The sequence below is a fragment of the Panthera leo genome, unplaced genomic scaffold (assembly GCF_018350215.1).
Source record: "Panthera leo isolate Ple1 unplaced genomic scaffold, P.leo_Ple1_pat1.1 Un_scaffold_58, whole genome shotgun sequence".
In the NCBI taxonomy this organism is placed as follows: domain Eukaryota; kingdom Metazoa; phylum Chordata; class Mammalia; order Carnivora; family Felidae; genus Panthera; species Panthera leo.
In genome coordinates this window covers 72,589-136,873 of record NW_024962247.1, presented here as the reverse complement: position 1 = coordinate 136,873, position 64,285 = coordinate 72,589, and the positions used below count along the sequence as shown (strand labels likewise).

General features: G+C 43.9%; 1 long non-coding RNA gene across 1 annotated transcript; it reads right to left on the bottom strand.

Annotated features, from left to right (window-relative positions):
- Positions 1 to 4,832: 4,832 nt before the first annotated feature.
- Positions 4,833 to 34,621, bottom strand: LOC122212897. Its single transcript, XR_006199359.1, has 3 exons — positions 34,355 to 34,621; positions 7,173 to 7,311; positions 4,833 to 4,924 (listed from the first exon to the last, which is right to left on the bottom strand). It is a non-coding gene; the product is annotated as an uncharacterized LOC122212897 (long non-coding RNA).
- Positions 34,622 to 64,285: the final 29,664 nt, after the last annotated feature.

The following is a 64,285-nucleotide window of genomic DNA, read 5'->3' as shown; positions in this document are numbered from 1 at the left end:
TCTAGAAGGGATGGAGGTTTATTCTGACTTGAGTAGACTGTTTGGAGGTCAAAAACAAAACAAAAACACCCTCCCCTCATACTTCCGTCAACTTAAAACTCTTTGTCCCAGTGAGATTCCCAATTTCATGCAAAGGAGTGTCCCACATGGCTCCGGTGATACCCAAAATGTACTTGAAGAACCATCCCTTATAACTTGATGAAGACTCCTAAAAAGCCTGATTCAGATGTATTTCATCTCTCATAGAACAACTATGGATGGCTGTGAGCACAACTAGATGGACGTACGTTACATTGTGCCTCATGCCTCACAGATCCCAGCAAGTGGACTGTGTACAGGGCATTTCTGCTGAAGCGCTATGTCTGCTTTTCTGCATACGGCCCCATTCCTTTTCCACAAGAGATGCCTGTACCAACCCATGGTGGGGGGAAAGGACAAAGATGAGATCCTGAGCAACTTGAGGAATATGGTAATGGCAGCAGACACATTCCCCTTGCATCACAATGGTCTGTGGTACCGCCTCTGCACCTTGGCCCAAGACCTAACAGCAACAAAATAAGGTGAGTGTGTTTTAGAGTCAAATCCTAGTGCTTAGATCATCTTACCAAGTGTTGCAGGTGGAGGGGTTCCGGGTGGCCTCAGGGCCACTAAGGTTCAGGAGGTGGACGTGCCTAATAGTCCATGGGGGGCGGAGCATGTCTAGGGTAGGGCATGCAGAATCATCCAGTTAACGGAGGAGGTCCCCAGGATCCAGACTGCCCTGCAGAACAGAAGTGACAGCTACATCCATATGCCAGACAAGAGAACACATACCAAAAGCAGCTGTAACCCAGAGAAGAAGGTGTCAGCACCTGCCACCTCTCTACCACCAGGATCCAAGAGAGTAGCATCAGTACCTGAAAAGTCTGTCCCTGCCACTGGATACCACCTACAGCTTGGGGTACTAGATGCAAGAGGTTAACCTATTGCCACCACACATCATTGCCCATGTCTGCGGAAGTAAAATGGCAAGGGTCCTGTCCTAGAGGGTTAACAGAAGTAATTACAGATTAATGAAGTAGCATTCTCCCGACAGGCAGCCATCGATGTCCAGGTTCACCCTGCATCCCTCCTCTACGGCGACTCCAGATGCTCTGCTTTTGCTATATTAAGAACACAAAAAAAAAATGATTGGGAATAAACGACTCATATTCTGCTCATGGAATCACAGCCACTCCTGGCAAAACGTTCTGCAGCCGGACCCTCACTGTGCCTCCTCTGGTCCTCTCCCTGAGAAAGGAGTCTTCCCTCTTGAAGTGTTGTCAAAGGCCTCGGAGACCTCTGGGGAGTGGAGGATGCCTGGAATCTTGCAGGGGAATGAGAGTCTTCTGTGAAGAACGAGTTACTTGTGGTGAATGTCTACAAAGTTCCGATGTGTTCATCTTAATTCATAGGGAATTCTGACTTTAAGCATACTAAAGGACACAGAGTAGTTATGTGCAACGGAAAAAAAGAGGGAGAAATTCACATAACAGATTTCATGCAAGTGTTTTGGTATAAAACTGGTATGTGTCATGAGATTATATCAGCTCTAACAGTGACTGGGGACACAACCAGAAACTGCTCATAGAAACACAACTGAAGGACACAGTGTTCAAATTGTTTTTTACCTAAGGTATAGCTGGAGGATTCCAGACAAGTCATTTACCAACAAAGACAGAAAGGTGATGACATTGGCTTTCCTCTATGACCAACTCTAAATGGCACAGGGCACATAATAAAAAGTTGGAGTCATGATGTCGTTTCCTAACAGGGTTCATCTCCTAGCCAGAATCAAGAAAAGGAAGACACAGCAGCCACACTGTTCCCACAGAGGTGAGGTCTGGAAGGGATCACCCAGGCCGGGAGACCTCTGTTTGGAGTGTGCAGTCATCCTCCTCTCATTATTTCCTGAAACTCATGGAAAAACCTTAAGGTACTCAGTCTCTAAGCGCTTTTGGCTTCTAAACTTACCACAGAAAGCTGACAGACTAAAAATTGAGAAGCCTGTGGGCTCCTGGGTTATGAGTGTGCATTTTGGAAAAGAAAGATACACAAACAGACATATCACACAACACGCAAAATGAGACAAGGCCGGGGGAGCATGTTGTACATAAAGATGAGGGTTTCCCAAAAGAGTTACAACTGAGAATGGGCCCTGGCATTTACCTTGTCCTTGTATGCATTCTTGGCACAGTCAGAGCCGCTGTAACCCACAAAGGTTTCAGTAGTTTCTCGATCTACTAAAGACCCTAGAAGGGACAGAGGTTTATTCTGCTTTTAGAGGACTGTGCGGAATGAAAACAATCCCTCAACTCATTCCCCAAATATCTTAAACTTTTCCCTATGGTCAGGTCCCCAAGGATAAGGGGGAGAACCATCCCCTCACCTTGATAAAGACCTCATGGTGCCCTAGTTCATGTTGTTTCATAATTAATCACATAACTGTGGACAGGCCAGGCAAACTAGCAATTTAGAATTCACCAGTTAAAACAGTTTTCTCAGTATACATCATGGGAAATCACGATTCCATTACAGATCAAGAATTAATCTGAGGATGCTTGGATTCAGCATCCAACTCTTAATTTTGGCTCAGGTACACGATCTCACATGCTCTGTGAATTCAAGCCCAGCATTGGGTTCCTCAATCTGACAAGCTGTGGCAAGCCTGCTTGGCATTCTGTCCCTATGCGTCTCGTCAAAATAAATAAAATTAACAAAAAAGAATAACATTGAGAATACTGGTTTGGTGTATATCCTCAATGAGTCCTCAAGAAGGGTGCATTTCTTCAGGCTTCAGGCAAATTGTTCAATCTCCCAGCTTATCTACAAGCTGCCTTCCACATGAGAGCAGTTAGTATATAAGGAAAGACTAATTTGACACTATCAAGAAAAGGAAAACTGTCAGAAGTTAGCAGTGAAGCTGCAGAGTTGCACTGATACCATCAGAGGACTAAGCTAAGCTTTATGGAACTTGAAATGAGGGATGTAGGGCTACAGTTCCCAAAACAAACAAAAAGAAAGACTGTTAAAACTAGTGAATAAATGACCTTCTCCTCAATAAAAAATAAACTAAAGTCTTCGTATTGTGTCCGGGTGGGAAGGAAGGTCATTCCAGGCTCTTCAGACACCGGGATGTTAGAGGAGGTGGGAGGGTCACCGTCAGAGGAGGGGCATGAGCTCCGCCAGTCACAGGGACAAGTGCCTCACTGTCTGCGGCAGCAGAGGAGAACACCCTTCTGTCACCCCTTCAGACCACCTGCCGTCCTTACTGCTTGTGATCTTTCCAGACCACACGATGATCACACACAGGAACAGGCTGCACAGCAGAAATTAGACTGCAGGCACATCACAACGTGCTCCTTACCTCTCCGTGGAGGGTTCTTGCAGTGATTGGTTTCTGCCTCATGTATCCCTCAGGCAGCCTCTTTGCTTCCATCCCGTCCAGTCTTGGATACAGAAAAATAATGGACTTCTATAAGAGTTGCAACACCGCGTCGTCTACTAGACAACAAACAGTGCAGGCGTCATCCCTGGAAACACCCATAAAAACGCAAGTCAAATGACCACACCTGTATTTCAAGTAAGCGACCTCCCTGCCCTGCTCCGCCATCTCCCTGTCCCAGATCTGAGTCTTGATCTGGGGGAGAAAAAACACATCCACCTTCAGTCGGAAGGTGGTGCCACACTGTGCACCAAAGAAAGAGGAGGAAACAAGAAAACACTTACCTAGTTGTCCTGAGCATTCTTCTCATGAACTGCAAGCTGAAAAAGCCAACAATGAAAAGCCCGTGGTCAGGGATTCCAAGGGCCACTACACTCACCCGCGTGAGGCGCTAAGGGTTCAGTATGTCAGGCAGAACTCAGGTTACCTGGTGTCTAAAGGGGAGCTCTGCCTGCTGCAGCTGTTCCCGTGTTTGTTCAATTTGTTGCCTGTGAGTTACAATTGCTCTTGTCAGATAAGGCCCGATATTGGGTATGATTTTAAATAAGCTGCCCACGTTCCCAACAACCTCATATTTGTCCCAGGATACAATTTATTCTTACACATGAAACACTTTGCACATGATTATCAATGACCAGTAGGATCAAAGCTATTGTTACATCTTTTCCTTACTCATTATTCCATGCCTGTAGGGTTCAGAGTTCATAGAATTCCTTCCCATTTTCAATCTTTCTCTAACTCATCATGTGACAAGTGTCTTTTATCATAAAGATCTATTCTTCTATAACTTATATCCTCACCATGTTTCCCAGGGTTGCAAAGATGAGGGCCATGAAATGGCACTACCACGTTGATGGGTATGATTCATTGTATGACACACTGCTTTCCTACATATGATGACAATTGACACCACCTCCGAGGAATGTTAGCATGGACAAAGTTTCCACACAGTCTGGCCACTACTTGAGATCTGCAAATGTTTAGAAACTTAATTGTTTTATTCTTTCTAAACTTACCTTTTTTATCTGTTAACACTCTATGCATATGTTGACTTTAAACACTGCACAAAGATTAAAAACCAAAAAATGAACAGCGGTTTCATGAGCTGCTGGTAATTACTAGCTGAACTCACTTGTACTTGTTTATTTCTTCTGTAGCTATTTTCTTTTTTTTTCCTAATGTTTATTTTTGAGACAGAGAGAGAGTGAGCACATGCATGAGCGGGGGAGGGACAGAGAGAGATGTAACAGAATCTGAAACAGGCTCCAGGCTCTGATCTGTCAGCACAGAGCCTGACACGGGGCTCGAACTCCCGGACTGTGAAATTATGACCTGAGCTGAAGTTGGACGCTTAAACGACTGAGCCACCCAGGCGCCCCTTAAGTAGCTATTTTCAAATTTTACCTGCAGCTGCCAGCTGATTCTTCTTTGCCATCAGTTCACAGTGTCATTTTCAGCTTCCTATGATGGGAAAGATACATACACAGTCAGGAACAAGGTCCAGAGGTTCTCCCTTTTTACCTCCCAGCACTCTTGAAGTCCTATGCAAATATCCCTTCCCCCACTTCTCCCATAAATGCACAGACTGACAACCCAATCAGAGAAATGAAGTGAACACCCCATTTAAGTTCAAGAAAATTCAACTTCTGTCTGCTGCCACGTCTCTACTATTGGAACTGTCTTTCTAGTTCTCGTTTCCTCTCCTTTATCATAAAGTCATCAAATAACATTGTACTTTGTGCCTTCCCAGAGTTGGTCTTTTGTTTGAGATGGTGAAGACTCATTTCATCAGTGAGTGAAAAACCATATCTGACCAACTGTACCCATTAGGATGAAGCAGGGGATCATCACTAGTCTTACACCTCCATGGGGAGCCCTGATTCTCAGTCCAAAAGTTGTACCATGACACAGGCAATCACCTGAAAGACGACCTTCCAGAATATGGTTTCACTAACATTGCAGCTCACTCCCAGACATCGCTAGAGTTCAGGACTGCAACCCCTGCCTCCACCTTCAAAAGGCCAATCTTAGAACAACATCATCTCCTGACGTACAACATGATATGAACTGTCACACAGTCTGGGATTACTTCCAGGAAAGAGATTTCAGGTGGAAAACTCTCAACTTCATGGAGCCAAATCTACTTTAACAAGACTCATTCCATTGATAATGAAGGCAGCAAAAGGCAATGCTTGGCAAGGCTGGGTTGCTGTGTTACCCTCAGACTATTTTCTTTGTGGTGTTGATTGAGATGGTTTCATCTTGACACTTGATGTACTCAAGAATCACATGCAAAATTGAAAATCTCTTAGAAAATGACACAAAAGCACTAGACAGAGAAAGGCACATGCATTTCCTTCTGGCCTCTCAGGCAGTCCTTCGGCAAATGCTCGCTGGAGTGGTTGTAATGTAGTGGCTCTGTTGTAAGGGGTTGAAGATAGAGAGGTGGTCAGGGTGCTGCACCCACTCACAGAAAGTGCTTACGAGTTAACAAAAACAAGATGCCAGTGAGACAGAGCAAGCCCTAACCCCAGCCCCAGCTGTGGGAAGGACAAATATAAGGTGAGTCTCCAGGGAAGAGAAGACTTCATTTTCCAACACGAGTGAGGGACTCTAAAGTCCCGCATCTCCTCCTGAGAACAAAAGGAAATACTGTACAAAGGAGGAAACATGTTACTGAATGCACCAAGTGTCTGACAACCCCACAAAGACACACAAGACCAAGATGGAGAAGAAGGAAGCCCAGGACAAAGCCAGCCTGGCAGTTGGACCCAAACTCCCTAGGACTCATCATTGAGGTGGGGGGCATACATTTGAATGGCAAAGAAGCTGAACAACTTTATGGGCACAGACTTAGAAGTAAACAAGTGTAGTTCAGGGGCGGCCAGCAAAGATGAGCCCTAGTGAAGCTGCGGGCTTTGGCCAAGACTCAGAAGAGTTACACTTAAAAAATCAGGGGACAGGAAACAACTTGACTTTCTTAGGGATTGGGCCTGCAGTGAGCAATCTCACTGGCAGAATGGATGCAGGGATCCAGTACTGCTGGTACCCCTACCCACTTTCCAGAAAGCAACTTCCATTGTTTCTGCAGCAAGATAATTCATTTTTTTTCCCCACACATTTTTGACCCATGTCTGGTCCTGAAGAAAAATGACCTAATTGCTGGGTGACAAAACAGTGTGATGCGATTGAAACCTGTAGGACAGTGTAGGTGGATCCAGAGTGGATCCAGGTATTAAAGTTATTAATGATGGTACCTTCCCTCTTCCACCCCCAAAACATGGCACAATGTGTGACAAGCACTTAGGACAGAAAGGAAAATGCAGGTTACATTACAGAAAGCAAGGTAGGAAGGGAAGGTCCAATACTACTGAATGCATTGGGCAAAAATACTCTGGACCCAGTTCCAAAAGAAATACAATTATCTCTACTGGCTGCCATGTTCTCCCATACAATCCGGTCCTTGTGACAGTTCTCACATGAACATCTTACTTTTCTAAATTTTTTTTAACGTTTATTCATTTTTTGATAGAGACAGAGTGCGAGTTGGGTAGGGCCAGAGGAAGATATAGAATCCAAAGCAAGCTCCAGGCTCTGAACTGTCAACACAGAGCCCGACATGGGGCTTGAACTCATGGACCGTGAGATCATGACCTGAGCCGAATTTGGACGTTCAACCGACTGAGCCACCCAAGCGCCCCCATGTTACTTTTTTGTAGGCACTTTTCTTTGTTCATAGAATTCTTCCAGGTTATGTGCTTTCTCCTTCAGCTGTTTGACTTTTGCTTCCTTTGTGGCTTTCACAGACCTCAATGCATCACACTTGTCTTCCAGGGCGTTTTTATTTTCTGGAAGAAAAAAAAAAAAGGTGTTTTCTTGATAAACGTGCACATGACCTGAGTCTTGATTTTGGTGAGACAGAAAAAAGGCAAGAACCACGAAGGCATGAAAGTATTCTTTCCCTTACCAATGCAAAGTCATTGCCATCATATGGGGATTTCTCCCCAACAGAAAATATAACTTCTAGTTGACAGTTATTGGACCTGAAGGCTCTTAGCTCTACATCCTTGAATTCAACATTTGCATCTTGTGGTTAAGACAGATATGAGGAAAGACTTTCACGGAAAACTGATCACACAACAATTTGTACCTCACACAGCAAGATCGTGCATTGCAATCAACAAACACCTTGAGGCATGAATATAACTAGAAGACAAAGATGATGGAAAATAGTTCATGTCTAACAACTCATGGCTTTCTTAGTGGTATACGTATGTATGTATGTATGTATGTATGTATGTATGTATGCATGTTTATCCCCCATTCACGTTGAAAATTTACTATTCAGCATTCAGAGAGAAAGAGACTATTGAGCACCTGGGTGGCTCAGTCAGTTGAGCATCAGATTCTTGATTTTGGGTCAGGTCATGATTGTAGGATCATGTGACCCAGACCTGTGTTGGGCTCCACACTGAGTGTGAATCCTGCTTAAGATTCTCTCTCTTTCCCTCTGCCCCTCTCCCCCACTGGCATGCCCCCTCACTAAAATTTAAAAAAAATCATAAAGCATAATTTAAACATATTTTTTAAAGGGAAAGGATTATACACTTTGGCTATCACCCTTTCTCTCTCAACTATATTTGGGTATTTTCTACATATCTTGGAGGGCAAAGTTGAATGATGTGATAATTACCTAGTTGTGAAAATAAAAGATAACTCCTAGTCCTTGAAATAGCAAATCTCATCTTGGCGGTCCTAGTAAAATTCCAACTCATTGGTCAGAAAGAGTTTTGGCTCCCAGAGGCCCATTGTCTACTGTGGTAAATGGCAGGCAAATATGCTGTGCTCACTTCACCCAATGAACAAAAACCCTCCAAAGCCAAATTACGGTAAAACTCAGCAGCCAACTCTTAACCACTTCCTGATTCTTCACATTTCTTTCTCTCTCTCTGAGTTTGCAAGGTAGCAAGTGCACTTTGAACGGTGTCATTTAAAATTTCATTAAAGTGGGTGCCTGGGAGGCTCATTCAGTTAAGCATCTGACTTCAGCTCAGGTCGTCATCTCATGGTTTGTGAGTTTGAGCCCTGTGTCGGACTCTGTGCTGACAGCTCAGAGCCTGAGGCCTGCTTCGGATTCTTTGTCTCCCTCTCTCTCTGCTCCTCCCCCGCTCATGCTGTGTCTCTCTCTCTAAAATAAGTAAACATAAATAATTTTATGTAAACATAAATAATTTTATGTTTACTTGTACTCAACAAGTACAAAAAGATAGAGATCATACCGTGCACAGTTTCAGACCCCAATGCTATGAAACTCGAAATCAACCACCAGAAAAAATTTGGAAAGATAACAAATACTTGTAGAATAAAGAACATCCTACTGAACAATGAATAGTGGAATGCAAGCTGCTGCAGCCACTCTGGAAAACAGTACGGAGGCTCCTCAAAAAACCTAAAAAGAGAACTATCCTATGACACAGCAATTGCAATACTAGGCATTTATCTAAGGGACACAGGTGTGCTGTTTTGAAGGGACACATGCACCCCCATGATTATAGCACCACTATCAACAATAGCCAAAGTATGGAAAAAGCCCAAATGTCCATCGATGGATGAATGGATACAGACGTACATACACACACACACACGGTATGTATATGTGTGTGTGTGCGTGTGTGTGTGTATACACATACATACATACACACACCCTGGAATATTAGCCATCAAAAAGAATAAAATCTTGCCATTTGAAACTACATGGATGGAGAGCCTCCTGGGACCTAACACTAACCGTAAACATAACCCTAACCATAACCCTCACCCTACACTTAACCCTATCTAGCACATGAAAAGTAAACCGGATCCACAGCCGCACATGTGCCCTCATTTCAGACCTCCATGGAATTAACAACATTGGTGTCGCTTCAGCCTTAGCAACTTCCCTGTACCGAACACTTACCCTAGCTAAGTGTCTATCCCCATGGAGACCCAATTCCAAAGTCTGACAACAGCACGCACACGGGTTCGAGAATCGGTGCAACAATACCCGGAATTGAACATGGAACATCACCACCATTTCTTTTGCAAGGTGTGATTGCAGCTGCACGACAGGATTCCTGAGGCCTATTCCAAGGGTGGCCCAAACATCTCTCTGGTCTTGGATCTTATGAACTGATACTGACCGGCACGCTCCCTTATGTACTCCACTCAGCCCTTCGGGGAGACAACTGCACTGTTGTTGGTTCAGTGCCTGGAGCCTCCTGGGACCTAAAACTAACCCTACCCATAACCCTAAACATAACCCTCAACTTACACCTAACCCTATCTCTAATTGAACCCTATACTTGACCCCCACCTTCTCTAGGGCCCTCAACACAGCCCTCAGGGAGATCATGAGACTGGAGTCGCTTCAGCCCTGTCGACTTCCTTGGACTGAACCCTAACCCTAGCTAAGGCTTTCTCCCCATGGGGACCCAATTCTAAAATCTGACAACAGCACCCACAAGGATTCGAGAATCGGTGCAAAAATACTCAGCATGGAACATGGAACATAACCATGTCATTTCAAAAGCACGACTGCAGTTGCACAAGAGGATTCCTGAGGCCTACCCGAAGGGTGGCCCATACATATGCCTGGCCTTGGAACCCAAAGACTAATCCTGACAGGCACCCTCCCTTGTGTCCTACACTCAGCCCTTCGGGGATACAATTGTTCTTCTGTGCATTCAGTGCCTGGAGCTTGCTGGGTTAGGACCTAACCCTAACCCTAATCATAACCCTAATCGTAAACTTCAACCTACACCTAACCCTATCTCTAACCCAAACACTACACTTGACCTGCACACTCGCATGGACACTCAATTCAGCCCTCCAGCGAGATCATGAGACTGGAGTCTCTTCGGCCATGGCCACACCGCTGGAACGAACTCTAACCCTAGCTCTGGCTCTGTATGCATTGGGACCCAATTCCAATGTCTGACAACAGCTCTCACACTGGTTCAAGAATTGGTCCAGAAATAGTTGGTTGGCATGGAACTTGGAACATCACCATGTCACTTCCAAAGTGCAACTGCAGCTGCACGGGAGGAATCCTGAGGCCTACCCAAAGGGTGGCCCATACATTTGTTTGGTCTTGGAACCCAAATACGAAGACTGATGGGCACCCTCCCTTGTGTACTACACTCAGCTCTTCAGGTTGACACCTGCTCTGTTTGGGGTCAGTGTATGGAGTCTCGTGGGACCTAAACTTAAACCTAACAGTACCCCTAACCATAAATATCACCCTACACCAAACCCTATCTCATTAAGTCTACACCAGACCCACAGCTGCGCATGTGCCCTGACTTCAGAGCTCCATGGAATTCACAACACTGGAGTTGCTTTGGCCCTGGTGACATTCCTGGACCAAACCCTAAACCTATATAAGTGTCTCTCCCATGGGGAAACAAGTCCAAAATCTGACAATAGCACACACAAGGTTCGAAAACAGGTGTAGAAATACTTGGCATGGAATATATATCATCACCATGTTATTTCCAAACCATAACCCTAACTGTACCCCTAACAATTACCCTCACCCTACACCTACCCCTATATCTAACCCTACCCTACATTGAACCACACCCTCGCATGTGCCCTCAATTCAGCCCTCGAGGGAGATCACGAAAATGGAGTTGCTTCAGGACTGGCAACTTCCCTGGACCAAACCCTAATGCTAGCTAAGGCTCGGGGACCCAATTCCAAAGTCTGACAACAGTACACAAATGGGCTCGAGAATCAGTGCAGAAATACTTGGCATGGAACGTGGAACATCACCATGTCATTTCCAAAGCGCGACTGCAGCTGCACGAGAAGCTTCCTGAGTCCTACACGAAGGGTGACACATACATTTCTCTGGCTTTGGAAGACAAAGGCTAATCCTGACCGGCACCCTCCCCTGTGTACTCCACTCAGCCCCTCGGGTTAACACCAGCTCTGCTATGGGATCAGTGTCTGGTGTCTTCTGGGACCTAAAACTAACCCTAATCCTAAACATAATCCTTACCCTACACCTAACCCTATCAACCTCAATAAGCTACACCAGACCCATAGCCACGCACGTACCCTCACTTCAGCCCCCCATGGAATTCACAAAACTGCTATGGCTTCTGCCATGGTGACGCCCCTGGACCGAAACCTAAACCTAACTGAGGCTCTGTCCCCATGGGGACCCAATTCCAAAGTCTGACAAGAGCACGCACAGAGGTTCGAGTATCAGTGCAGAAATACTTGACATGGAACGTGGAACATCACTATGTCATTTTCAAGGCGGAACTGCAGCTGAACGAGAGGATTCCTGAGGCCTATATGAAGCTTGCCCAATATTTGTTTGGCATTGGAAACCAAAGACTAATCCTGACTGACACCTTCCTTTGTGTACTCCACTCAGCCCATCGGGGAGACAACTGCTCTGCGGTGGGGTCAGTGCCTAGAGACTCCTGGGACCTAACCCTAGCCCTAACGTAACCCTAACCATAACCTTCACCCTACACCTAACCCTAACATTAACCCAAATCCTACACTTGACCCGAACTGTCGCATGGGCCCTCAATTCAGTCCTCGAGGAAGATCACAAAACGAGTCGATTCACTCCTGCTGACTTCCCTGGACCTAACACAAACCCTAGGTAAGGCTCTCTCCCCGTCAGAACCCAATTCCAAGTCTGACAACAGTATGCACACGGTTTCGAGAATCTGTACACAAATACTCGACATGGAATGTGGAACATCACTATCTCATTTCAAGCGCGACTGCAGCTGCATGAGACGAATCCTGAGGCCTACCTGAAGGGTGACCCTTACATTTGTCTGGCCTTGGAACCCAAAGACTAGTCCTGACTGACACCCTCCCTTGGGGACACCACTCACCCCTTCGTGGAGACAACACCACTGTTGTGGGTTCAGTGCCTAGAGCCTCCTGAGACCTAACCCTAACCCTAATCATAACCCTAAACACAACCTTCACCCTACACCTAACCCTATCTAGCACACTAACTCTAAACCAGATTCACAGCCGCGTATGTGCCCTCACTTCAGCCCTCCATGGAATTCAAAACACTGGTGTCGCTTCGGACTTGGAGACTTCCCTATACTGAACCCTGACCCTAGCTAAGTGTCTATCCCCATGGGGACTCATTTACAAAGTCTGACATCAGCACATACATGGGATCGAGAATCAGTGCATAAATACTAGGCATGAAACGTGGAACATCACCATGTCATATGCAAAGCACGACAGCAGCTGCACGAGAAGAATCCTGAGGCCTAACCGAAGGGTGGGCCATATGTTTGTCTGGCTTTGGAACCCAAAGATTAATGCTAACGAAAACCCTCCCTTCTGTACTGCACTCAGGCCTTCAGGAAGACAACTGCTTTGCTGTAGAGTCACTGCCTTCACTCACCTGGGACCTAACCCTAACGGTGAACCGAAACATAACCCTCACCCTAAACCTAATTGTATCTAGCACACTAACTCTGCAGCAGACTCACAGCCACACATCAGCCCTCCATTGAATTCACAACAGTGGTGTTGTTTCAGCCTGGCGACAACCCTGGATGGAACCATACCCTAGCTAAGGCTCTTACCCATGGGCACCCAAAACCAAAGTCTGACAACACCACACGCCTGGGGTCCAGAAGCAGTGCAGGATCATTCCGGATAGAACCTGGAACCTCAGCATGTTGTTTCTCAGGCCCGGCTGCAGCTTTCCGAAAGGATTGCTGAGGCCTACACGACCAATGGTCCATACAGTTGTCTGGAATTGGAACGGAAATACTAAAAATGACCAGCATCCTCCCATGTGCCCTCAACCCAGCCCTTCGGGGAGACAACTGCACTGCTGTGGACTGAGTGCCAGGAGCTTCCTGGGACCTAACACTATTCCTAACCAGAACCCTCAACCGAAACCTAATGCTACACTTGACCCGCACCGTCACATGGGCCCTCACTTCAGCCCTCGAGGGAGATCACGTGACTTGAGTCGCTTTGCATCTGGGGACATCCCTGGACCGAACCCTAACCCTAGCTAGGGCTCTCTCCCCATGGGGACCCACCAACGTCTCGCAACAGCATGTGCTTGGGGGCCAGAAGCGATGTAGGATCATTCGGCATAGAAACTGGAACATCACCAAGTCATTTCCAAGGCCTGAGTACAGGTGCACAAGAGAATTCCTGAGTCCTAACTGATGAGTGGTCCATAGAATTGTATGGTCTGGGACCCAAAGACTAATCCTGAGCGGCACCCTCCCTTGTGCCCTCAACTCAGTCTTTCAGGGAGACAACTGCTCTGCTGTGGGTTCAGTGTAGGGAGAATCCTGGGACCTAACCCTAACCCTAACCAGAACCCTCAACAGAAACCTAACGGTATCTCGAACCCAAACCCATGACTCACACCGTTGCATGGACCCTCAATTCAGCCATTGAGGGAGATCACGAGACTGGAGTCGCTTCGGCCCTGGTGTTGTCTCTGGACCGAACCTTAACACTAGTTAAGGCTCTCTCCCCATAAGGACCCAATACCAAAGTGACAACACCACGCGCCTATGGTCCAGAAGCGGTGCAGGATCACTCAGCATAGAATCTGGAACATCACCATGTCATTTCCAAGGCCCGGTGGCAGCTGTCCAAGAGTATTCCTGAGGCCTACCCAAACACTGGCCCACAGTGTTGTCTGGCCTTGGAATCCAAAGACTCATCCTGAGGGCACCCTCCCTTGTGCACTCAATTCAGCCCTTCGGGGAGTCAATTGCACTGCTGTGGCTTCAGCGCCTGGAGCCTGTTGGGACCTAATGCTAACCAGAACTCTCAAGCAAAACCTAACCCTAACTCAAAAACTAACCCTACATTGAGCACACCGTCACACGGGCTCTCACTTCAGCCCTCGAGGGAGATCACAAGACTGGAGTGGCTTTGGCCCTGGCGACGTCCCTAGACCGAAACCTATCACAAGCTAAGATTCTTTCCCAGTGGGGACCTCATACCAAAGTCTGACAACACCAAGCGCCTGGGGTGCAGAAATGGTGCAGGATCACTCAACATATACTCTGGATCATCACCATGTCGTTTCCAAAACCTGGCTGCAGCTATCTGAGAGGAATCCTGACGCCTACCCAACAAGTGGCCCATAGAGATATCTGGAATAGGAACCCAAAGACTAATCCTGACCAGCACCCTCCCTTGAGCCCTCAACTCAGCCCATTGGGTAGACAACCACACTGCTGTAGGTTCAGTGCCTGGAGCCTCTTGGGACCTAACCATAACCCTAACCCCAACCAGAACCGCCAACCAAAACCTAACCTAGTCTCGAACCCTAACCGTACACTTGACCCGTACCATCACCTAGGCCCTCACTTCAGCCCTCGAGGAAGATCACGAGACGGGAGTTGCTTCAGCTCTGGTGACGTCCCTGGACCAAACCCTAACCCTAGCTAAGGCTCTCTTCCCATGGGGACCGAATACCAAAATCTGACAACACCACGCGCCTGGGGTCCAGAAGCGGTGCAGGATCACTCCACATAGAACCTGGAACATCACCATGTCATTTCCAAGGCTGGGATTCAGGTGCTCGAAAGTATTCCTGAGGCCTAACCGACCAGTGGCCCATAGAATTGTCTGGCCTTGGAACCCAAAGACAAATCCTGACCGGCACCCTCCCTTGTGCCCTCAACTCAGCCCTTCAGGGAGACAAGTGCACTGCTATGTGTTTAGCGCCTTGAACCTCCTGGGAACAAACCCCGAACCCTACTTCTAACCCTAATCAGAAACCTCAACTGAAACCGAACCTAACTCGAACCCAAACCCTACAATTGCTCCGCAACGTCATATTGGCCCTCACTTCAGACCTCGAGGGAGATGACAAGACTGGTTTCACTTGGAGCTGGAAACGTCACTGGACCGAACCCTAACCCTAGATAAGGCTCTCTCGCTATTAGACCCAATAACAATGTATGACAACACCACATGCCTGGGGAACACAAGCGGTGCAGCATCACTCCTCATAGGACACATAATATACTATGTCCTTTTGAAGGACCGGTTGGAGCTCCAGAGAGATTTCCAGAGGCCTACCTGACTGGTGGCCCATACAGTTGTCTAGCCTTGGAACTCAAAGACTAATCCTAATCAGCACCCTCCATTGTTCCTTCAAATTAGACTTTCAGGGAAAAAACTGCACTGCTCTGGTTTCAGCGACTAGATCTCCTGGAACATAACCCTAAACCTATGCCTAAACCTAACAGAACCCTCAACCGAATCCTAACACTATCTCAACCCTAACCCTACAGTTGAGAAGCAACGTCGCATGGGTCCGCAATTCAGCCCTAGAGGGAGATCACGAAACTAGAGTCGCTTACGCCCTGGCGGCGTCCGTGTAACAAACCATAACCCTAGTTAAGGCTCTCTACCCATGCAGACCCAATAACAAAGTATGACAAAACCACGCCCTAGGTACAGGAGTGGTGCAGGATCACTTGGCTTAGAACCTGGAACATCACCATGTCGTTTCCAAAAGCTGGCTGCAGCTGCCCGAGAATATTCCTGAGGCCTGCTAGAACATTCTCCCATACAGTTGTCTGGATTGGAACCAAAAGACTAATCCTGACAGGAAACTGACCTTGGAACCTCTACTCAGCCCTTTGGGGAGACAACTGCAATGCTGTGGGATCAGTCCCTGCAATGTGCTAGGACCTAATCCTAACTACTATTCCTAACCCTAACCCAAACACAAACCTTAACCTGAATCATAGCCCTAAATCCTATCCCTAACACAAACCATGGCACTGACCTACGCTAACCCAAACCGCAACAATGATACTAACCCTAAACCCTACACCGAAACGCTGAACCCTAAACCCCAAATCCTAATCCAAATCCTAACTGTAACCATAAACTTAAACCCTAGACCTGAACACTAAACTCTAACCCTAATCCGTAAACCATAAATCCTAAACACTAACCCTAAACCAAAACACTGACCCTGACCATAACCCTAAAACCTAACCACTAACACGTAACCACGAAAACCTAAAACCTACCCCAAAACCTAAAACCTAAACTCTAAACAATAAAACCTAAATCCTAACCCCTATCCCTTGACCCTGACACTACCCTGACCGTGACCCTAACCCTGAAGCTAATGCTGATACTAACACTAACACCTAAGCCCTACCCTAACACTAACCATCACCCCAACCTTAGCCCCTAAACCCTAAACCTAACCTTCACCCTAATCCTAACATTTAAATCTAACCATCTAATCCTAATCCTAACCCTAACCCTGAACCGCTAACCCTAACCCCTAACCCTAACCCCATGGAAAGTCCTTCATCACCAGTCATGGGCTATGAACCACCCCCCCCCCATCCCCCGCCTCCTCTATTTGGGTAGATAAACTGAAGTGGTTAGGGATTTCTAAAGCATATTCATCTACTTCGTGAAACACTTTGTGGGAAAAATGTAGAGATGGTTGTTAGGGCTTGGCAATTCAACTGCAAAACTGCCTGAGGACTTTGTAACATATCTCAAGTTTCTCAGGACATATGTTCAATGGACTGTATCATTTCCCCGTAATGAGGTCAGCTTTAGGTTTCTCCTGTCAAAAAGAAAGAGGATTTTTACACAAAGACAGATGTATCGGGCGTACTGGTGCATATTTTACAGACACAATGTTTTGAGTTCTGTGAAGGATGAGATGCACCCCTAAGTGTAGGTGCCTTAGGTGTCCTGTGTGAAATGGGGCACGTGCATTATATGACACAGACCTTGTGGTGACCATAATGGAAACACCAGTGAAGGAGTGGGGGAAACTTGAATCACACAGGAATAGAAATTTGAGAAATTGGAGGACAGTAAGCAGAGTTTGAGGAGGTGCAGAGGGGAGGGTCCTGGGTTCAGTGAGATGCAGTTGCAGGCCATTCCTGACCACAGCCTGAGCAGGGAGCATGAGTTCCACACGGAGCTGCTATGTGGGATCACTCTCAGTGCACAATGCAAGCTTCCTCTCCAAAATGTCATATTTGTCAAAGTGCACCCAGGTGATCATCTAAAAAGGTTGTTGTCTCCCTGCGTTGTCTGAAGGTTCTGGATATTTATGGGTGAAAAAAATGCCCTGGATATATAGGAAATTTAACTTGGTCTTAAGGAAATGCTTGTCTGCCTAAGTTCATATCCTTCAGTGAGACTAAAAGTGAAGACAGGATCTAGATCAGCTGAGTGCCTGCATTGGCCTTTAGCCTGGGTAGACCTACAATTCAGGGATGCCCAGATGCCACCCCTGCTGGACCCCTGACATAACCTGACTACGGCATTGCATCTATCTCCTTAAACTTCTATCACAATATCCCGAGGGTTTCCCTGTGTTCCTGCTATCTCAGCCAGAACACCAATTCTCAGTGGGACCTACACAGAGCCTGAGATGGGTTATCTGTGAAAGAGGGGTAATATTTGTTTCTAAGGACATAATGAAAAGAAGACATTGAATACAGAATGCATCTGCAAAATGTCTGGGAAATATCCACTCACCCTTCTCACAGTTTCAATTAAGATATCTCCACACAAATGATCATCAAAAAAAGATGGTCACAGAAGTTCATTAAACTAAGACGGTTAATGCCTCAGCTAAGGGATTGGGGATCGCCACTTTAAAGAAGACAACGGCACACTTATTCTATTAAGATTCAGGCCCTACCAGACAAAGAAAGAAAAAGATAATTACGAGAATGTGTATATCAGAGTTCTACATCTGAGATCTGAAGACAATCATATTCCATTACATATAGACTCGCAGATGCATCCACACACTAAAGTGTTCATCTGAGGCCACAGATTAAGTACCGAAGAGGGAATGCACGTAGCAAAACATAAGACCATAGGGAAATAACCCCAAATCTCGTAAATCTCACTGTCTTATACGACAACTATTTTGAAATTTGAAGAGGACTGTGTGAGGTGACAGAGTATGGTGATTATATATCTTAAAAATGTGTCAGATCTGCCCGCATGCTTTCTCTGCTCACCCTGCGCTCTCCACTTTGTTTTTCTTAGTATCCCTTAATAGTACTTTTACTGTTCTGTCTCTGTTTCAGTGTTTGCTTCTAGGAGGACCTACTCTCACCCCCCATCGAATGCACACAGTGCGGTTCCTATACACACAGGTAACAAACTAGCAGAAATTGCAGTGATGGAGGATAGTAGCAAGATCACCCTTTTTGCAGAGGAGCCCGAGAGAGTTTTCTGGGTGATGGTAACTTCCTATATCTAGATGCATGGGGTGCTTGTGCTCATTTATTTTAGAAATATTCACTGACTCCTGTGCTTGGGGTCAGATAGACAGGTACCTGACCCTAGCATATGGCTGATTTCTAATGGTGGGTAAGGATCAGGGACCAGCAGTGACTGTGGGAGATGAGTGAGGGGGCCACACATGGAGTCAGATCCTCACCCAGGATGCCATGTCTCCACGACAGCAACCTTGTGCAGGAGGGCTCTGAGGATCACATATTTCTTGATCAGTCCTGTGAAATGCATAATCCTACTCCAGATTTCTCACTGAGGGATGGACAGGGCAGAGGCCAGCAGCTGGAGGACACCCTGATCATGGCTGGAGTGGAACAGTGGGCCTGGGAGATTGAGTCAGAGAAAGGGAAAGGCAGAAGATAGTGGCAAGGATTTTGAGATATAAAGGGAAGAGGAGAGAAGGCAATGTTTTCTACTGACTTCACCCACATTTTTGTGTGAACAAAAGGAGATTCTTGTCTCGCAGGGAAGGGAAGAGGGCTGGCAAAAAGACAGGGTGACATTCTCAGCTCAAGTGCTCAGGATATCTGCCTTGCTCTTGAATACATATCACAGGAAGCCTGTGCCTTCTGTCATAAGTGGAACTGCAGCTCATACCATTTAGTGAAAATTAAAGCGATGATGAAGACCTCATCATTAAAGTATTGCAACGAGAGTATGTGAACATACAGAGAGATACAATAGAAGCAAAAGTCCAAAGGTAAACCGACTTCAAAACTTATGGGAATATAGACTATCAGAAAAGGAGATACCCCAATGCCAGCTTTCAGACACCTGGGCAATATGTGAAAACGTGGGAAAAAAAGTAGTCCTTACTTCAAAAGCAACATTAGCATTAGACACAAAGGGATCATGATGGAAGGTTTAGGGAGAAACCATATGATTTCATGGTGCTGTACCCATGGTCCTGTACCCTCAATCTCATCAAAGTATACCCTTTAACTTGAGGTTTGTTATATGTAATCATATCTCATTAAAGAGAGTTTCAAAACATAAAATAATAGAAGCAAATGTGGGAAAGTTCCTTTCCAATCCTGAAGTGCATGTGTGATATGAGTTTGTCTTCCCATGTCTCAAAAATCCAAAATAATAAGACATTTAAAAAATTAATAATAGCAAAGTAAGAGGACCCTGAGCTCACCCTGTCCCATATTTTCAACTGCATAACATCCACATTCAAGTCCATGAACCAAAGAGCGATCCAAAGACTGGCAGAACAAACTCCACACCGAAGTAGAGAGAAGCTGCATCAGAAAGGTTAGGAATGTCAGAAAGGTGGAGGCTGTCTGCCTGCAGAAGGGGCAGAAAAAGTGAGCCCTCACACCAGGGAGGTCATACAGGGAAGACTAATCTCCATAACATTGGGCATTAAAACTTAGAGGGGCTGAATGCCTTTGTGTTCAGATCCAGGAGGTTTGGAGGTCAGCTGACCCAGCACTGGGAGATCCAGGAGGATGAGTGATAGCCAGATCCCTGCATGTGTAGAGAGGCAATGTAAACATGGCATTTTACACAATGCCGAGGAAACAGGAGACAGATGTATTCATGCTGATTCTGGAGTGTGTTGGAGGACTTCTCCAACAATGAGGGAGCTCACAGGCACCACTCTTCTCCCCCAGCCTCCCAGAATAAGCATAGAAGCACCCACAAGAGGGTGAGGCTGCACAGACACTTGCTAACTAACCCATTAGCAGTGCACCAGTCCCAAGGGTTCACTAGGGGACTCACCAAACCAAGCCTGCTGGTCTCAGGGCAAACATTTTTCAAACCACAAGGGCACCCTGTCTGACAAGCTGCATGCATAGCTGCCACAACATGCTGTGCACATCTGCACCTCACCCAGCTGTACATATCCAGGCACCCTCATCTGTCTCACTAAGCCACATGTCCCCAGGCACAGACATGCTCTGTGCATATCCTCAAGCCCCTAGCTTCCACCGCTGGGCCACAGCCCCCAGCCACCAAAGGACATCGGGAAATCTGGCATAGGACTTGTAGCCCTGTGAAATTTTGCTAACACTCCTGCCCTGTGCCCAAGTTATCCAGCGGACATACCACCCCACAGCTGGCCTGCCTGGGTCCCACTAACACCACTGAGACGAAGCACAGCCCAAAACAGCACGCAGTCAGTGCAGACACCTGCACTAACAGGAAAAGTAACCCAGACACAGCAGCAGGCTGTGAACAGTACCTATACGATAGCCTCCTGAAGGTCCAGGTCCTATAAACGGAGATGTGCACTGCTGAGTTCTCCAGGACCTCTTCTTCATAACGTTATTAGTTTCAAGAGCAGAAGGTACAGCTGACTTTCTTAACACAGACAAATAGAGACAGAGAGACAGACAAAATGGACACACAGAGATGTTTATCCACAATGAAAGACCTAGTCAAAGTCACAGCCAGAGATCTAAGCCAAAGAGATGTAGGTAACATACCTGATACAGATTTGAAAGCAATGATCATAAGGGTACTCATTAGAGTTGTGAAATGAGTAGAAGAGTGAGACTGACTACAGATAAGAAATAGTACAGTAGACATTGAGGACACGATAAAGGAGAGACATGCTTGCTGGAACTAACAAAGGGATGGAAGAAGCAGAGGAGCAAACCAGTGTCCTCGAAGACTGAGTAATGGAAATTAATCACATTGAACCAAAGAGAGAGAACAGAATTCTGCAACGTGAGATGAGACTAAGGGAACTCAGTGACTACAGCAAAGATAACAATATTGATATTGTAGGAGTCTCAGAAGAAAGAGAAAAGGCGGCGAAAATTTATTTGTGGAAACAATAGCTGAAAAATGCCCTAATTGGGGGAGGAAACAAACATCCCCATGCGGGAGGCTAGAGAATTCACATCGAAATGAACAAAATCAGGCCAACATCCAGACATATTGTAAGCAAACTTGCAAATTACAGTGACAATAAAGAAAAACTCTTAAATGCAGCAACACAAAGAGACCTTCACTTAGAAGGGAAGACCCATAAGGCTAGCTACCAGATTTCTGAACAGATACTTGGCAAGCGAGAAGCAAGTGACATCACATATTCAAAGTGCTGAATGGAAAAATCAGCAGTCAAGAATACTCTATCCAGCAAGTCTATCATTCAGAATGGAAGGAGACACAGACTTTCCCAAACAAAAACTAAAGGTGTTTGTACCACTAAATCAGTCCTGCAAGAAATATGAAGAGGGACTCTTTGAGTGGAAAGGAGAGACCAAAAGTGACACTATAGAGGTAAAAGACACAAATCAAGTAAAACATGAATATTTTCGTAAAAAATAGTTAAGGAACTCAGAGATATGGATTTGAAATATAATAACATCTACCAAAAACCTAGGGAGAAGAACATAATGGGTTCCAAGGTAAATGACCATCAGCTTAGTACAAACTGCTAAACGCAGAAGAGGTTATGTAAATAACCCAGCAGTAACCATATATCAAAAACCAGTCACAAATATGCTAAGAATAAAGATAAATAAATTAAAATACTTCACTAAAGAAAATAAGCAAAACATGAAAGACAAGAAAGGATCAGAGAAAATCATTAGAAACCACAAGAAAACAGGTAATATAATGGCAATACATACATACATACATACATAGCAATCATTTCTTTGAAGGTAAATGGAATGAATGCTCCAATCTAGAGACATAGGGTGTAAGAACGGATGAAAAAAAAAATTAGAGTAGCAATACTTGTATCAGAAAAAATACACTTAAAACAAAGTACATAACAAGAGACAGAGGAGGACGTTATATAACAGTAAAGGGTACAGTCCAAAAGGAGATATAACAACTGTAAATATATCCCACAATTAAGTGGGATTTATTCCCAAGCTGCAAGGGTGGTTCAGTATTTGCAAATCAATGTGATACAATATATCAACAGGAGAAAGGATAAGAACCATATGATCGGGGCACCTGGGTGGCTCAATCCTTTAGCAGTCTGACATCAGCTCAGGTCATGACCCCATGATTCGTGAGTTCAAGTCCCACATCAGACTCTGTGCTGAAAGCTCAGAGCCAAGAGCCTCCATCGAACTCTGTGTCTCCCACTCTCTTTCTGCCCCTTCCCTGCTCACACTCTGTCCCTCTCAAAATTAATAAACGTTAAAAGAAAAGAACCATACGGTCATTTCAATACATGAAGAAAAAGCATTTGACATACTACAACATCCATTCATGATTATAACCCCCTAAAGTAGGTTTACAGGGAACATACATCAATGCAATAAATGTTTTCTATGAAAACCCTGAAGCTATAATCAACCTTAATGGAGAAAATCTGAGAGCTTTTCCTATAAGGTCAGGGAAAACACAAGGATGTTTACTCTTACCACTTTTAATAAACATAGCACTGGAAGTCCAAGCTACAGCCAGCAGATAAATCAAATGAAATGAAACTAAACAAAACGAAATGAAACAAAACAACGTAAATTAAAGTAAAAGAAAAGAAAAGAAAAAAAAAAAAGAAAAGAAAAGACAAAAGAAAAGAAAAGAAGAAAAGAAAAGAAAAACTAATCCAAATCTGGAAGAAGTGAATCTTTCACACTTTGCCGATTACATGACACTATATATAGAAAACCCCAAAGAGTCCACCCAATAACTGCTAGAAGTGATAAATGAATACAGCAATGTCACCGGATACAAAATCATTGTACAGAAATCTGTTGCATTTCTAGACAATAACGAATCAGTAGAGAGAGAAATTAAGAAAACAGTCCCATTTACAGTTGTACACCAAATAATAAGGTATCTATGAATAAATCTATCCAAGGTGGTGAGCGACCTATACTCTGAAAATTATAAAAAAGTGATGAAAGAAATACAAGATGACACAAAAAAGTGGAAGGATATTCCATACTTATGGATCGGAAGTACAAATTTCATGGAAATGTCTATACTTCCCAAAGCAACTGACACAATTAATGCAATCGCCATCAAAATAGCAACAACATTTTTCATAGAACTAGAACAGTCCTAAAATTTGTACAGAACCACAAAAGACCCAAATCTTCAGAGTAAACAACCTTTATGTGAAGTGATAATTATGGATGGAACTATGCCTCTGGATCTTCTGCTCCAAAACACAGTAGTCAGCCTAAGCATTTGAACAAACGTTAGACATATCCCAACCAAAGATCATTCTACAAAATACATTCTAAAAACGTACCCTCAAAACTTTGCAGATCATGAAAAATATGGAAAAATCTAAAAATTGTCATGGCCAAGTGGAGCCGAAGGAGACAGGATGACTGTAATGTGCCAGCTGGGATGAGTCTGGGACAGAAGAGGTTAAAACTGAAGCAATCTGAATACAAATATAAAGTTAGTTAATACTACCATATCTCTTTGGGATATTGATTGTGATCATGTATCGACTTAGAGGACATCAATAGTCAGAAAACACTCTGATGTATGTGGAGACTCAATAATATCTTCCCAATTTTTCTGGTAACTAGAAGCCCACCACGATTGAAAATATTATTAGTAATCATGGTTTTATGTTTTCAACACCTAATATTATATGACTAGTTCTAGTATTAGTTACTAGTGATGGCCATGTACCTAGTCTTGTTGTTCTTACTATTGTGTAAATAATAGCATTCATGGTACAGAAAACTGAATGCATGATATACACTTCATAGAAACATCCACTTTACATATTTTAAGATAATAACGTATGTATACACCACTGTATTATGTAGTATGTAAATTAAGTGTTTTTCGGATCTTGAATGAACATGTCATTAAATGGCTTTCCATAAAGGCGGTTATCCTAGATAATGAATGATACTCAGATTTTACAGGATGTACTTCACATCATGCCTGAAGAGTGTCCAAAAAAGAAAACATACGTACACATGGCCAGATGGATCATTGTGACTGGCTCACTTATTGTAAAGAATCCTTGCTTTAATATTTTCACGCATATTTTTAGCAGGAATACAAGAGAATGAAATATTTCCAAATCAAAGAGATGTTCAAAGTCTGGAAGAATGATAGGGTGTTCAAGGGGTTTCAGAAGGAAAAGATGTGACAATGAAGTGGCAGTCACAGGCAAGCAGGTTTTTCTCACCCACTTTGACAGGTTTTCATGAGGGGATGTCCATCACAGCATGTGATCTGCAAAAGGGTAAGACCCAGAAGTACCAGAGGGAAAGACACACTTTAGGAAGAGGTGACTTGGAAAGGGTGCTTCTGTGCCTAAGTGATGGCTCAGAAACCTGGCTGGGTGTCCCTGGGTCAAAGATTTCAGGAGGCCAGCAGTAACCTAGACTCACAAAGATCTAAGTAACATACATCAATGTAATTTAGAGTCACAAAAATCTTAGAGCCACAGAGTTGATCTTCATCTATGATTAGGAGATGGTCACAGTTTTACAGGATATGATCATCGGGCTGGCAGTAGATGGCTAAAATATTATTTAGGGTTATGTTTTTAATAAAAAAAATTGATGTGCAAAAATATGGGTTTGGAATGTAAAGAAAACTCACAGGACCATCATGGAGTTACTTACGTTGAGGCCTCATGTCACTATCCCTAAATTCATTCCTGTAGGAATGTAACCTTTAACCAGTCAGCAATGAAATTCCTAGTCATTGCTGGAAATTTAACTGACAGACCCCCGCCATTCCCTCAGGGAGGAAATCTCGCCTAAATAAGGTATTCCATGCCACTAAATTTGTTTTAAGTTTATTTATTTTGAGAGAGAGAGAGAGAAAGAGAGCACATGCAAGGGAGGGGCAGGAATAGAGGGAGAGAGAGAAGCCCATGACCACGAGGTCATGATCTGAGCCAGGATCAAGACTCGGACACTTAACCAAGCGATCCAGACCTCGAGAATGTGGAGTTTCAAAGGTTAGCAGGCTTGGCTGGGATACAGCCCTGAGGGCACTGGCCTAATCCTTGAGAGAAGGCAGCAAACTACTTACAGGCAGATGGTATGGAAACAGTGACCTGTACATCGCCTGGTGCACGCAGTGGGGCGATTATACACTCATCATGGAGAGCATCCCTGAGAGGCAGTGTTCACAACAAGGGGACAAAGGAGCTAGGACAGAGGAGGTGTGTGGGACCATTTTCCTCCTCTTCCCCACAGCATAAACACAGAGCCATCTGCTGGAAACAATGTCATCCCCACACTGGCTGCCTAACATGCTTACATCAACCCCACATTCCTGTGCTCTGGTGAGACTGGCCTTCTAGGTCAATCAGGCTTGCTTCAGTCCCAATGGAGGTGTCCCCTTCCCCAGGAGACCAGCGGAAGCCCATGACCACATCACCTCTCTTGACCAGACAGTTCTGCAGAGCTTCACTTCGAGTGGCAGTCATTTCAAGTCTCATTTAAGAAGCAGATCGGAGCTGACTTAGATAAAACTCAGCACATTCTGGCCAAGGACCATACATTGTCCATACAACTGGCCTGAAGGACAGTGCAGCCAGAACACAAAACAGTGTATGCAACACACACCACAGACACTCCCTGATGGTCAGGCCCTGGACACTAGATGACCTCCTTTTCATAAAGCCATTCATCTCACAGGCAGCTAACATAATGAGCTTTTGTAACACAGAGAAGGCAAATACTCAGCCAAAATGCCAAGACAAGAGGAATGCATCCCAAATGAAAGAAAAAGATAAGGTCATGGCCAGAGAAATGGAAGGAACACTTCCAAACTCATTCTATGAGGCCAGCTTGGCCTTGAGTCCAAACTGGACAAAGACCCCACCAGAAAAGAAAACTACAGACCAATTTCCCTGATGAACCTGGATGCAAAAATTCTCAACAAAAAGTAGTGAACCGGATCCAACAATACATACAAATAATTATTCACCACAATGAATTGGATTTATTCCTGGGATGCACCACCAATTCAATATCTGCAAATCAACTGATGTGATACATCACATTGATAAAAGAAAGGATAACAACCATATGATCCTCTCAATAGATGCAGAAAGAGCATTTGACACAATGCAGCATCCTTTCTTGATGAAAAAAAAAGTACTCATGAAAGGAAGGATAGAAAGATCTTGTCTGAATATCAGTATGTCCAGATACAAAAGTCCCACAGCTAATATCATCTTCATTGAGGAAAAACTGAGAGCTTTCCCCCTAAGGTCAGGAACACGACTGGGATGTCCACTCTCACCACTATTATTCCACAAACTGTTGGAAGTCCTAACCTCAGCAAGCAGACAACAAAAAGAAATACAAGGCGTCCAAATTGGCAAGGAGGGTCAAACTTTCCCTCTTCACAGACATGATACTTTCCAAGGAAATCCAAAAGACTCCATGGAAAAACTGTTAGGACTGATACTGGAATTCAGGAAAGTCTCAGGATATAAAATCAATATACAGAAGTTGACTGCATTTCTATACACCAATAATGAGTCAGCAGAGAGAAATCAAGGATTGATGTACTTTACAACTGCACTGAAAACCATCAAATACCCAGGGGTAAACATAACCAAAGAGGTAAAAGATCAGTACACTTAAAACAATAGAGGGGCGCCTGGGTGGCTCAGTCGGTTAAGTGCCAACTTCGGTTCAGGACATGATCCCTCATTTGTGGGTCTGAGTCCCGTGATGGACACTGTGCTGACTGCTCGGAGTCTGGAGCCTGCTTCAGAGTCTGTGTCTCCCTCTCTCTCTCTCTTTCTGCCCCTCCCCTGCTCATGTTCTCTCTCTCTCTCTCTCTCTCTCAAAAATAAACAAACATTAAAAAAATAAAGGAACAAACCATACAACATCTATGAAAGAAATGGAAGAAACACAAAGAAATGGAAAAACATTCCATGCTCATGGATGAGAAGAACAAATATTATTAAAATGTCAATACCACCCAAAGCAATCGACACATTCAATGCAATCCCTATCAAAATAACAACAGCATTTCTCACAGAACTAGAACAAACAACCCTAAAATTTATAGGGAGCCAGAAAAGACCCCAAATCGCCAAAGTCATGTTGAAAAAGAAAACAAAGCTGGAGACATTAAAATCTGGACTTTATGGTGTATTAGAAAACCGCAATCATCAAGACAGTATGGTACGGGCACAAAAACGGACACAGACATCAATGGAATGGAATAGGGAACCCATAAATGGACCCTCAAACATATGGCCGAGTAATCTTTGATAACACTGGAAAGAGTATCCAATGGAAAAACAAAAGTCTCTTCAGCAAATGGTACTGGGAAAACTGGACAGTGAGAAGATTGGACCTGGACTATGTTCTTAAACCACACACACACACACACACACACACACACACACACACACACCTCAAAATGGATGAAAGATATAAATGTAAGAAAGGGACCATCAAAATCCTAGAGGAGAAAACAGGCAATCTACCTCCTTGATACTGGCCACAACAACTTCTTGCTTGTCATGTCTCCAAAGCAAGGGCAATAAAAACCAAAATGAACTATTGGGACCTCAAGATAAAAAGCATCTGCACAGCAGAGGACACAATCAGCAAAACTGAAAGGCCACTGAATGAAATGGGAGAAGATATTTGCAGGTGACATATCAGATAAAGGGTTAGTATCCAAAATCTATAAAAAATCATCACACTCAACACCCAAAAACCAAATAATCCAGTGAAGAAATGGGCAAAAGACGTGAAGAGACACTTTAAGAAAGATGACATTCAGATTGGTCACACATGAAAAGATGCTCAATCTCACTCGTCATCACTGAAATACAAATCAAAACCACAATGAGATATCCCCTCATACCTATCAGAATGGCTAAAATTAACATCTCCGAAAAGGACAGATTTGGCAAGGATGCAGAGAAAGGGAACGCTTTTGAAATGCTGGTGGAAATGCAAAGTGGTGTAGCCACTCTGGAAATAGTATGGAGATTTGTCAGAAAAACTAAAAATAGAACTACACTAGGCCCCAGCAATTGCACTACCACGTGTTTATCCAAAGCATACACTAACGCTGAGTCGAAGTGGCACATGCACTGCAATGTTTATAGCAACATTATCAACAATAGCTAAATTATGCAAAGAGCCCAAATGACCATTGACAGATGAATGGATAAAGAAGATGTGGTATATTCATACAATGGAATATTACTCGGCGATCAAAAAGAATGAAATCTTGCTCTTTGAAACAACATGGATGGAACCTGACTTGATTATGCTAAGCAAAATATGTCAGAGAAAGACACACATCATATGATTTCTCTCATCTGTGGAATTTAATACAACTGATGAACGTAGTGAAAGGAAAGCAAAAATAAGATACAAACAGAGAGAGAGTCAAACGATAAGAGACTCTTAAATACAGAGAAGAAACTCAGGGTTCCAGGAGGATTATTGAATAGGGGTATGGGCTAAATGGGTGATGGGCATTACGGGCGCACTTGGGATGAGTATTGGGTATATTTTGTACTTGATGGATCACTAAATTCTACTGCTGAAACAGTATTCCACTATAAAGTAACTAACTTGAGCTTAAATTAAAAAAAAAGAGAGATATTAAAAAGAAGTAAAGAAATGTACTACCAGTCAAAAGAAAAGAATATTTAAATCGGGCTCTTTGAGTGGAAATCTAGGACTAAAAGTGTTACAGACAAGAAAGGATCAGAGAAAACACCAAGAAACAATGGCAAAACAACTAGTAGAATGGCACTAAATATATACCTATTAATAACCACTCTAAATGTACATGGACTAAATGCTCCAATCATAAGACATTGGATAGGGCGCCAGAATGGACAAAACAAACAAAAACAACACCTATCTAGATGCTGTCTACAAAGATTTATTTGGACTTAAGTCACCTTCAGATTTAAAGTGAGGGAATAAAGAAACATTTATTATGCCAATAATGTCAAAAGAAAGCCAGTAGCAATACTTATATCAGGCAAAATAACCTTTAAAACCGAGACTCTATTTTGGTACATTTTGGGTAAATACCTAATAGTGACATTTCATGAACCCAGTATTTATAGCAGCATTATCAACAGTAGCCAAACTACAGAGAAAGCCCAAGTATCCATCAACTGATGAAGGTATAAAGAAGTGGTGTGTGTGTGTGTGTGTGTGTGTGTGTGTGTGTGTGTATATGCATATATATATGTACATAAGTGTACGTTCATATATACAAACATATGTATATACAAAGAAATATAACTCAACTTCAAGAAGAATGAAATCTTGCCATTTGCAATGATGTGGATGGAGCTAGAATGTATTATGCTAAGTGAAATATGTCAATCAGAGAAAGACAAATATAGGATTTCACTCATGTGGAATTGAAGAAACAAAACAGATGAAAACATGGGAAGGGGGAAGGAAACGAGAAGAGTGGTAACAAACCACATGAGTCTCTTAATGTTAGAGAAAAAAAACGAAGGTTGATGGAGGGAAATGGGTCAGCGCTGGGCTGGATGTCAGATGAGTATTAAGGAGAGCACTTGTTGTGATGAGCACTGGGTATTGTATGTAAGGGATGAATCACCAAATTCTTCTCCCGAATCCACGAATGCACTGTATGTCAACTATGACTTAAATTAAAATAAATAAATGAATAAGTAAGTAAATAAATAAATAAATAAATAAATAAAGCCATAACAAGAGATGAAGACGGACGCTATCTCATACTAAAGGGGACAATGAAACAAGAAGATCCAATGATTGTAAATTTTGATGCACCCAACATGCGATCACTAAGTATATAAAATATTTAACAACCACCATAAAGGAACTCATTTTTTATAATATAACGATAGTAGAGGACTTTAGCACATCACTCACATCAATGGACAGAAGCTGTAAACAGAAAATCAACAAGGAAACAATGGCTTTGAAGGACACACTGGACCTGATGGGTTTAACAGATATATTGAGAACACTCCATACTAAAATGGCAGAGTACATATTCTTTTCAAGCGCACATGGGACATTCTCCAGAATTGATCATATTCTAGGTCACATATCAGAAGAAGAACAGCAGAAGGAAGGAAGTAATAGAGATTCACAGGGAAATAAGGGATATTCAAACCAAAAAGACACTAGACAAAATCAATGAAACCAGGGGCTGGTTCTTTGAAAACAGTAATCAACATGAAAACTTCTGGGCAGACTTTTCAGTAAGAAGAGAGAAAGGACTCAAATAAATAAAATCACAAATAAGAAAGGAGAAATGACAGTCCACACCACAAAAATACAGTTAGAAGTTAATATTATGAACAACTATATGCAACAAATTGGAAACTCTGAGAAAAATGGACAAATTCCTATAAACACACAAACTACCAAAACTGAAACAGGAAGATACATAAAATCTGAAAACAGAAAGAAATCAAATCAGTAATAAAAAAATCTCCCCCCAACACAAGAGTTCTGGGCCAGATGGTTTAACTGATGAATTCGACCATCCATTTAAGAAAGAGGTAATATGTATTCTCCTCGAATTATTACGAAAAATAAAAAAGAAGGAAAACTTATAAATTCATCTTATGAGGCCATCATTACCCTGATACCAAAACCAGATAAAGCCTCCACTAAAACCGAAAACTGGTGGGGCGCCTGTGTGACTCGGGCTGTTTACTGTTCAACTCTTAATTTCGGATTAGGACATTATCTTGCGGTGCGTGGGTTTGGTCCCATGTTGGACCCTGCCATGACAGTGTAGGGCATGGCCAGGATTCTCTCTCTCCCTATCTCTGAGCCCCTCCCTCACTTTTATGTACTCAAAGGAAAGAAATAAACATTTAAAAAATGTTTAAAAAATGTTTAAATAAAACTGCAGCCCGATAGGCTGATGACTATGTATGCAGAAATTCTTATTAAAATACCTTCAAATTAAAGTCAACAATACATTAATAGAATCATTTACCATAATCAAGTGGGATATATTCCTGGGCCGCAAGGGTGGTTCCACATTCACAGATCAATCAACATGATGCACCACAGTAATAGAAGAAAGGATAAGAACAATACGATGCTTTCAACAGATGCAGGAAAACTATTTGACAAAATGTCACATCCATTCATGATAAAACCCCTCAGCAAAGTACATTGAGACTCAACCTACCTGCACATAAAAAAGGTCATCTAGGAAAAACCCACAGCTCATCTCACCTCAATGGGGAAAAATTGAAAATTTTTCCTCCAAGGTCAGGGACAAAACAGGGATGACCCCTCTCACCACTGTTATTCCACATAGTACGGGAAACCCTAACCACAGCACTCAGACAACAAAAAGAAATAAGAGGCATCCAAATCGGCAAGGAAGAAGTAGCACTTTCGCTATTTGGAACTGACATGATGTGTTCTATAAAAAGCATGAAAGATTCCCTTAAAACTTGCTAGAATTGATATATGAATTCCACAAGTCACAATATACAGAAATCAAGCTACATAGATGTATTGCATTTCTAACACAAATCATGAATTAACACAGAGAGAAAGTAAGGGATCAATCCCATTGACAGGCTCACAAATGCCACAAGAAACCAGGAATAAACCTAACCAAAGAGTTGAAAGACCTGTACTCTAAAGTCTATGAAACACTGATGAAATAAATGGAAGAAGACACAAAGAAATGGACATACATTTCATGTTCATGGATGGGAAGCACAAAATACTGTTAAAATGTCTACACTCCTCAAAACAATCTACACATATAATGAAATCCCTATCACACTAACAAAAACATTTGTGACAGAACAAGAACAAATAATCTCAAAATTTGTATGGAATAACAAAAGTCCCCATACAGCAAACTTGAAGAAGAAAGCTTGAAGAAGAAAAGCAAAGCTGGAGACATCACAATTCCAGACTTTAGGTTATATTACAAAGCTATACTGATCAAAACAGTATGGAACTGGCAAAACAACAACAACAACAACCACCACAACAACACCACACAGAGGCATAGATCAATAGAATAGAAATGCAGAAATGAACTCACACCTATATGGTCAATTAATTCTCAACAAAGCAGGAAAGAACATCCAATGGAAAAAAAGTCTTGGGACACAGGGGTGGCTCAGTCAACAAAGCGTGTGATTGTGAATTCAGCTCAGGTTATGATCTCAGGGCAGTGCAGAGCATGCGTGGGATTCTCGGTCTCCATTTCTCTCTGCCCCTCTTCTTCATGCTCTCTCTCTCTATCAAAAATAAGTAAATAAACTTAAAAAAAGGCTCCTCAACATATGGTTTTGGAAAAACTGGACAGCATCCTGCAAAACAAAACAAAAACAACAATGGACCACTTTCTTACAACATACACAAAAATAAATCCAACATGGATAAAGACCTATATGTGAAACCTGAAACCATAAAAATCCCAGAGGATAACACGGGTAGTATCTTATTTGACATTGCCTGTACAAACGTCTTTGTAGATATATCTCTAGAGGTAAGGGAAACACAAGCAAAAATAATGAGACTTCATAAAAATTAAAACCTTCCATCACCTAGGAAATAATCAACAAAACTAAAACACCTACAGAATGATATTTGCAAACGACATCAGATAAAGGGTTAGTGCCCAAAATATATACAGTTATACAGCACCCAAAAAATGAGAAATCTGATTAAAAAAGGGCAGAAGACAAAAATGGACATTTTCCGAAGGAAGACATATACGTGGCCAAGAGACACATGAAAAAATACTCAACAATACTGATCTTCAGGGAAATACAATTCAAAAGTACAATGAGATAGCACATTACATCTGTCACAATGACGAAAATCAATGAAGGATGAAACAGCAGGTGTTGCCAAGGATGTGGGGAAAGAATAACCCTCTTGCACTGTGGGTAAGAATGCAAACTGGTGCAGCCAGTATGGAAAACATTATGGAGATTTCTCAAAAAAAAAACCACAACAAAAAACAAAAAACTGGAAATGGAAGTACCTTACGATCCAGCAATTTCACTACAAGGTATTTCCACAAAGAATACAAAATCTTCAAAGGGATACATGCACCATGATGTTTACAGCAGCATTTCCTACAACAGCCAAATTACAGAAACTATCCAAGCATCCATCAACTGATGAATAAATTGAGATGTGGTATATGGAATGTAATATTACTAGGCCGTAAAAACCTGAAATCTTGCCATTTGCCATGAGCTGGATGGAGCAAGAGAATGTTACCCTGGGTGAAATAAGCTTTTCAGACAAAGACAAATACCAGATGATTTCACTAACACATGGAAATAAAACAAAACAAAGCGGGGGGGGGGGGCGGGAAGGAGACAGTGACAAACAGACTCTTAACTAGGAAACAAACAGGGCTTCCAGAGCAAGGTGGGGAATGGGTGAAACAGCTGCTGGGGATTAAGAAGTACACCTGGGATGAGCACCGGATGACATGTGGAAGGGGTGCTCTATATTTTACACCTGAAACTAATACTACACTGTAACTTTACTCACTGCACTTTAAATTAAAGATAACGTACGTTAATGACAGGTACCTACCAGGTTTTCTGTAGTTTGCAATCACTTAATTAGGTTGGAAAAATAACCATGAAACTTTTTAAAAGGCATGTATGATGTGGGGGACAGTTTGTGCCCTTACCTCGGTCACTGGTTCTAGCAGGACTCGGAAAGTGGGTCCCAGCTCAATCTTCTAGGGGTTCCCAAGACGAGCATTTCATGTATTCATGTCCTAACGGAATGCAGCTCCCGTTCTTCTGAATTTCTGTCAGGGTTTCTTCCCGGAAACAAGCCTGAATCTGGAACAAACCATCGACTGCATCGATGAGGTGATGTCGTGGGACTCCGCAATCCACGAGACCTTTAGTAAAATATGTCTTGTTCAAATACTGTCCGGGAAGGGGAGGAATGAAACACGGGAACAGCCCAGAAAATGCAAGGGCCTGTGCAGCTCAGCAACCAGCTTGCCCAGGGAAGCCACCCAGCGCCCACTCCTCAGCACTCAGTACAATAAGACAAGTTCTCTCTGGCGACTCAGGAGATGCCAAGTTGCTACAAAGCTCCCAAGATCTCCCCTGGGGCGGGCGGCACAACCTGCTGGAAATGCAGCTCTGCTCTCTGTACTGAGGCAGCGGCAGAGGCCCTGAGTACTCTGGGAGCAATCAAAGCCCTTCCTGCTCTGAGGTGCCCTGGGTCAGAAAAGCCGATGTTGCGCCCTCTGCTGGCCATCACTGCCTGGGCAGAGAAACCCGCCTCTCCGGGTCTGCGGTGCTCGAGCTCTCTCTGTTGGCCATCATGGGCATTTTTGCAATGTGGAAGGCCCTGGTCACTCAGCTGAGACACTGAAGGTGCCTGGGCAACTAAACCTGTTCTCCACATTGGGAAAGGTTTTAATGACAGGGCCTGGGACACAAAGAAATCTTTTCCTTCTCCTTTCTTGTGAGTGAAGAATGAAACCGAATTTATTAACGTAATGACATCATTTGTAATGTTTTAAGCAATGTTCACAGAAAAATAGACCGCCAATTTACACTTGCTGAGCAAGTGGTAATTGTGTTTACCACCAAAATACTTAGGTTAGATAAAGAATGAACACCTTTGAGAGAGATACCAGCATCAGCTATGGAATGAATGAGTCCTAGGGATACAAGGGACAGCCAATGCAATGGAGTCAATCCTGTAATAATACTGTTGCATGCTTTCACAGGATAGCTACACTTGTGCTTAAGTACAATATAATTTATAGACATATGGAATGACTACAATGTATGCCTAAAACTCATACAACAAATGTGTGAACAATATTTCAATTAAAAATAGACATCCTTTACACTATTTTTAATTTCTCCTTCTTTGCCAATAAACTATAATTCCTGGGGCGTTTGGGTGGCTTAGTCGGTTAAGCGTCCGACTTTGACGCAAGTCGTGATCTTGCAGTCCATGAGTTTGAGCCCTGCGTCAGGCTCTGTCCTGAGAGCTCAGAGCCTCGAGCCTGCCTTAGTTTCAGTATCTCCCACTCTCTCCCCCCTCCCCAGCTCAGGCTCTCTCAAAAAAAGAAAAAAGAAACATTAAAAATGAAAAATAATTCCTAATTTGGAATTTGTGAAATTCCATTTATACCAGATTTTCTAACATCACCATCTTGATGTGAAGAGCTTATCTGAAAAGTCACTAATAATATCTTTGATGACACATATGTCACAAGGTCAGAATGAAACTTACAGGGAACTATGAATCAGTTGTGAATTTACAGTATGTATCCTTGGATAATATTTCCAATGAAATGTGCTTTAGGGACATGGATGGATGAAATAATGTCCACCAGTCATATAGGTAAATATCCTATAGGACCGTTATGCCTTCAATTACTAATTGCCATCTCTTCAGCATTAAAAAAAATCTGGGACAAGAAAATGTCTTTGAATTTGATTTAAGAGAAGACTAGAGTGCTTTAAAGTGTTCACCTACCTTCTGGAATCCTCAGATTAGTTGTGGACAGGAGGATAGCAACCCACGATTGGGATGCACACCGCTAGTCCCAGAGGGAGGATATGGACCTTATTGTCAATTTTTTAAAATCAATATCAGCAGTCCACCTCTGCCAGGTACAGACTTCAGGACCTGGGGACAACATGATGCCTGATGCCTGGGTTCAGAACTTGAGGAAGGCCAGCTGGTGGGGGAGAGGGGAAATCCAACAGGGCCTGGGGCAGTGAGAGAGATGGCCCCAGGACACCTCCCCGCAGGGCAGACTTGGAGTATACCTGCCAAAGAGCAGCACAATCTCCCTCAAGACATCCCTCTCCATGACAGAACATGAGGCTGAACCTCACAATTCCAGAAGAAATGAGGGATACTCTTCTGTTCAATTCCAATGGCTTCTGCAGAGCTTGGACCCAGGGATGTTGGAGTCTTGGGGTCATGGAACTCTGATGCCCATGATACAATCCCTTTCTGCCCCAGCACGCAGAGCCATCTCATACATCCCCTCTCCCCTGACGCATCTAATGCCATCCACATACCTCGAGCAGGTGTCTACCTTCCTCTTTGTACTTCCTCTTTGTCACTGTTTCTCTCTAACCACATCTATGTTTCTTCCTTTCACTCTTTAGGGAGTGGTGTAACATACAGTGCTAACCTTTATTCTTGTACATGTGAATATCCAATTTTCCCAGCACCAGTTATTCAAGAGACTATTCTTCTCCACTGTGTATTTTTGACTCCCTTGTCAAATACTAGTTGACTGTGCATGCATGGGTTTAGATTGGGCTCTCAATTTCCGTTCCATTGTCTTATGTGTGTGCTTATGCCAGTAACATAACTGACTTCTTTGTGTTAGAATGAAGCTTGAAATCGAGAAGTGTGATGCCTCCTATTTTGTCCTTTCTTGCATTGGCTACTTAGGGTCTTTTTGTGGTTCCAAATACATTTGAGGATATGTGTTTCTAATTGCATAAAAATTGCATCGGAGTCTTGATAGAGATAGCACTGAATCTCTAGAGGGCTTTGAGTAGTATGGACGTTGTATCTGTATTAATTCCTCCTGCAGATGGACATGGGGTGGCTTTTCACTGACTTGTGTGTTCTGTTTCTTCCATGCAAATTGAATTTCTTCCATTTCTGCACACAGGTTTTGTAGTTATCTGTAGAGATCTTTCACCTCCTTGGCTAAATTTATTCCAATAAATTTTATTGTTTTTGATGCTATTGTAAACGTATGGCCAACTAATCTTTGACAAAGCAGGAAAGATTATCCAATGGAAAAAAGACAGTCTCGTTAACAAATGGTGCTGGGAGAACTGGACAGCAACATGCAGAAGATTGAAACTCGACCACTTTCTCACACCATTCACAAAAATAAACTCAAAATGGATAAAGGATCTGAATGTGAGACAGGAAACCATCCAAACCCTAGAGGAGAAAGCAGGAAAAGACCTCTCTGACCTCAGCCGTAACAATTTCTTACTTTTTTTTTTATTTTTTTTTATTTTTTTAATTTTTTAATATATGAAATTTACTGTCAAATTGGTTTCCATACAACACCCAGTGCTCATCCCAAAAGGTGCCCTCCTCAATACCCATCACCCACCCTGCCCTCCCTCCCACCCCCCATCAACCCTCAGTTTGTTCTCAGTTTTTAACAGTCTCTTATGCTTTGGCTCTCTCCCACTCTAACCTCTTTTTTTTTTTTTTCCTTCCCCTCCCCCATGGGTTTCTGTTATGTTTCTCAGGATCCACATAAGAGTGAAACCATATGGTATCTGTCTTTCTCTGTATGGCTTATTTCACTTAGCATCACACTCTCCAGTTCCATCCATGTTGCTACAAAAGGCCATATTTCATTTTTTCTCATTGCCACGTAGTATTCCATTGTGTATATAAACCACAATTTCTTTATCCATTCATAAGTTGATGGACATTTAGGCTCTTTCCATAATTTGGCTATTGTTGAGAGTGCCGCTATAAACATTGGGGTACAGGTGCCCCTATGCATCAGTACTCCTGTATCCCTTGGATAAATTCCTAGCAGTGCTATTGCTGGGTCATAGGGTAGGTCTATTTTTAATTTTCTGAGGAACCTCCACACTGCTTTCCAGAGCGGCTGCACCAATTTGCATTCCCACCAACAGTGCAATAGGGTTCCTGTTTCTCCACATCCTCTCCAGCATCTATAGTCTCCTGATTTCTTCATTTTGGCCACTCTGACTGGCGTGAGGTGGTATCTGAGTGTGGTTTTGATTTGTATTTCCCTGATAAGGAGCGACGTTGAACATCTTAACAATTTCTTACTTGACACATCCCCAAAGGCAAGGGAATTAAAAGCAAAATGAACTCCTGGGACCTTATGAAGATAAAAAGCTTCTCCACAGCAAAGGAAACAACCAACAAAACTAAAAGGCATCCAATGGAATGGGAAAAGATATTTGCAAATGACATATCGGACACAGGGCTAGTATCCAAAATCTATAAAGAGCTCACCAAACTCCACACCCGAAAAACAAGTAATCCAGTTAAGAAATGGGCAGAAAACATGAATAGACACTTTTCTAAAGAAGACATCCAGATGGCCAACAGGCACATGAAAAGATGCTCAATGTCGCTCCTCATCAGGGAAATACACATTCAGATATCACCTGACGCCAGTCAGAGTGGCCAAAATGAACAAATTAGGAGACTATAGATGCTGGCGAGAATGTGGAGAAACGGGAACCCTCTTGCACTGTTGGTGGGAATGCAAATTGGTGCAGCCGCTCTGGAAAGCAGTGTGGAGGTTCCTCAGAAAATTAAAAATAGACCTACCCTATGACCCAGCAATAGCACTGCTAGGAACTTACCCAAGGGATACAGGAGTACTGATGCATAGGGGCACTTGTACCCCAATGTTTATAGCAGCACTCTCAACAATAGCCAGATTATGGAAAGAGCCTAAATGTCCATCAACTGATGAATGGATAAAGAAACGGTGGTTTATATACACAATGGAGTACTACATGGCAATGAGAAAGAATGAAATATGGCCCTTTGTAGCAACACGGATGGAACTGGAGAGTGTGATGCTAAGTGAAATAAGCCATACAGAGAAAGACAGATACCATATGGTTTCACGCTTATGTAGATCCTGAGAAACTTAACAGAAACCAATGGGGGAGGGGAAGGAAAAAAGAGAGGTTAGAGTGGAAGAGAGCCAAAGCATAAGAGACTGTTAAAAACTGAGAACAAACTGAGGGTTGATGGGGGGTGGGAGGTAGGGGAGGGTGGGTGATGGGTATTGGGGAGGGCACATTTTGGATTGAGCACTGGGTGTTGTATGGAAACCAATTTGACAATAAACTTCATATATTGAAAAAAAATAAAATAAAATAAAATGTATTTATTTAGTTTAGTTTAAATTTATGTATGCATTTCTTCAGTATTTATTTTTTCAAGTTTTTATTTAAATTCCAACTGGTTAACATACAGTGTATGTTAATTTCAGGTATAGAATGTAGTCATCCATCACTTACATACAACACCCAGTGATCCTCACTGCTAGCGCCCTCCATAGCCCATCACCCATTTAACCCATTCCCCTGCCCACCTCACTTATAGTAACCCTCCATTTGCTATTTATAGTTAAGAGTCTGGTTTCTGGTTGATTTTTATTTCATTCAATTATGTGAGGGGTCACATTTATTGATATGCATTTCTGAAACATCCTGCCTTTACAGGGAAAAAACCCTTCATCACGGTCAATGATCCTTTTCATGTGATCCTGAATTTGGTTTGCCTGTATGTTACTGGGAATGATTCATCTATATTCATCACGGGGATACTGGCCTATAGATTTCTGTTCAGGTAGTATCCTTTCTGGCTTCCTACCAGGGTAATTCCAGTCTCATGAAATGAGTTTGGTGGTGTTCATTCCTTTTGAATCAATGAGAGGACTGCTGTTAGTTCTTCTACAAACGTTTGGTTAAATTCACCAATGAATCCACCTGGTCCTGGGGTTTTCTTCCTTGGCAGAACATCGATTACTGATTCAATTTACTTACATTGGTTATCTTCTTGTATTGATACAGTCTTCCTTTAATGGGTCTGTGCAAACCTTCCATATCTTCCTGATACAATCTTGGTAGGTTGTGCGTTTCTAAGAACCTATCCATTTCTTCTAGGTAGGTAGTTTTCTGTCATCTAATTTGGCCATAGTTGCCACTTTGTCTGCTTTATGTTTCTTTGGTATAAGGCATAATATCTTCTCTTTTATTTATAATTCTTTTGAATTTGGTCCTCTTTATGTCTTAGCATAGTCTATGTATAGTCCTGACAATTTTGTTTCACTCTTCTGAAAACCCACTGTTGGTCTTCTTCATATTTTCTATTGATTTCATGGTCTGTTTCATTGGTTTCCACTCTCATATGGATTAATTTCTCCCTTTTGAGAACATTGGGCATAGATTGTTTTTTTCTTCTAGTTCTTAGAAGTTAAAGGTAGGTTGTTCATTTGAGTCTCAAATCTATCCTCCACGCATGCAAAGCCAGTGACTCATCAGAGAACCTTCAATAAGTCTTTTCTGTCCTATTTCTCATTCTCAGAACTCTGAGAAATAGAATCCGAAAATTTATTTGAAGACACAATAAATGAAAACTTCCCTAATGCGGGGAAGGAAAGAGATACAGAGCAGGAGGCACAAAGAACCCCCATTATATTCAACAGAAGCAGATCCACACCAAGTCGTATAGTAATTAAAACCCAAAATGTCGTGATAAAGAAAAATTTTCACAGCAAGAAAACAAAAGTTGACAGTTACCTACAAGGGAAACCCCATAAAGTTATCACTGGATGTATTTCAGAAGAAACTTTGAAACCGTAAGTGAGCAGCACGGTTTGGTAAAGGTGCCGAATGGAAAACATCTGCAGCCAAAGAGTCTATCCAGCAAACTATCATTCAGATGGAAGGAGAGATCAAGAGGTTCCCAAATAAATACTAAGCGAGTTCACAATCAACAAACCACCCTTGCAAGAAATGTTAAAGGGGACTCTTTAAGTGGAAAAGAAACACCTAAAGTGACAATATTAAAGTGTGAAACGCAAAAGCAATAAAAATGAGTATATCTGTAAAACATCAGTCAAGGTATTCACAATATGAAAGGTTTCAAAATAGGAACACTACATAGCTACAACACGGGAAGGAGAGGAGTAAACAACTGGTTCAAACTTAAACAACTATCAACTTAATATAGACTCCTATATACAGAAGTGGTTAGGTACAAACCTAATAATACCCACAAATCAAACACTACTAATACATATGCAGAGTATAAAGACAAACAATTTCAACTGTGAAATTGTGAAGAAACCCAGCAAATCAAAATAAGAGAAAGAGAACAAAGGATCAGAAAAAATCAGAAATAACCAATATCAAGTAATAATAGGACAAGCACATGTCTATCAATTACATTGAATAGAAACAGAATAAATTCTCAAATCAAAGGCACTGGGTGACAGATAGGGGCAACTGGATGGCTCAATCGCTTGAGATTTTGACTCCTGATTTCGGTTCAGGCTATGATCGCAGGATCATGGGATTGAGCCCCAACTGGGCTCTGCACTGAGCATGGAACTTGGTGAGGATTCATTCACATTCTCATTCTCTCTCTCACTCTCTCTCTGTCTCTCTCTTCCCTCATTCCCCCCACCCCGCCCTCCCATGCCTGTGCTCACTCTCTTCATAATAAAAAGCACTGGGTGATAGAATGAGTAAATATATAGGACCCATCTATCTTCTACCTACAAGAGACTAATTATAGAACTAAGGTTTCAAAAGAAATCTGCACTAGCAGTACCTTTATCAGACAAAATAGATTTAAAAATAAAACTGTAACAAGAGACAAAGGACACTATAATAATAAAAGATACAATCGAACAAAAAGATAGAACAATTGTAAACATATATGCGCTCAACCTGAGAGCATCCAAATACACAAAACAGTCCAAAACTAAAGAATTGATAGTCATCCAATAATAGTAGGGCACTTTAACACCCCAATTACATCAATGGAGAGATATTTCCATCAGAAAATCAGCAAAGAAGTAGAGATTTTGAATGATAGAGTAGACCAGATGGACTTAACCGATATATTTTAGACATTCCATCCTAAAACAGCACAATACACATTCTTTTCACGTGCACATAACATTCCCCACACTCGATATTAGGTCATAAAACAAGCCAAAACAAAATCAAACCGATTGACACCATACCATGTGTCTTTTCAGACCACAAAGCTATGAAACTAGAACTCTACAACAAGAAAAAAAAATCTGGAAAAGGCACAAAATCATGGAAGTTAACATGCCACTAAACAAACAATGGCTCAACCAACAAATCAAAGAGAAAATAAAAAAAAAAACATGGAAACAAATGAAAATGAAAACAGAAGAATCCAAACTTCTGTAAAGCAGGAAAACTGGTTCTAACAGGGAAGTTTATAACAATACAAGTCTGCCTCAGGCAAAAAGAAACAAAAAAACAAACACACAAACAAACAAACAAACAAACAAACACTGAAGTAAACTCCATAACTTTATAAAATAAAAACCAGACAAAGGACAACAAACAAAACTCACAAAGGACAGAATGAAGAAAATAATTAAAATCAAAAAAGAAACAAATGATATAGAGATTAAAACAATGCACCCCATGCATCAAAAACGGATGAGGCAGTACGTGAAATCCTATCATACCTAGAGAGGCAGGGTGGCGATGTGAAACAGTCCAGAGCCAAGCAAGAATGGGGCAAGGCAAAAAGAACCTCCGGTGCAGAGAGACAGGGGCGAAAAGAATGAACACACGCCCTCCCAGATCCAGGTCGATGTCTACGCATAAACATCTCCCCGTTCCAAGTGGGAGTGCAAACATAACTTAATTCTTGTCCTTGACCTAACCCTAACACTAACCCAAATCCCAACACCTAAACATAACAGCTAACCCTAACCATAACCCTAATACTAAACCCTGTCCCTATCCCTACACCTAAACCCAAACCTAACCCTACCGAACTGAGAAAGTAAACAATCCCTGAACTAACTGTGACCTTGTGCCTAAACCTCTAACCCTAACCATATAACTCTAACCCTAAAACCATAACCCTAATGCTCTAACTTTACCCGCTAACCCTAAAATTATAAAACCTAACACTAACCCTAACCCTAACCATAAAACTCGAACACTAACCCTAACCCTAACCGCTAATCGAATCTCCACACCCATAACCCGAACCCAAGTCCTAGACCTAGACCTCACTTTATCCCTAAACCTAACGCAAACCCTAACACTAATGCTATCAACTTACCCTAACCCCACCATCTAACCATTACCCTAACTCTCAAACCCAAACCATAACCCTAAACCTAAGCCTAACTCAAGCCCAAACCTAATGCCTAAACCTAACACTTAACCATAACACTAAACGCTAACCATAACCCTAAACATAACCCTAATGCATAAACCTAACTCTAACCCCTAACAGTAACCCCTAACAACAACCCTAACCATAACCCTAACGCCTAACACCAAACCCAATCCCAAACCCTAACCCAACACACACGACACACAGGAATGGTGTCACATACACACTGGTGAAGTCCCTGGTCAGAACATTAACCCTAGTTAAGAATCTTTCTAGATGGGGACCCAATTCCTATCTCTGAGAACACCACAAACAAATGGCCCAAAGCGGTACAGAATTACTCGACATGGAACATCGAACATCATCATGAAATTTCCAATGCCCTCATGGAGCAGCACAAGGGGGCTGATGAGGCCCAACTGAAGATGGCACACACACGAGGCTGCTCCTGGAACACAAAGACTAAGCCTGAACAGCCCGTTCTGATGAGGTCCACACACAATCCTCTGGGGAGACCACTACCCTGCGGAGGTTCAGCGCTTGGAGCTTCCTGGGACCTAACGCTAACCTTAACTGTGACACTCACATACCGCTCAAACTAAACCTCAACCCAACTCTAAACCTAACCCTACACATGACCCGCACCCATGCATGGACCCTCATTCAGCCCTCAGGGTGATCATGGCACTGGTGTCGCTTTGGCCCTGGCAACATCCATGGAACGAACCTTAACCTTGGCAAGAGCTTTCTCCTAATGGGGACCCAATTCCCAAGTCTGAGGACATGACGGACATGGGGCCCAGAAGCGGAAGAGGATTACTCAGCATGGAACCTGGAATATCACAATGTCATTTCCAAAGACTAGAAGGAGCTCCACAGGGGACTTCTTGAGGTCTAACCGAGGAGTGGCACTGGCACCCAAAACTCAGCCTGACTGGGAACCTCCTTAGACCCCTCTACTCAGCCTTGTGGGGTGACAATGGCCCTACTGGGGATATAGTGCCAGGAGCCTCCTGTGACCAAGCCCTAATCTTAACAGTGACCCACAGTATACACGTGAACCTAAACCTCACCTCATCTTTAACACTCACCCTACACCTGACTCGCACCATGCGTGTGCCCTCATATCATCGATTCAGGGAGATCACAGAACTTGTGTCACTTCAGCCCTGGAGATTTCCCTGGCCAAAACCCTAACTGTAGCTAAGGCTTTCTGCATATGGAGACCGAATTTCCACAGTCTGACAAGAGCAGGCACAATTGGTTGAGAAGCGGTGCAGGATAATTATGTGTGAAGCGTGGAACATCACCATGTCATTTCCAAAGCAGGGCTTCAGATGCACAGGAGGATTCCTGAGGCCTACCGAAGAGTGCGGATATAAGTGGGGCCGTGGAACGCAAAGACTAATGTGACCGGTACCCTTCCTTCTGCACTCCAGTCAGCCATTCGGGGAAACAACTGCACTGCTGTAGGTTCAGGGTCTAGAACCTCCTGGGAACTAATCTCAACCATAAACAGAAACGTAACCCTAACGCTACACCTAAACCTAACACGAACGCTCACACTAACTCTAAACCAGACCCACACCCGCCCATGTGCCCACATTTCAGCCCTCCATGGAATTCACGAGAATGGTATCGTTTCGGCCCTGGCGACGTCCCTGTACTGAACCCTAACCCTAGCTAAGGCTCTCTCCCCATGAAGACCCAATTCCAAAGTCTGATAACAGCACGTACATGGGTTCCAGAATCGGTGCAGAAATACTCAACATAACATGGAACATCACCATGTCATATCTGAAGCACGACTGCAGCTACAACAGAGGATTTATGAGTACTACAAGAAGAGCATTCCATACACTTGTCTGGACTTTGTACCCAAGACAAATCCTTACTGGAAACCTCCCTTGTGTACTCCACTCAGCCCTTCAGGGAGACAGCTGTACGAGAGGATTCCTGAGCCCCACCAGAAGGGTGGGCCATACATTTGACCGGCCATGGAACCCAAAGACTAATCCTGACCGGCACCCTACCTTGTGTACTCCACTGAAACCTTCAGGGAGACAACTCCTCTGCTGTGGGTTCAGTACCTGGAGGCTCCTGGGACATAACCCTGACCCTAACCCTAACCCTAACCATAACCCACCCTACACCTGACCCGATCTATCACACTAACTCTATACCAGACCCACAGCCGTGAATGTGCCCTCACGTCACCCTCCATGGATTCACAACACTGGTGTCACTTTGGCCCTGGCAATGTCCCTGGACCAAACCCTAACCCTAGGTAAGGCTTTCTTCCCATGGGGACCCAATTCCAAAGTCTGACAACAACACGCACACGTTCAAGAATCGGTGGAAAAATACTCGCCATGGAACGTGTAACATCACAACGTCATTTCCAAAGAGCTATGACAGCTGCACTAGAGGACTTCTTAGGCCTAACCGAAGGGTGGCCCATATAATTGTCTGGCCTTGGAACCAAAAAACTAATCCTGACAGGCACCTTCCATTGTGTACTCCACTCAGACCTTTGGGGAGACACTGCTCTGCTGTGGGGTGTCTAGAGACTCCTGGGACCTAACCCTAACCCTAAACATAACCTTAAACATAACCCTTACACTACACCTAACCCTATCTGTAACCCTAACCCTACACTTGACCCGCACCGTCGCATGGGCCCTCACTTCAGCCCTCGAGGGAGATCACAAGACTGGAGTTGCTTCAGCCCTGGCGATGTCACTGGACCAAACCCTAACCCTAGCTAACCCTAGCTAAGCCTCTCTCCCCATGGGGACCCAAAACCAAGTGTGACAACACCATGCACCTGGGGTCTAGAAGCGGTGCAGGATCACTCGGCATAGAACCTGGAACAACACCACGTCCTTTCAAAGACCCGGCTGCGGCATCCCGAGAGGATTCCAGAGGCCTCACTGACCGGTGTCCCAAAGAGTTGTGTGGTCTTGGAAGCCCAAGAGTAATCCTGACCAGCACCCTACCATGTGCCCTCACCTTATTACTTCGGGAAGACAACTGCACTGCTGTGGGTTCAGCGACTGGAGCATCCTGGGTCCTAACACTACCCTAAACCTAAGCCTAACCAGAACCCTCAACCGAAACCTAATCCTATCTCAAACACTAACGCTCCACTTGACCATCACCGTCGCATGGGCTCTCACTTCATCCCTGGAGGGACATCACGAGACCAGAGTCGCTTCAGACCTGGCGACGTCCAGGGACAGAACCTTAACCATAGCTAAGGCTCTCTCCCCATGTGGACCCAATACCAAAGTCTGACAACACCACATGCCTGGGCTCCAGAAGCGGTGCAGAATCACTCAGGATAGAACCTGGAAGGTCCCCATGTGCTTTCGAAGGCCTGGCTATAGCTGCCTGACAGGATTCCTGACGCCTACTACACCAGTGACCCATAGAGTTGTCAGGCCTTGGAACCAAAAGAATAATCCTGACTAGCACCCTCCCTTGTACACTCAGCCCAGTGGGGAGACAACTGCACTGCTGTGCTTTCATTGCCTGGAGCCTCCTGGGACCTAATTCTAACCCTAACCCTAAACGTAATCTTAAACAGAACCCTCAACCGAAACCTAATCCTATCTTGAACTCTAACCCTACACTTGATCCGCATCATTGCTGGGCCCTCAATTCAGCCCACGAGGGAGATCATGAACCTGGAGTCGCTTCAGCGCTGCCGACTTCCCTGGACCTAACCCTAACCCTGGTTAAGGCGCTAACCCCGTGGGAACCAATTCCAAAACTGACAACAGCAAACACACGGTTTCGAGATCAGTGTAGAAATACTCTACACGGAATGTAGAACATCACCACGTCATTTCCAAAGCACGACTGCAGCTGCACGAGAGGATTCCTGAGGCCTATCCGAAGTGTCTCCCATACATTTGTCTGGAATTGGAACCCAAAGACTTATCCTGACTGAACCCTCCCTGGGGACACCACTCGGCCCCTCAGGTAGACAACAGCACTGTTGTGGAATCAGTGCTTGGAGCCTCCTGGGACCTAACCCTAACTGAAACCGAAACCCAAACCATATCCCTCAACCTACACTTAACCCTATCTCTAACTCTAACCCTGTACTTCACCTGAAACTTCGCATGGGCCCTCACTCAGCCCTCTAGGAAGATCATGAAACTGGAGTAGCTTCAGCTCTGGTGACTTCCCAGGACCGACCCCTAACCCTAGCTAAGGCTCTCTCCCCATGTGGAATAAATTTTAAGTCTGACAACAGCACGCACATGAGATAAACAATCAGTGCAGAAATACTCCGCATGGAACATGGAAATTCACCATGTCATTTGCAAACCGCGACTGCAGCTGCATGAGAGGATTCCTGAGGCCTACCTGTAGGGTGGCCAATACATTTTTCTGGCCTTGGAACCCAAAGCCTAATGTGGACCGGCACCCTCCCTTGTGTCTTCAACTCAGCCCTTCGGGGAAACATCTGCACTGCCTTGGGGTCAGTGTCTAGAGGCTCCTGAGACCTAAACCTAACAGAAACCCTAACCAGAACCCTCAGGCGAACACAAACCCTATCTCGAACTCTAACCCTACACTTGAAGCGCACCGTCACATGGGCCCCCACTTCAGCCCTCGAGGTAGGTCACGAGACTGGTCTCATCAACACTGGCGATGTCCCTGGATCGAACCCTAACTCTAGCTAAGGCTCTCTCCCCATGGGTACCCAATACCAAAGTCTGACAACCCCAACACTTGGGGTCCTGAAGCGGTGCAGGATCACCTGGCATAGAACCTGGAACATCACTATGTTGTTCCCAAGCCCCACTGTAGCTGCCCCTGAGAATTCCTGAGGCCTACCCGACCAGTGGCCCATACAGTTGTCTGGCCTTTGAACCCAAAAATTAATCCTGACGAGCACGATCCACTGTACCCTCACTCAGCCCTTCAGGGAGACAACTGCACTGCTGTGGGGTCAGCGCTTGGATCCCCCTGGAAACTAACCCTAACCCTAACACTAGCCAGAACTCTCAACAAACCCTAACCCTATCTCAATTCAAAGCCTACTCATGACCTGCACCTTCACATGGGCCCTCACTTCAACCCTCCATGGAGATCACAAGACTGGATTCGCTTCGGCACTCGTGATGTCACTCAATCGAACCCTAAATTTAGCTAAGGTCTCTCCCCATGGGGACCCAATACCAAAGTCTGAAAACACCACGAGTCTGGGTGCATGAAGCTGTACAGAATCACTCGGCAAAAAACCTGGAACATCACCATGTCCTTTCAAAGGCCTGGCTGCAGCTGCCCAAGAGAATTCCTGAGGCCTCCCTGAAGGGTGGCCCATACATTTGTCTGGACTTGGAACTCAAAGACTAATCCTGACCTGCATCCTCCCTTGTGTACTCCACTCGGCCCTTCGGGGAGACAGTTGCTCTGATGTGGGGTCAGTGCCTGGAGTCTCCTGGGACATACCCTAACCCTAACCGTAATCTTAACCCTAGCCCTCAACCTGCTCCTAACCCTATCTATCACACTAACTCTACAGCAGGCCCACAGCTGTGCATGTGCCGTCACCTCAGTCCTCCATGGAATTCATGATACTGGTGTCGTCTCAGCCCTGTCGATGTCCCTGGTCCGAACCCTAACCATAGCTATGGCTCTCTCCCCATGGGACCCAATTCCAAAGTCTGACTACAACTCGCACACGGGTTCGAAAATAGGTGCAGAAACACTTGGCATGGAACCTGAAACATCACCATGTGATTTCCAAAGCGCGAGTGTGCCTACAAGAGAGTATTTCTTAGGCCTACCTGAAGAACGTCCCATAGAGTTGTCTGGTCTTGGAACCCAAAGACTAATCCTGACTGGTACCCTCCCTTGTGTACTCCACTCAGCCCTTCGTGGAGACAAGTGCACTGTTGGGGTTTCAGTGCCTGGAGCATCCTGGGTCCTAAGTCTAACCCTAACCTTAACCCTAACCATAACCCTCAACCTACACCTAACCCTGTCTCATTAAAAAGGACAACATCAGAATCAGAGGGCTCCCAGAAGATGAAGAGAGAGACAAAGGGATAGAAGTGTTAAGTCAGCAAATCATAGCGGATTTTTTTTTTTTTTTTTTTTTTTTACCTAGGAAAAGGCACAGACATTAAAGTCCAGGAAGCACAGAGGACTCTCATAAGATTCCACAAAAATCCACCAGTAAAAGGAATATCATATTCAAATTCACAAAATACTCAGGCAAGGAAAGAATCATGAATGCAGCAAGGGAAAAAAGTCCTTAACCAACAAGGGAAGACAACAAAGATCAGGTTTGCAGCAGACCTACACACAGAGGCTTGGCAGGCCAGAAAGGAGTGGCAAGATATACTCAATGTGCTGAATCAGAAAACTATGCAGCCAAGAATTCCTTATCCAGCAAGTCTGTCGTTCAAAATAGAAGGACAGATTAAAAGTTTCCCAGACAAATAAAGCTTAAAGGAGTTCGTGACCACTAAGCAATTCCTCAAGGAATTTTCAGGGGGGCTCCCTGAGGGGAGAAAAGATAAAATAAAAAGAATAAAAAAACACCAAAAGCACCAAAGACTGGATAGCACAAAAAAACACCACCACAAAATCCAACGCTACAAGACACATAATGGCAATAATCTCATATCTGTGAGTACTCACTCTAAACGTCAATGGCATAGATGCTCCAATCGAAAGACACAAGGTAACAGGGTGGGGAAAAAACAAGATCCATCTATATGCTGTTTACAAGAGACCCATATTAGACCTAAAGACACCTTCAGATTGAAAGTGAGGGACTGCAGAACCATCTATCATACTAATGATCGCCAAAGAAAGACGGAGTAGCCTTACTCATATCAGACAATCTAGACGTCAAAATAAAGACTGTAACAAGAGATGAATAAGTGTGTTGTATCATATTGAGGGGGTCTATCCACCAAGAAGACTTAACAATTATAAACATTTATGCTCCCAATGTGAAAGCACCCAAAGATATAAATCAATTAATCACAAGTATAAAGAAGCTCATTGATAATAAAACCATAATAGTATGGGACTTCAACACCCCATTATGACAACAGAAAGATCATTTAAACAGAAAATCAACAAACAAACAATGGATTTGAGTGAGACACTGGACCAGATGGACTTAACAGTTATATTCAGAACATTTCATCCTAAAGCAGCAGAATGTACATTCTTCTCCAGGACACATGGAACGTCTGCAGAATAGATATCATACTGGAAAACAAATCAGCCCTCAACAAGTACAAAAAGTTCGAGATCATACCGTGCATATTATCAGACCACAATGCTATAAAACTCAAAATCATCCACAAGAAAAAATTTGGAAAGATAACAAACACTTGGAGACTAAAGAACATACTACTAAAGAATGAATGGTGGAATACAAGCTGGTGCAGCCACTCTGTAAACAGTATGGAGGTTCCTCAAAAAACTAAAAACAGAATTATCCTACAACCCGACAATTGCACTGCTAGGCATTTATCGAAGGGATACAGGTGTGCTGTTTTGAAGGGACACATGCACCACCCCCATGATTATAGCAGCATTATCAACAATAGCCAAAGTATGGAAAGAGCCCAAATGTCCACCAATGGAAGAATGGATAAAGAAGTGATATATATATATATATATATATATATATATATATATATATATATAGTGATAAATATAAGTGATATATATATATCACTTATATGTATATGATATATATATATAGTGATAAATATAAGTGCTATATATATATCACTTATATATATTATATTATATTATATATATATATATATATATATAATATATATACATATATATACACACACATATCAAAAAGACTGAAATCTTGCCATTTGCAACTACGTGGTTAGAACTGTAGGGTATTATGTTAAGTGAAATTAGAGAAAGACAAAAATCACATGACTTCACTCACATGAGGACTTTAAGAGACAATACATATGAACATAAGGGAAGGGAAACAAAAATAAAATAAAAACAGTGAGTGGGACAAAACAGAATGGACTCATAACTATGTAGGACAGAGTGTTACTGGATGGGATGTGGGAGGGGGTTTGGCTAAATGGGTAAGGGGCATAAGGAATATACTCATGAAATCATTGTTGCACTATACGCTAACTAATTTGGATGTACATTTTAAAACATAAAAAATAAAATTAAAAAAAAGGAAAGAATGGGTGAACCAAGAAGTTAAAGAGAAAATTAAAAAGTACATGGAAGCCAACGAAACGGATAACACCACACCCCTAAACCTCTGGGATTCAGCAAAGGTAGTCATAAGAGGAAGTTTATAGCAATCCAGGCCTTCCAAAAGAGGTACGAAGGTCTCAGATACACAGCCCAACTTTATACCTTAAAGAGCTGGAAAAAGAACAACAAATAAAACCAAAACCAGCAGAAGACAAGAAATGATAAAGATTACAGAAAAAATCAATGCTATCGAAACTGAAAACAAAAACAAAAACACACACAGAAAAAAACAACAACAAATAACCCCCCTCCACCCACACACAAAACAGTAGAACAGATCAATGAAACCAGAAGCTTGTTCTTTGAAATAATTAATAACATTGATAAACCACTAGCCAGTTGGATCAAAAAGAAAAAGGAAAGCACCCAAAGAAATAAAATCACAAAAGAAAGAGGAGAGGTCACAACCAACACAGCAGAAATACAAATAATAAGAGAATATTATCAGCAAATATATGCCAATAAAATGGACAATCTGGAAGAAACAGACAAATTCCTAGAAATATATAAACTAACAAAACTGAAACAGGAAGAAATAGAAAATTTGAACAGACCCATAACCAGTAAAGACATTGAATTACTAATCAAAAATTTCCCAAGAAAAAGAGCCTAGGGCCAGATGGCTTTCCAGGGGAATTCTACCAAACATTTAAGGAAGAGTTAACACCTATGCTCTTGAAGCTGTCCCAAAAAAAGAAATGGAAGGAAAACTTCCAAACATTTTCTCTGAACCCAGCATTACCTTGATTCCAAAACCAGAAAAAGACCCACTAAAAAGGAGAAGTATATACAAATTTTCATGATGAACATGGATACAAAAATCTTCCACAAGATATGAACCAACCAGATCCAACAATACATTTAAACGTTACTCACCACGACCAAGTGGGATTTATACCTGGAATGCAAATCCGGTTCAATATCCACAAAACAATCAATGTGACTTATCACATCGATAAAAGAAAGGACAAGAACCACATGATCCTCTCAATAGATGCAGAGAAAGCATTTGACAAAATACAGCATCCTTTCTTGATAAAATCCCTCAAGAACGTAGGGATAGAAGGATCATACCTCGAGATCATAAAAGGCATATATGAAAGACCCGACGCTAATATCATCCTCAAAGGGGCAACACTGAGAGCTTTCCTCCTAAGGCCAGGAACAAGACAAGGATGTCCACTCTCGCCACTGGTATTCAACATAATATTGGAAGTATTAGCCTCAGCAATCAAACAACACAAAGAAATAAAAGGCATCCAAATCGTCCAGGAGGAGCTCAACCTTTCACTCTTCATAGATGGCATGAAACGCTATGTGGAAAACCCACAATAGTCAACAAAAAACTGCTAGAAATAATACAGGAATTCAGCAAAGTGGCAGGATACAAAATCAATGCACAGAAATCAGTTGCATTCCTATGCACCAACAATGAAGCAAGAGAAAGAGGGATCAGGGAATCGATCCCATTTAAAATTGCACCAAAACCCATACAATACCTAGCAATATCTAACCAAATAGGTGAAAAATCTATACACTGAAAACTACAGAAAGCTTATGAAAGAAATTGCAGATGGCAAACACACAGAAAAGACAAATATTGCATGCTCCTGGATAGGAAGAACAAATATTGTTAAAATGTCAATAGTACCCAGAACAATCTACATAGTCAACACAATACTTATCAAAATAATACCATCATTCTTCACAGAGCTACAACAAAGAATCCTACGATTTGTATGGAACCAGAAAAGACCCCGAATAGCCAAGGCTATCTTGAAAAAGAAAACCAAAGTAGGAGGCATCACAATCCTGGACTTCAAGCTGTATTCAAAGCAGTAATCACCAAGACAGTATGCTCTTGGCACAAGAACAGACACTCAGATGAGTGGAAGAGAATACGAACACAGAAATGGACCCAGAAACGTATGGCCAACTAATCTTTGACAAAAAGGATAGAATATCCAATGGAATAAATACAGTCTCCTCAGAAAGAGTGCTGGGAAAACTGGACAGCGACATACAGAAGAATGAGTCTGGACCACTTTCTCACACTCAAAATGGATGAAAGACACTCAAAATGGATGAAAGACCTAAATGTAACATAGGAAGCCATCAAAACCCTCGAGGAGAAAGCTGTCAGAAACCTCTTTGATGTTTGCTTCCACAACTTCTTAGTCAACAAGTCTCCAGAGGCAAGGGAAACAAAAGCAAAAATGAACGATTAGGACCTCATCAAAATAAAAAGCTTCTGCACAGTGAAGGAAACAATCAGCAAAACTAAAAGGCAACCAACAGAATGGGAGAAGATATTTGCAAACGACATATGAGATAAAGGATTAGTATACAAAATCTATAAAGAACATATCGAACTCAATACCCAAAAAACAAGTAATCCAGTGAAGAAATGAGCAAAGACATGAGCAAACACTTTCCAAGGATGACATTCAGATGGCCAAATGAAACATGAAAAAATGCTCAACATCACTGATCATCATGGAAGTACAAATCATAAACACAATGAGATAACACCTCACCCCGTGAGAATGGCTAACACTAACAATTCAGGCAACAACAGATGTTGGTGAGGAAGCGGAGAAAGAGGAACTCTTGCACTGCTGGCGGGAATGCAAACTGGCACAGTCACTCTGGAAACCAGTAGGTAGGTTCCTCACAAAATGAAAAAGAGGACTACCCTACAACCCAGCAGTTGCACTACTAGCTATTTATCCGAATGATACAGATGTGCTATTTTGAAGGGAAAAGTGAACCCCAAAGTTATAGAAGCACCATCAACAACAGCTAAAGTATAGAAAAAACCCAAATGTTCATTGATGGATGAATGGATAAAGAAGATGTGGTGTACACACACAGACACACACACACACAAAATAGGGTATTGCTTAGCAATCCAAAAAAATAAAATGTTGCCATTTAACCTGCATGGATGGAACTAGAGGGTATTATGTTAAGGGAATTTAGTCAGAGAAAGACAAATATTATAGGACCTCACTCATATGAGGACTTTAAGATACAAAACAGATGAATATAAGGGATGGGAAGCAAAATAATATAAAAACATGGAGGGGGACAAAAACATAAAAAAAACCCTCTTAAATGTGGAGAATAAACAGGGTTACTGGAGGGACTGTGGGAGGGCTGATGTGCTAAATGGATAAGGGACTTTAAGTAATCTACTACTGAGATCATTGTTCCACATTATGCTAACTTGGATGTAAATTTAAAAAATAAATTAACTAAAAATTAAAAAAAAAAAATTAACCCAGTAAATAAAAGACATCCCAACAGAATATTGTTGAAAAGCTGTCAGTCATGAGTCCCCACTAAGATTTGTACCTAAGTGGCTTTCTTAATTTCCCTAGTTTCTCATAAATACGGACAGTGCGCTCTGACACAAATCTGCTCTTGCCCTGCCTCAAGGTGAGCAGAAAGAATATATTCACCTTTGACTTGGCTTGTTAAAAATAAAAGAGAAAAGCAAATTCATTTAAGATAAAGCAACTTTTACTCAAGATGCAAAATCTGCTTGACTACTTTGGACATAATGTATTGCATTTGTTTATGGCTGACTTTGCCTAAATTAGTGAATCTATTTAAATGACCAAATATTGCACATTTCACTTAGTTGCAAACACACACACACACACACACACACACACACACACACACACACACACAAATAGCATTAAACAAAAGTGAATAGGATATAACATAAATGCAGTAAGGACATAAAAGATTAGTTTTCCTATAAAACATAAAATAACTGCTTTGGCAACAGTTTTCCATTTGATAAAGGGAAAGATGCAAGCCTATACAAATAAATAAACAAACAGAGTTATAACTTGGGCTAAGGGCAAACTGAGATTAGCACTGTGTGAGCAAATAATGGGCACAAGGGCATAGAGAAAAAAAAAACCCATGTAGGTAGTGACTAGGTACAACAGACAGAAACCTGTTATGGAATGGATTTGCCCCCAAAATCCATACATTGAAGTCCTAACTACCCATGGGACTGTACTTGGATACCAGATCTTGAAAGGTAAAGTGGAGGTCGAATGAGCTCATTTGCGGGGAGGGACTCTAGTCTGATAACCGGTGTCCTATAGGAAGAGAGTGGGCAACTACACACACAGAAGGAAGACCACGTGAAGACAGTGGGAAGGAGGACATCCACCAGTCATTGAGAGAGGACACCCACCCTGGCCACACCTTGATCTGAAGTGTGAGAAAATAAATAAATCAATTTCTGTTGCTTAAGCCACCCAGTCTGTGGTACATTGTGATGGCGGGCCCAGCAGAATAATACGAAATCCTAATATTTACTTGCTCAGCAAATGGTGTGTGAGCCTTTGAAGGAGTTAGGCACTGTTCGAGGGCCCTAAGGAACCAGCCCTAAACAAAGAGAGTTTGGTCTTTGGGCCCCATGGAGCCAACAATCTGGCAGGGACTGCAGTAGGCGACATCCAGCAAGCAAGAAAGAAAAACAGATGGTGCCAAGGGCCAGGAAGATAAAGAATACAGGGAAGGGATATCTGGTGTTCAGGTCGGAGAAGGAACAGTTTTCAGTTTTACATAGAGAGCTAGCAGAGACTCCACTGAGCAGGTGATGTCAGAGCAAGGTTATGACGGAAATGAGGGAGTATGTCTTGTTGACACGTGGAAGTATATCCCCGACAGAGCGAGGCAAAGTGAGTGCAAAGACCTGATGCAGGAGTATGTGCCTGACAAGCTCAGGGAACAGGGAGGGGCCAGTGTGGCAGCAGCCCAGTAAAAAAGGGGAGGGGAATAGGAGAGGCCTACAAGGAGGTAGCAGAGTCTGGGGAGGGTAGCACCTGTGTGGTGCACAGCTGGAGTCAGGTGTCTGGAGACATGAACAGCTGTGGGCAGCACATAAAGACTTAGAGGCCCCAGATGCTGGCATATAGAAGCCTGAGGCTGGCTGAGATCACCCCAGAGTAAGGGCGGATGGAAAGCAGATGGGGGGCAGGAAGAAGATGAGGACCTACCAACACAGACACTGGTGAGCAGCGGCCCAGACGGTGGGAGGAGGAAGGAAGTAATTTTTAAAGAAAGGGGGTAATCAAGTGAGACTGTAAAATGGTGCCACGTAATCCACATACTGAAGTTTGAGACTTCACTGTGACCTTCAGCGATGTGTGTCATCCATTAAAGAGATGAGAAGTAGGGATGAGTGGGAGAGGAAGCCCATTCAGACTCAGCTGACAGAGAAACAAGGGAAGTTCTGCAGGCACCGGCACGTGCACTGCTAGGCATAGGAAGACAAAGCAGGTGGTGCTGGATGGGAAATGATTGCTCCCCGTGGGCCGGGAGAAACAGCTGCAGGTACACAGGAAACAGTAATGCTAGTATGTGCAACAAGAAATATTTGTATTTGCTTAAGCTCTATCAGAGCGGATAACCATGGATAGTTAACCATGAGATAAAAATAACCTAACTGTAAAGTCAATACCAAACCAATTGTTGACCCAACACAGATAGGCAATCAAGGAAAGATGAAAGGAAGTAAAAGGAACTCAGTGAACACAAACCCCACCTGCTTACCAGTAAAATCACCTCTAGCATTTCTAGTTTTAGAGGCCCCGCCTGCCTAGGGACATTCATGAAATGGCCATGGTATCGTGACCATGGAAAAGTAGCATAATCACTTGTTTCCTAAATAGTGACTCATTTGAATGACCACACGAGGGTTTTACTGTCTCTTCCAATCGGTGAAATGGACCTTCCCATGAAGAGGCGGGAATAGAGCAAGAAGACAAGTAGACTGATGGAGCTGCTTTAAAATGTTTTTAGCTTCACTGTTTTTTGAGAGAGACAGACAGACAGACAGAGACAGAACACACGTGGGGAAGGGGCAGACAGAGAGTGAGACACAGTATTTGAAGCAGGCTCCATGTTCAGAGTCATCAGCATAGAGGTGAAGCGAGGGTTCGAAACCACAAACTGTGAGACTATGACCTGAAGTGGGACACTTAATCCACTGAGCGGCTGAGGCAGTGCAAAATACGTCTGGCCTAAAAGAAACATCAAGGCTACATCGCCGAAGAAGGGGTGCAGAAGGGGCACATGCATGATCCCCTCCCGTGCCAAGGTGTGGGAAAGAACATGAGTGACACCTTTCCATTGCAGAGACAGTGGCGCAATGGTGACCCCCTCCCTTGATGTGGGAGGGCGCATGTGTTAACCCCCTCCTGTCCAAAGGGGGGGGACGCTAATGCTTGAAAACCTCTCATACCCAGGGTGGAGGAAGTACTACCTAAGCCTTACCCTACGCCTTATGTCAGTGCCAACCCTAACACTTACCTTAAGAGATGTGTGTTTCTTCAGCTGTGAAAGTGAAAGAACCATTCGTGAAATATCACATTTAATAGTGACATCACTACTCTCTCCCTAAAAGGTGGCACTGTGCATGGGTGACCATCTCACACACCAACCAGGGGCAAGGCAGAATCCTGAACCACCTCTGGTGTCAAGTGGGGTGGGGCACATGTTTGAATGCCCTCCAATGTTGAGGGGGGTTATGTGCATGTGTGAACACCCTTCCCACTGAGGTGAGTGGGGCCAAGCATGAACATTGTCCCTTGCTGAGGGAGGGTTGTGTGCCTGTACAAATGGTCTGCCTCACAGAGCGGGGGTTATGGGCATGCCTGAACCCCCTTTGGCAAGGAGGGGGGGGGCTTTGCACATGCGTGAACACCATCCTGGCGAGGGGAGCGGGGAGCATACGTCAACGCCCTCCCTGGCCGTGTTTCTTCAGCTGTGAAAGTGAAAAGAACCATTCATGAAACATCACATTCAATAGTGACATCAGTACTTCCTCCCTGAGGGGTGGCGCTGTGCATGGGTGACCGACTCACATGCTGACAGGGGGCCAGGCGGAAGCCTGAACCACCTCCTGTGCTAAGTGGGGCAGGGTGCATGCACCAACGACCTCCCTGGCTGAGGTGGTGGTTCTGTGCATGCCTGAACACCCTTCCTTGCCCAGGGGAGGGGGGCGCATGTGCAAATGCCTTCCCTCATTGAGGGTAGCTGTGTGCATGCGTGAACATACACCAGTAGGGGGGGCTGTGCGCATGCCTGTACAGCCTCCTGCGGTAGTGGGTAAGGAGCATGCATGCATGCCCTCCCTCACTGATGGGGATTGTGCTCATGTGGAAACGCCCTACCTCTTGGAGCAGGAGTTTTGTGCATGTGTGAACACTCTTCCGCCAGTAGGGAGAGCTGTGCACATGTGTGAACAGCACCCAGTGGTATGGGGCGGGGCCCACGTGCGAATGGCATCCCTCCCCTAGCCGGGGTTGTTCAGAAGTGTGACCACACTTCCGCCATAACGGGGGCTGTGCACATCTATGAACACCCTCCAGCGCTGAGGGGGTAAGGTGCATAGGTCAACACCATCCCGTGCCAAAATGGGTATGGGGCACATGCTTGAACCATTCCCTTGTTGAGGGATGCATGGCGCATATGTGTATGCCCTCTTTCATGGAGGGGTTGTTGTGCGCATGCATGAATACCGTCCCTCACTGACTGGTGGCTGTGCGCATGCATGAACACCCTCCCGGGCAGAGGGGGACGGGGCAGATGCGTGAATACTCCCCCATGCTGACGTGTCACGTCACACAGGTCAACACCTTCCCATGCCAAAGTGGGGGGATGGTGCACATGGGTGAACGCCCTTCCTCCAGGAGGGGGGCCTTACACACGTGAGAACAAACTCCTGCACTAATGGGGCAGGGTGCGTGAACAAAAGCCCTCCATCGCCAAGGAGGGTTGTGCGTGAGAACACCATTCTACACGGACAGAGGGCTGTGCCCATCTGTGCCAAGGGGGGGCAGGGAGTATTAGTGAAACACCTCTCACAGAGAGGCGGAGCAAGCATGACCTAAACCTTACCCTAAAGCCTAAATGTAATGCTAACCCTAACCCTTACCTTAAGTGATGCATACTTCTTCAGCTGTGAAAGTGAAAAGAATCATCGATGAAAGGTGACATTTAATAGTGGCAACAGTACTCCCTCTCCGAGGGGTGGCACTGTTTATGGGTGACACCCTCCATTACCGAGGGGATGAGAAGCGTGTGTGAACCACCTCCCATGCCGAGGGAGACAGGGCACATGTGGAAACACCCTCCCTCAACTTGGGACGGGTGGTGCAAATGTGAGAATGCGTGAACGCACTTCCAAGCTGAAGAGGATGGGGCATATGTGTGAACACCCTCCCACGCTGAAGGGGGCGGGACACACGCACGAATATTCTCCCACACTGAGGGGCGGTGCTATTGCGTGAATACACACTAGAGACGAGGGGGTGGGTGTGGAAGCATGACCTAACCCTTACCCTAACCATTAATGGTAATGCTAACCCGAACACTTACCTTAAGAGTTGTCTGCTACTTCAGCTGTGAAATTGAAAATAACCATTCATGAAACGTCACATTTAATAATGGCATCACTATTCCCTCATGAAAAGTGGCAATCTGCATGGGTGACCTCCTCCCACACCAAGGTGGGGCTGTGCACATGCGTAAAAACCCTCCCTGCTGAGGTGAGCAAGACACACGCATGAACCATCTCCCATGCAGAGGTGGGGTGTGCCCATGAGTGAACACCCTCCCGACCCGACAGGTGGTCATGCACATATATGAACAATCTGTCCCGAAGGGGGGATCTACGCATGTGTGAAAGCCCTCCCCAGCAGAAGTGGAGTGGAGGACGTGCTTCAATATTTTACCACTCTCAGGGGTTGGGGTGAAAGGGTGAACACTCTCCCTTGCTCAGGATAGTGGGGTAATGCGTGAAGTCTTCCCATGCTGAGGGGGGAGAGCAAGCATGACCTAGCCCTTATCTTAACCCCTAACTGTAATGCTAACCCTACCCCTGACCTTAAGAGATGCATGCTCCTTCAGCTGTGAAAGTGAAAACAGCCGTCCATGAAACGTCAGATTTAAAAGTAGCATCACTACTCCCTTGCTGACTAGTGGTGCTGTGCACAAGTGACCCCCTCCAGCACCTGAGGGGGGAGGGCATATGCGTGAACCCCCTCCCATGCCGGGGGGCAGGTTCATGCACTTACCTGAACACCTTCCCAAGCCAAGGGGGCACTGTGCTCATGCGTGAACACCTCCTGAGCCAAGGAGGGCATGGTGCATGGACAAATGCCCTCCCTCGCCAAGGGTTGTGGTGTCCACCCATGAACACCCTCGCACACGAGATGGGTGCAGGCGCATACATCAACATCCCCCCCGCTGAAGGGGACTGGTTCCTATTGGTGAACACCCTGCCGAGATGAGGGGGGCGTGGCTCCTGTGTGAACGCCCTCCCATTCCAAGGGAGGGTGCAGGCATGGCCTATCCCTTACCCTAACCATGAACGGCAATCCTAACCATAACACTTACCTTAAGAAATGCCTGCTTCTTCAGCTGTGAAAGTGAAAAGAGCCATTCATAAAACAACACATTAAGTAGTGGCATCACTACTCCCTTGTGGAGGGGAGGCAGGCTGCATGCCTGAACACCCTTCCACAAGGAGGGTGGCGGGGGTCAGGTGTGACCTTCCTCCCTTGCCAAAACGGGGGGTGCAAGCATGACCTAACCCTTACCCTAATCATCAGGGTAATCCAAACCCAAACCCTCATCATAAGAGATGCTGCTTCTTCAGCCATGAAAGTGAAAAGACTCATTCATGAAACGTCAGATTTAATAGTGGCAACACTACTCCCTTGCTGTCTCTTTCAATCAGTGAAATGGACCTTCCCGTGAAGAGGCAAGAACAGGATAAGACCCTATGGAGCTTTAATTCACTGGCCTACAGAGACAACATCAATACAGTCAATAGGCACAACACATCTCCCCATGGGCCAACAATTTAGGTTGGGGTGACCTCAGAGAATATCCTCTCTGAGGGATTTAGATGTACACTTACCAGTCAAAAGTATAACCTCACTTATTGATCCAAAGTACATAACCAACACCTTAGGTTTGATACATGTACCCTGCTAGAGTTTCCTTTTGGGGGTGGGTGATTGTTGTCTCCACATTCGGTGCAGGGTTATGAAATGGTGGTGGTGGGTGTTTTCTCCTCTTCCATAAAGAGTTCCAAGGTGACCATTTGTGGGAGCCAAGCGGTAGTTGGTCTGCCCCTGAATCCCTGTGTGCTTCGGGTTCCCTGTTGAGCATCATAGCAGCGGCCTAGTGGAAATACGAGAGATGTCAGAAGACACTCAGGTAACCAAAGATGCGAATGAAGAACCTCCTGAAATACCATCAGAAGACTACGGGACAGTGCTACCATCCACAGTTACAGTCCAGTTTCCGAGAGCATGTGGGATGCTCTAGAGGAATGCAGTGTTACAGTGGATGAGAGGTGTCCGGCTGGTAGAAGAAATGCTGAGCATCCCCGATGCTGGCTGGGGAAATGTCATATATGTTGTCAGCTATGCCAAAGATAACAAAAGAACAATGAATGAGACAGATGCCTTCTTCTTCAGCAATGAAAGTGAAAAGAGCCATCCAGGAAACATCGGATTGAAAATGATTTTAGGTACATTAATTTTTGAAAGACACAAAGAACACAAGTGGGCCATGGGCAGAGAGAGAGAGAGAGAGAGAGAGAGAGAGAGAGAGAGAGAGAGATAGTATCTGAAGCAGGCTCCAGATTCAGAGCCATCAGCACAGAAGCTACTCAGGGCTCAAACCAGAAACCGAGAGCCCATGAACCAAGACGAAGTGGGACGCTTAACTCAGAGACATCCAGGTGCCAAGGAAAACATCTGAATTAAAAGGACTATCACTGCTACATCGTGGATAAAGGGAAGCAGATGTGACACAATCGGGAAGCCATCCAACACCAAGGGGGATTGCACCATGCGCTAAACCTTAACTGACACCTAACATTAATCCTAAACATAAAACTTACCTTAAGAAACGCCTACTTTTTCAGTTGTGAAAGTGAAAATAGATATTCATGATTTAATACTGGCATCAGTATCAGATTTAATACTGGCATCATAATCCCAATCTAAGGAGTGGTGAGGCTCATGGGTGACACCATCGCACGCAGAAGGTGTGGAGGGTTGCATGTGTGAACACAACCCATGCACCAAAAAGGATTGGGTGGTACGTGAAATCCTACCATACCGAGAGAGTGTGGGGTGATGGTGTGAAAAACTCCAGAGCAAAGCTGGAATGGGCGAGGCAAGAACAACCTGCAGTGCAGAGAGACTGGGGTGATAGAAGAACACAATCCCTCAAACATGGAGGGTGGTGTCCACGCATGAACACCTTCCCGCTCAAAGTAGGGGTGCAAGCATGACCTACTCCTTGCCCAACTCCTAAACCTATCACTAAACAAAATCCCACCACCTAAACCTAACACCTAACCCTAACCATAACCCTAATGCTAAATCCTGCCGCCACCCTTCCCCTAACCATAGCCCTACCTCTAACTAACCGTAAACGTAAACATAACCCGAACTAACCCTAGCCTTACCCTAACTCTCTAACCCTAAGCCTCTAACTCTAACCCTAAAACACTCATCCTAACGCTCTAACTCTACCCGCTAAATCTAAAACTATAAACCTAAGGCCCTCTCCCCATGGGGATCCATATCGAAAGACTGATAACAGCACACACACCAGGACCAGAAACGGTTCATGAACACTCAGCATGGAATGTGGACATCACCATGTATTTCCAAACCGCAGCTGCAGCTGCACAAGAGGATTCCTGAGGCCTAACCGATGGGTGGCCCATACAGTTGTCTGGCCTTGGAACCAAAAGACTAATCCTGACCAGCACCCTCCTTTGTGTACTCCCTTCTGCCCTTCGGGGAGACAAATGCTCTGCTGTGGTTTCAGTGCGTGGAACCTCCTGGGACCTAACCCTAATGCTAACCTGGACCATATGCTAACCCTCAACCTAAACCTAACCCTATCACTCACACTAGACACATCTATCTACTCCAGACCAGATACAGTTGTCTGTCCTTAGAACCCAAAGATTAATCCTGACCCGCAGTCTCCGTTGTGCAGTCCGCTCAACCCTTCCGGGAGACAACTGCACTGCTGTGGTTCAGCGCCTGGAGACTCCTGGGACCTAACTCTAAACCTAACCATAACCCTAACAATAACCCTCAACTTAAATCTAACATTTTCTATCACACTGGACCCACCTATCTACACCAGACCTTACAGAATTGTCCGTCTTTGGAACCCAAAGACTACTTCTGACGAGCAGCCTCCATTGTGCACTGACTCTGCCCTTCGGGGAAACAATTGCACTGTTGTGGGTACAGCGCCTGGATCCTTCTTTGACCTACCCTAACCCTAACCATAACCCTGAGCATAACCCTCAATC